Source organism: Urtica dioica, chromosome 7 (genome assembly GCF_054948205.1).
Source record: "Urtica dioica subsp. dioica isolate 48M chromosome 7, U.dioica_male_clone48M_v1_H2, whole genome shotgun sequence".
Classification (NCBI taxonomy): domain Eukaryota; kingdom Viridiplantae; phylum Streptophyta; class Magnoliopsida; order Rosales; family Urticaceae; genus Urtica; species Urtica dioica.
The window spans coordinates 44,654,978-44,714,622 of record NC_142762.1 but is presented as its reverse complement, the minus strand read 5'-3'; the positions used below and the strand labels follow the sequence as shown (position 1 = coordinate 44,714,622).

The 59,645-nt window shown below is 35.2% G+C and overlaps 9 protein-coding genes across 12 annotated transcripts; 8 read left to right on the top strand and 1 right to left on the bottom strand.

Moving 5' to 3' along the window:
- The first annotated feature begins 5,160 nt into the window (after positions 1–5,160).
- Positions 5,161–7,500, top strand: LOC149392028 (E3 ubiquitin-protein ligase APD2-like). Of its 2 annotated transcripts, none has more exons than XM_089618769.1 (8): positions 5,161–5,298; positions 5,395–5,621; positions 5,702–5,798; positions 5,891–5,968; positions 6,060–6,280; positions 6,611–6,680; positions 6,766–7,084; positions 7,177–7,500. In XM_089618769.1, exons 1-8 carry the CDS (start codon positions 5,184–5,186, stop codon positions 7,253–7,255), a joined length of 1,206 nt encoding a protein of 401 aa, XP_089474895.1. In that variant the 5' UTR covers positions 5,161–5,183; the 3' UTR covers positions 7,256–7,500. The 2 variants fall into 2 exon arrangements, with proteins under 2 accessions (XP_089474895.1, XP_089474896.1); XM_089618770.1 differs by having other exon boundaries at positions 5,231–5,302; positions 7,177–7,498.
- A 2,113-nt stretch (positions 7,501–9,613) lies between these two features.
- On the top strand, positions 9,614–12,651 carry LOC149392027 (cytochrome P450 81Q32-like). The gene is made up of 2 exons (XM_089618767.1): positions 9,614–10,602; positions 11,512–12,651. The coding sequence occupies exons 1-2, from the start codon at positions 9,709–9,711 to the stop codon at positions 12,136–12,138; spliced, it is 1,521 nt and encodes a 506-aa protein (XP_089474893.1). The 5' UTR covers positions 9,614–9,708; the 3' UTR covers positions 12,139–12,651.
- Positions 12,652–13,436: 785 nt separating this feature from the next.
- On the top strand, positions 13,437–15,522 carry TOM2B (tobamovirus multiplication 2B). Of its 2 annotated transcripts, XM_089618771.1 has the most exons (6): positions 13,540–13,849; positions 14,226–14,405; positions 14,731–14,796; positions 14,900–14,964; positions 15,055–15,148; positions 15,241–15,522. In XM_089618771.1, exons 2-6 carry the CDS (start codon positions 14,280–14,282, stop codon positions 15,265–15,267), a joined length of 378 nt encoding a protein of 125 aa, XP_089474897.1. In that variant the 5' UTR covers positions 13,540–13,849; positions 14,226–14,279; the 3' UTR covers positions 15,268–15,522. The 2 variants fall into 2 exon arrangements, with proteins under 2 accessions (XP_089474898.1, XP_089474897.1); XM_089618772.1 differs by lacking the exon at positions 15,241–15,522 and having other exon boundaries at positions 13,437–13,849; positions 14,731–14,800.
- Positions 15,523–19,511: 3,989 nt separating this feature from the next.
- On the top strand, positions 19,512–22,050 carry LOC149392025 (cytochrome P450 81Q32-like). Its single transcript, XM_089620763.1, has 3 exons — positions 19,512–20,173; positions 20,499–20,817; positions 21,398–22,050. The coding sequence occupies exons 1-3, from the start codon at positions 19,617–19,619 to the stop codon at positions 22,022–22,024; spliced, it is 1,503 nt and encodes a 500-aa protein (XP_089476889.1). The 5' UTR covers positions 19,512–19,616; the 3' UTR covers positions 22,025–22,050.
- A 1,746-nt stretch (positions 22,051–23,796) lies between these two features.
- On the top strand, positions 23,797–27,038 carry LOC149392024 (cytochrome P450 81Q32-like). The gene is made up of 3 exons (XM_089620801.1): positions 23,797–24,143; positions 24,774–25,354; positions 26,385–27,038. Exons 1-3 carry the CDS (start codon positions 23,837–23,839, stop codon positions 27,018–27,020), a joined length of 1,524 nt encoding a protein of 507 aa, XP_089476927.1. The 5' UTR covers positions 23,797–23,836; the 3' UTR covers positions 27,021–27,038.
- A 6,219-nt stretch (positions 27,039–33,257) lies between these two features.
- LOC149392023 (metal transporter Nramp2-like) lies at positions 33,258–37,306 on the top strand. Of its 2 annotated transcripts, XM_089619666.1 has the most exons (5): positions 33,260–34,007; positions 34,351–34,487; positions 34,570–35,186; positions 35,548–35,583; positions 36,610–37,306. In XM_089619666.1, exons 1-5 carry the CDS (start codon positions 33,397–33,399, stop codon positions 36,829–36,831), a joined length of 1,623 nt encoding a protein of 540 aa, XP_089475792.1. In that variant the 5' UTR covers positions 33,260–33,396; the 3' UTR covers positions 36,832–37,306. The 2 variants fall into 2 exon arrangements, with proteins under 2 accessions (XP_089475793.1, XP_089475792.1); XM_089619667.1 differs by lacking the exon at positions 35,548–35,583 and having other exon boundaries at positions 33,258–34,007; positions 34,570–35,222.
- A 4,384-nt stretch (positions 37,307–41,690) lies between these two features.
- LOC149392022 (pumilio homolog 12-like) lies at positions 41,691–44,559 on the top strand. Its single transcript, XM_089621063.1, has 5 exons — positions 41,691–42,407; positions 42,485–42,653; positions 43,331–43,494; positions 43,595–43,853; positions 43,945–44,559. Exons 1-5 carry the CDS (start codon positions 41,710–41,712, stop codon positions 44,062–44,064), a joined length of 1,410 nt encoding a protein of 469 aa, XP_089477189.1. The 5' UTR covers positions 41,691–41,709; the 3' UTR covers positions 44,065–44,559.
- A 5,239-nt stretch (positions 44,560–49,798) lies between these two features.
- On the top strand, positions 49,799–53,684 carry LOC149392021 (aspartic proteinase 36-like). Its single transcript, XM_089620736.1, has 12 exons — positions 49,799–50,106; positions 50,199–50,319; positions 50,552–50,979; positions 51,090–51,246; positions 51,536–51,618; positions 51,704–51,800; positions 52,163–52,232; positions 52,320–52,517; positions 52,676–52,797; positions 52,947–53,048; positions 53,130–53,227; positions 53,413–53,684. The coding sequence occupies exons 1-12, from the start codon at positions 49,883–49,885 to the stop codon at positions 53,582–53,584; spliced, it is 1,872 nt and encodes a 623-aa protein (XP_089476862.1). The 5' UTR covers positions 49,799–49,882; the 3' UTR covers positions 53,585–53,684.
- A 1,339-nt stretch (positions 53,685–55,023) lies between these two features.
- LOC149392020 (peamaclein-like) lies at positions 55,024–55,843 on the bottom strand. Its single transcript, XM_089620389.1, has 2 exons — positions 55,633–55,843; positions 55,024–55,531 (listed from the first exon to the last, which is right to left on the bottom strand). The coding sequence occupies exons 1-2, from the start codon at positions 55,730–55,732 to the stop codon at positions 55,347–55,349; spliced, it is 285 nt and encodes a 94-aa protein (XP_089476515.1). The 5' UTR covers positions 55,733–55,843; the 3' UTR covers positions 55,024–55,346.
- Between the last annotated feature and the right edge of the window lie 3,802 nt (positions 55,844–59,645).

Here is a 59,645-nt window from a genome sequence, read left to right as displayed (position 1 = left end):
TTAGGTTAAAAGTTTAAATTGATTGTAAATTAGTTAGTATTAATATGATAATTTCACATGTTTAATAATGTGATTAGTTTATATTAGGTTAAAATTAAGTTTTAATTGTTTTTTTGACATGTTTTGATATATAGTTTGTGACATTTTTAAATTTTTTTGCTTTTAATTAACAAAAAATTGGCTAAGTAAGCCACCTGAACTATAGGAATTGTAAATTAGCCAACCTTTGGTAAATAATTTGTAAATAGCCAACATGCATACGTGGCAGCCTATTAACTACCTAAAATATATGTTTGGTTGTGTTAAATAAGGCTTTTATTAATCTGTTAATAAGTTTACTTGGCTATTTACAAGAAATTAACCAAATGTGGGCTATATCTCAATTCACTATATCCGTGTGGCTATATAACTTAATAACCCTTTAATTAATTTAGATTAATTGTTAGTAAATTATTACCTAGAAATTATAATTAGTTTAATAATTACATTTATGTTGCTTAATTTATAATTAGTTAATTAATTTGTGATAAGTTTGTGTAGTTGATTTAACATGTAATGAAATTGTAATTTAAATAAGAAAAATAGTTTTGTGACATGCTTTGATAGTTTGTGACATGTTTTGATAGTTTGTGATAGTTTGTTTATTTCGGTTTTTCATTTATAAATATTGTGACCGAACCACAGAGGTTCGGTTTAGGGCTGAGCTAATTTATAGGATAGTTCTGGATGATTTGTGTATGTTTTTAAATAATTTTGCAGGTTTTTGCTTTGTCAGTATAATAGGGGAAACTCTGCCGAAATTTCGGTAGAGTTTCGAATCAATTAGTCTAAAAACTCTCAACTTATTCAATCCGAGCTCAAAATAACACACAATTCATAATCTCTCTTTCATTTTGTTCTCCGTCACCAGCTTCAATGCCGAATGCTCAGACGCCAGATTCGGTAGAATTTCAGCGACATCGTTCGAGCGGCAGCGCACGAGGAAGATCTGGCGGAAAAGGAGGCCGTGCATTCAAGAATTGGAAGACTTCGAGTGAAAAAGGGAAACAAAAGGAATAGATTGTAATTTTTTTAATTTATTGAACGTAAATTATCAAATTAATTTTATGAATTTAATATTAGAATTTCTATTAAATTATTTATATAATTATTCTAATTAATATTATATAATAATTATTATTAAAATTATTTAATTAATTTAACAACAAAATATTGATTATAATAGAATTTTTTTATATGCTGATTCTATTAGAATCAGCATTTAAAAAAAAAACTACAGATAATCAGATGCGACTAGTCGCATCTGATACTTTCGCGGGAAAAGTTTCAGATGCGACTAGTCGCATCTGATTGTACTGTAACCCGCCAAAATATTAGGCGGGGAATGAGTATCCGATGCGACTAGTCGCATCTGATAGTATATACCCCGCTTTAATATATTATGTTGGAGTATATTTAGGTGTGACTTTTGGTGCGAGGAGTCGCACATAAAATGTCGCACCTAAAGTCATCAGGTGCGGACTTTCAGATGCGACACAGTCGCATCTAAAGTCGCACCTGATGACACTTTCAGGTGCGACTTTGGTACTTTCAGGTGCGACAAAGTCGCACCTGATGTTATATTTTGTACTAGTGATTCTATATGTCTTATTAAACTTCGATCGTTTTAGCTACAACAAATATACAAACAAAGTTGATAACTCATTCATGTAATATTAAAAGCCATTTATGTATATAATATGCTTCATAATTTGATGTGCTAATATACATGTTTTTTGATCTTCTTAAAAGTATATCATGAAATTTGCGGCCTTAAGTGTTATTTAATATTTTTTAAAATATACAAAACTAACTATTATTTAGGAGGGCATCTCTTAATTTAGTAGTATATTATCTTGACAACCGGTCCATGTTCCTTACTATATATACGTAATAGTTGGAAATTAATAAAACAAGTATTTAATTTTCCAAAAATAATTAGGAGCTCGTTGAAAAAATGGTAATAAAAATGGGATCAAATAAATTTCAAAGCTTATAAATAAAAATGAACATTAGCCTCACTCAAACTATTGTTGTCTTAACACATTTACATGGAGCTCTTTGTTAGAGCTACACCCAATTTTAATCGTTATTTTTGTAGAAAGCAACCTATATTTTTGTAGAAAGTGACCTATTTTAGGATTTGAGTCCCAAATTCAACTAAAACTATAAAAAGAACTACACAATACAAATAATAAAGATGCACAGATTAATGGTGATTCATTATCAATGTAAGAGCTACGTCCACTTTTATCGCTGAAGATTTCACTAATACTCGAATTAGGAGGAATGGTTTTTTGAACGACTGTACAACTTTTTTTCGTAATAGTAAAGCTAGCCAACGTCTATGGTAGTTAGAATCTCCAACACGAAGTTGATATTGGTGCAGTAATTATTTGTAGCATCATTATCCATTTAACATGACAATATTTGTGACTCACCTGCAAGGTTCCCATTTTTTTTTTAACAAAACATATACATTATGGATTCGTCATTAATAATTGTGTTCATTTTTTGAAATAAGATAATCTCTATGTTTTAGTAATATTACCTTATGTATCGTATGAGTGGTGGACAAGTATACATAAGGATATCACTGAATCTAGGTGAAAAAACCAGGAACACTAACGTTCGGGACATTATAATTTAAAATTGACATGTGTGTCATTTTATGTTTTCATACAGACATACTCGAGCTTTAACATGCATGACAATGATTTATGAACTATTATTCCATACGAAGATTGATATATTTTGTTTGGATTCGTGCAAAGAAAATATGTTCCTGGGCGATATCCTGATCTCCTGGGCTTCCAAGAAGCAAGACGTCGTGTCGCGAAGCAGTATTGAGTCAGAGTACCGTGCCTTAGCGTACACGGCAGCTGAACTTGTTTGGCTCAAGTCCTTGTTCAATGAACTTGGTGTCAAACTCGATCCGCAGCCACCTGTTATTAGGTGTGACAATCTCGGTGCTGCCTCTCTAGCCGCCAATCCCGTGTTTCACGCAAGAACGAAACACATCGAGGTTGATGCTCACTTTGTCCGGGAAAACGTCCTTGCCAAGCAACTCGAAGTTCGCTATGTCCCTACTGAAGATCAAGTGGCCAATGCGTTCACCAAGCCACTTACTATTCCTCACTTTGTAAAACTCTTTTCCAAGCTCAATCGCAAGACCGGTTTGAGCTTGAGGGGGCTATGTTGAGTATAGTGAGCTAGGATCAGTAGGATTGCTGAGCTGGACTAGCGAACGTCTAGGATTGCTCAATAGTGTGTTAGTTGGAGTTAGTTATAAGCCAATGGTTGAGATTGAATTGTACATGTAATATACAATTAGTCAAAGTAAATTAGTGATGCTTTTCAATCACAACAAACAATTCTCTCGAGCTCTCTCTATCTCTCTCTACTAAATCTCTCTAGTTATTACCTAAGGAAATTAAGAAGATCAAATGATGAATTGATGGATTTCTATTTACCTTTTCTCTCTTCAATTCTGAAGAGTAATAGGTTTGGGTGATAAAAGAATGGTCCATTTTTAAGAAGGTGAGCCTTCTATTTATAGGTTTTTCAAGCGAAATTTAATTTTTTATGACCTAAAAACTAATTAGATAAAATTGGGCTTGTTATTTACACTTGATATTAAATTTAATTTTCTTTTACCTTATTTATGAACAAAAGTACGTTGAAAGCATTTAAATCCATGATGTTCATCGCAAATAATCACCACCGCCACTACTTATATAAGGAATCAGAATTTATTGAAATTAATGGTAGCGACGATTTTTTGGTGGTCGTTGACCAAAACAATTTAAATAATTTAAACCCTTTAAATTATTGATGTTCATCGTAATTAAACCAGCGCAAATAATCACAAAAATTAAAAATATTGAAATTAAGGGTAACAACGACTTCTTTTGTAGTTGTCGTTGCTAAAGAAGTCGTTGTTCTTCAATATTTGTGATGGTTTGCGATTATTCGTGATTGTTCTCTACAAAATTTAATATTAAAGTCTAGTTTATTAGAGGGATATATTTTTGTCAAAAAATTAGATAAAAATCCAGTTTTAGATATTTTCTAAATAGCAAGCCCAATCGTAATATTTTTTTGTTTTTAGATATGAATCATGAGTTAAATATTTTTTAGGCTCCGTATAAGAGGCCAAATATTTATTTAATTTAGGAATTTGCTATAACTAATAATTTCATTGGCTCTTAGATTATAGTTCAAGTTTCATTTTATTAAAAAAAAATAGCTCACTAGCCCGCAATAAATTAAATTTTTTTTTAGTTAATTTAATTTATTGCGAGCTGGTGAACTATTTTTATAATAAAATGAAATTTTGACAACTTATTAAAAATATGATGGACTATTGGGTTACTTAATTACCCTTATTTATTAGTTTCTGAAATTGTGGACATTAAAGTATACATATTGATAACTTGACCGGTAAATTCTTCTAAAAAATCACAAGGATGATGGGATGATCATCTTAATCCCACGAATTATTATACACAAATCTTCAATTTATGTTATAAAAGAAAGCACCCCTGGGCTTCTTCATGTTAAATGAGCAGTTAAATCACATTCCCGTATAGAAATATCTTTTTTTTTTTTTGAATGACCGTATAGAAATATCTTATTTTCATCTTTCTTTTAAAAATAAATACAAACTTTCCTTAATCGAGAGAATACGAATCCCGAAGTTTAGTTGATTTGTTTTGAAGTTTAAACTAATAATTAGCGCGTGTGGGGTTGCACTCTGTATAGAATATAGTTTATGTCTTTATGAGCTATATATCAAATTATTAATAAAGGCATTTTATAAACGTCAACTATTTAGGGAAAGTCAAAATTAGTAGAAAGGTAAGAAACACCTAACGTTCAAAATCATTAGCAAGAGAATTACCCGCCAGATCATACCTACAAACGGTTAGTTGAAAAAAACCCAAGACTGAAAGATTCAAACCAAACACTACTGAATTCTCAGTGAGTAGACCTACTAGTCTTACTCTTATATCACACTTTCATCACCACTCTTTCATTAATCCCCAATAGAACATTAACTTTGCATATTCTTCACATTTCTCTCTCTCTCTCTCTCTCTCTCTACAAACACAAACACAAACTCTATATCTATATTGCGAGCCATGCACCGCCCGTTTTGGATGGCGAGTCCGAGTCCGAGTTCGAGTCCCGGCCTTTCTCATCAGTGGCACGAGACATGTGCTCGGCTTTTGACTCCTCTCACTATTTGGATCTGTGGCATGTAATTTTAATATTTTGTTTTTGGTTTCTTGGGTTTTAAGGGACACTTTTAAATCTAAAGCAATTGTTCGTGCATATTTGTTTTCCGTGCAGTTTCGGTAGTTCTTAGGTACGGCTTTTATGGGGACTCCCGTATGGTGCTCGGTCCGAGCTCGTCCCGGCTGGTCAAAGCGAGTTCCTTCTTCATCAAGAAAGTCAACGTGCTTGATGAGGACAAGAAAGGCTTTTTCCTCTACTCTTTCTCCGAAAAGCCCAAACTTAGCTCGGAATCGAATTGGACTGTGTCAAACTACTTGATCGTCCGAGCTTATAATCGCAAGGTAACCGATAATAATCGACTCTTCGTTCTTGACACGATTCATATAGTATATTATATATAAGAGGGGTTATTTTTTTGCAGGGATTTTCTTTGTGGTTAAACAGAGGTTCGAAGGTAAGCTTGAGCTTGGAAGCCCCCAAAAGCTTGCTAAACCAACTCGTGATCAATGTGGTCAAAGGTTGACTTCTCTTCTTATAATGTACTTGATATACGTTTCAATTTTTCGGCTGTATGTCCAAAATTAAATGCTTTGTTTGTGTAATACAACAGGTGAACTGAAATACGAGACATTGCTTCCACAAGAGACAAGCAATCTCGAAGCCCTCACGCTAAACGAATCAACAAAATGTAAGTCAACCTAAACTAACTATGATATAGAAAAGGATTATCATAAAATAAAAGGAAGATAATATTTGAAAATGGATTATCTTAAATACAGGTAAACAGGTTGAGTACGTTATTGAGGAAGATGACAAGTACCGGTTTGAGATCATAAACTCGAACCCAAGAAGCATTATTTTCTCGTACAGCATGAATGTTTCGTCGAAAATGTACGATGTCACGAACGCGAAGAACAATTGTTCGACTTCAAAGGGCTCGTGCCAGCTCAGCCTCTCGTTCCCAGACGCGCACTATGTTATCCTAACCACCCCTGATAAAGTAAGCCCATCACTGAAAAACATATTGAAAATTGCATATGATAGGTTTTTTTTTTGTTTTTTTTTTTTTACATTGATTGTAAAAATATTGTGTATAAAACTTTTATTGCGAAAAACGTGTTTTTTATGTTGTGAACAAACGTTACAGATTTTTTTAAAAAAATTGTTATTGTTTTGAGCTATATTATAAAAATTATTATTCTTATTGTTATTTTTTTAGAACAACTACTATTATAAAAATGTTGCACCTTAAAAAACACTACTCCTGTAATTTACCCAAAAAAAACTTTGTCTTGATCTTAGATAATTAAGATGATTTCATTTGTGGCAGGATAATCTCGACGACTGGTATCTCGAGGTTTCGTTTGTTGCCCGAGTAGTGACTTACATTGCGATTTTAGGTAGCTCGAAAAAACTCTTGATCATTTTTTCCCTCTCTCTTGAGCTGAGTTATTAAATTGTTTTTACGTGTTGAAAAATTGACAGGATTTATTACGATTTTCTTACTTCTGGCACTGAAATATCTTGGAGCCTGTGACGATCAAGAGACGGAAAGTCCGGTAGAAAACCAGTACGTGGCGGCACAAGAAGTCAACGAGACTCAGTCATTGCTGTGCCAAAAGCCAATCCATCGAAACTATGGATCAACTGATCGAGAAGAAGAAGAAGAAGACTCTGGAGGATCTAGTAGCTCGTCAGAGGACTTGTACGACGCCAAATTATGTGTCGTTTGTTACGATGAGCAGAGAAATTGCTTCTTCGTTCCTTGTGGTCACTGTGCCGCGTGTTACAACTGTGCCCAGAGGTAAATAGTTTTTACATTACAAAGATCAAGTTTATAATTGTGTTTATTAAAAGTATTGATTGTGAACAAAATCACTGCGCTCGTTTTTGTAGGATTATGGAGACTGAGAGCAGGGTTTGTCCGATTTGTCGAAGGCTCATTCACAAAACAAGAAAACTGTTCAATCCATAGAGGTCGATGATCTATCTATCTACACGCGTGAGCTTGTGAATTTTGTGTGTGTTTGGCGTGATTGAAGTGGAAAATTACTTGGTACCACGATATTGCAGGGCATTCTTTTTTTTCTTTGAATGCCTCAAAGTCAAATTAAAGGAAATAATTATTGACTATACGGACGACTTTATAACTTGAATGGAGAAAGTGTTATGTGTGCTTCATAATGATGTATTACTCTGTTTTTTTATTTTTTTTATTTTAATGTTTTCATGATTTAATATTTCACTCAATTAAAAGATCTATATACATACCTAAACTCTACTTTTTTATTTAGTCACTTTGTATACAAAACAGAGCATAAACCGAAATTTCCTTGATACACGCGTACAATAACGAAAACAATCACGTCACAACTCACAAACATATAAAATCGTTGAAATCATCTGTGTTGTTCCGCTAGTTAACAGATCTATGCATAAATTCAAATATTCCCACTTACTAATGCTCTATAAATAAATTCAAATATTCCCACTAACTACAGTTCTATAAGGTTGATATTTTCAAACCTGGGCGATAGACACAGACAGGTAAACATGAAAATGTTATTTATTCTGTCCATAATTTATGTCAGAAAACTTAGAGCGATATTTACGAAATTTAAAAGGTTATATAGGTGTATAGTCATTTTTGTATAGAGAATTTAAATTTAGCCAATTTTTTGTTAAGTTTTAGTAAATAGGCACACCAACCAATTTACAAAAGATAAAAAGACCAAACCGACCTCAGTTTGAATCCCGCCCAAATTGAACTATATATTAATTAATAATGATAAAGATTTAGTCAGTAACTGCTCCCGCTATTCGAGGTAAGGAAATTAAAAGACTTTAATGAGCTAACACGCAACCTCTCTCTCTCACAATCTCACTGCTGAAATAAAAAAGGAAAAAAAATCCCTCATTTCTCTGACCCAAAACACGCGACGAAGAAGAAGAACCCCGAAGTTCAATCGCGATCTCCGATGAATATTCAAGAAAATAAGAACCCAGGTGCGGAAATTTTCTGCAGTTATCGAAAGAAGAAGGCGTCGAAAATTTTTCGATAACTGCAGAAAATTTTCAGAGAACAAGTTCAAGGTATTTTCCCGAGTTTTTGTTACAATTTTTTTTTTTCCTAAAATGGCGATTCTACCATTTTTGCTCGGGATTTTCTGAAAAGTTGTTTGTTTTTGGACTGATTTAAAGAAAAAAAACTGTTAATGAGGCATCACCGAAGGCTCCGATTCCTGCAAAGCGAACCAAGAAGCCATCACCGAAGGCTCCGATTCAACAGCCCAACATTCAGCGACCCAAACGTACGTGCAGGAAGTCTGTTTTAACAACTTCTCCGTACGTTACCGAGACGAGAAATAAGAAGAATGACGACGAAGTGGAACTCCCTACAACTGCCCCCAACCGCGAACGAGAAAATGCCACCGATGAACCGGAAGACCAACCAAGTTTCAACTTAGGAATTTAGTTTTTAGTTTCTGTTAAATCTGTCATACAACTATTTATTTACTTTGTTTTTGGTATGTAATTTGAATCAGTTATCAGTTTTTACAGACTTATTTTTGGTATGTTTTTGGTATTTATTTATAGACTTACTTTGTTTTTGGAAATGACAATGCTTTGGGTTTTGATGGTTCATTAGATCTGTTACTGATATTTGTGAAATTAATTAGTATTTCAATCTTGCAGTTTGAGTTACAGGTTCATTTCAGTAAAAATCTGTCAAGGATTGCTAGTAAATAATTGGTTTATTTATTAGTAAAATGCCTGTTAATTATTTACTAGTAAAATGCTTGTTAATTAACAACCAATATACATGAACCCGGGAAAAAAATGACGTTCAATTTCAGAATTTGTGAACGCAAATACACTCTGAAAATCAAACTGTTTTGGGGGACAAATAAGCCAAAAAATGGACGATTCGCTGATTTGAATCACCTAATATTCAGTAAATAAAATAATATATTTACTGATTTTATTCCATAATTAATAGCCACTAAAATAGAAACAAACTTAGATAAAGTCAACGCAAATCACACGTCCATAAAATCCTGAAATACACGTTAAAAACTCTTTTCAAATCGGCAAGATTCAAATTAAAAAAAAAAACTTTAATTAGTAAGTTTAATTAATAAGGATAAACGTGTAATTTTTTTTCAATTAATAAGTTATTACGTAAGTAAGGTGGCTATTTACAAAAAATTAACAAAAGGTTGACTAAAATCAAATTTTGAAATTTAAATTATCTTCGTGCATCAACGAGGACGTACACAGAGAATTAAAATCCTGTCCGAAAATTCAATTCGAAAACAGGTTGTTAGGTATTTTAGGCCCAATGATTGGTACTTTTGTGTTGGAAAGTAGTTTATCTTCAATTAAGCAGAGCAAAAAACGCAAGTCTCTCGCAGCGGAGCTAAACCGATGGAATTCCTATCATACCCCTCGGTTTGCGTCGTCGTCTTCTTCATCTACATCACCACCAAGTATGTCCTCCGCAGAAATCTCCCGCCAAGCCCGGGTTTCTCTCTGCCGTTGATCGGCCATCTGTACCTCCTCAAGAAGCCCCTCCACCGATCGCTGGCCGAGCTCTCCGGCCGCCGCGGCCCGGTCCTCCTCCTCAACCTCGGATCCCGCCCCGTCCTCCTCGTCTCCTCGCCGGAAGCCGCCGAGGAGTGCCTCGCCAGAAACGACGTCGTTTTCGCCAATCGCCCCAACCTTCTCGCCGGAAAGTACCTCGGCTACGGCTTCACCTCCCTCGTCTGGGCCCCGTACGGCCCTCACTGGCGGAACCTACGCCGGATCGCCACCGTCGAGCTCCTCTCCTCCCACCGCCTCCAGATCCTCGCCGACGTCCGTACCTCCGAGGTCAGATCGCTCATCCTCCGCCTCTCCCGCGGCGGCGGCGGAGAATTCCGGACCGTCGACATGAAGTCGACGTTCTTCGAGCTGACGCTGAACGTGATCACGAGGATGATCGCCGGGAAGCGGTACTGCGGCGGCGCCGGTGAGGAAGGAGACGGATCGGAGGCGCGGCGGTTTAGGGAGATCGTGACGGAGACGTTCGAGCTGAGCGGAGCGACGATGGGAGACTTTGTGCCGGTGTTGGGGTGGTTGGGGATTAATAAGATCGAGAAGAGGCTCGTGGCTTTGCAGAAGAAGAGGGACGAGTTTATGCAGGAGCTGATCCAACAACACAGAGACGACGATCTCTTCGGGAAGAAGAAGAACGAGAAGACCATGATCGACGTCTTGTTGTCTCTGCAACAGACTGAACCTGAGTATTACACTGACGAAATCATCAGAGGCCTTATTCTGGTAAGCTTAATTTCTTCGTAGAGTTGAATTTTCGATTGTTCGATTTTACCTACATTTTTTGGTTAAAAATTTTATCTTTTGGCCATAACTTGGGATAAATTTTAAGTGTGATCGGAAATATAGATTTGTTTTTATTATTATTTTTTTTCGCCGGAAGTTCTATCATAAAATAATCGGCTCTGGAATATGCCATCGAAATTCAATTAAATGCCTAAATTTGAGAAATTTGTTTTAAAAAAAAACTATTTATTTGCATTATTCCAGCCAGATTAATTTTAAATTAGTATTGGAATTTTGGTTGTTCCATTCTACATACATTTTTAGTTACCAATGGACATTGTATTTATTTCAGGAAAAATTGTACAAAATAGTCATTTGAAACTTATTGATTAGTAAAATAGTCAAAGTTTCAACTTTTCAGCAAAATAATCAAATTTACGTTTTCAAAATATTTTTGACAGTCAAAATTAAAATTTTTGACGATTATTATAAATAATTTATCACTTTAAAATAAATTACTCTTGGGGTCAAAACAAATTTTGAAACTAGATTACTTCACATTGACTATTCCGCTAAATTAAAATAAATCTTAGCTATTTTGCAAATTCATAACTTTAAATTGATTATTTAACTACATCACCTTTTTTTTATTATTTGCTGGAAGTTCTATAAAAAAAAAATATTCCGAGCATCGGCTACCGGAATATGCCATAGAAATTAAATGAAATGCCTAAATTTTAAGTATTATTTTGGTGCTTTTTATTTATCTATTTGCTTCTTGGTATTATCCATGGCCTTATCCGGTCAGATTAAGATTCATTTCTCCGTAATGTATTTCAAGGTTTAAATTGCCAATTTCGATGATTCAATTTTATCATAAATTTGATCTAAAACAATTACTTTGTTGAGGTGATTATATCGGCCGGTACGGACACGTCGAGCGGGACGATGGAATGGGCTCTATCGCTGCTTCTCAACAACCCGACGGCGATGGCCAAAGCGCGAGCCGAGATCGACGAAGTCGTCGGAGACAGAAGGCCGGTCGAAGAATCCGACCTCGCGGACCTTCCCTACCTCCGCGGGGTGGTCCTCGAGACGTTGCGCATGTTCCCGGCGGGCCCGCTTCTGGTCCCGCACGAGTCCTCCGAGGAGTGCACGGTGGGGGGGTTCCGCGTCCCCCGCGGCACCATGCTCTTCGTGAACCTTTCGGCCATACAGAACGACCCGGGCCTGTGGGCCGAGCCCGGGCGGTTCGAGCCCGAGAGGTTTTCGAAGAAGAAAGAAGGCGGGGAGAGGGACGGGTTTAGGATGTTCCCGTTCGGGTTCGGGAGGAGGGGCTGCCCCGGGGAAGGGCTGGCCTTGAAGATGGTGGGGCTCGCTCTCGCCTCGATCCTACAATGCCTTGATTTCGAGAGGGTGGGGGACGAGTTGGTGGACATGACCGAAGGGATTGGGCTCAGCAACCCGAAGGCACACCCTTTGTTCGCCAAGGTCAAGCCACGTCAATCCATGCCGACTCTTTTCCCCGAATCCTAGTGGTAAGGGATTATACCAAAATTACGACGGTTTAAAACTTTTTTTTTTTAATCCAAAATCTAATAATTGTTTCTAATTTCAAAACTATGAACATTTATTTATTGACCAACATGTCAATGAATAATTGTGTTCAAACATGTCAATAAAAAGTTATAATAAGTATTGACAAACTTAATCATAGTTTTGAAATTATAAATAATTAATAGATTTTGATAAAAAAAAAAAAAAAAAATTAATGGTCGTCGTTTTAGAATTACCCTTTTCAATATATGTATATCTTCTGTTGCAAAAAAGGACATTTAAGTACTTATAGTTTAACTGTAGTTCGTCGTCGTTGTTGGATTCAATATACTAATATGTATGGCCTTAAAATCTTCGGATTCCTTCACTCATGGGCTACTTAGTTCATCAGTTTTGTTGAATTTAAAAGTTTTTGTTCTTATTTTTCTGTCCATTGCTGTACAAACATGTTGGCTTGTAGAAGTGAAAAGAAATGGGTCGTATTTCGTAGTATTTTATTATTTTTACATGAGTGATTGGTCGACAAAAACATTGATCAACCCGATCAATTAAAAGCTTAAAATTGGTATGTACGTCAACTGGCGATGTTGAACAAATGCAGGTTGGGATTCTAGGTTATGACGTGCCGTGCTTTGTTTTCTAAGCCCTAACGCGTAAATTGTGAATTGTGATACATCAACAATTGCATTGCATAATGTATATTGTGTTGTTGATGAGAAATGAAAGTAATTTAGATGTTACGTTTCGAACAAGTCATATTGTATTCTACTTAGTTAATTTAATGCACGTGGTTCTCTGGTTTGAAAAGCTTTTCCTTCTTAGAGTCTTCTTCACCTTTTTATTGAACAAGATTATGGTGCTGTTCTTGTTGTCACTGACGGATATTCCGACACTTTGCTACTAACGATTTTATTTTTACTTCTTATTATGTTAAGTGGAGGATTAATTGTGTTGGCCGCAATGTAGTTATGGTCATGTACGTCGTGAATTGAAATGTTAAATTTGATATTAGTAGTTATTTTTGTTGAAGTTGTAACTTGTAAGAAACAGATATATTTTATGTTTGAAAATAATATGTAAAGTAAGGATTTTTATCTTATTCTCCTCGTAAATTTTAACTTCTAACTAAAGATTTTGAATATTTACATCTCCAAATTAAACTCTCAATTTTTGCAAATAAATTAATTTCAATGGCGAGAATGATCCAAAGATGAAAAAATAAAATGTCTAGGGTCACATAAGATTTTAGAATAATTTCGAGAATTTCTGGAGTTAATTTCGTTGCCGAATAAAAGTTTTCGGTTAATTTTTAAAAATAAGAAAATATCTCAAATGTGAAATTAAATTCCAAAAGAATTTTAGAATATTATGAATAAAAAAAATTAGTTAAGTTTTATTTTCACTCATAGTAAAATATTTTAAGTTGTCATGGAAGACGGCAATTTGCAACAATTAAAAGAGGGGGGAAAAAAAAAAGATGACCTGTGGACTGTGGTTGAAACTACGAAGGACAAAGAATGAGGGATTTAATAGCAAATCCGTTAAGAATTTCCTTTCCCGAGCTTAAGGTTTAGCGACCGAGAAGAGAGTAAAGAGAGAGAGAGAGAGAGAGAGAGAGAGAAAGAACCGAAGAAGAAGGGATAGTAGACTGTAGAAGGAAGGGCCATCAGCGAATTCTGCTCGCTTCAAGGTAAATACTTTTTTTTTTCCTCTTCCCGTGCTCTGTCCGAAAAACCATTTGTAGATTGTTAGGATTTTGATTCGATTGATAAAATTTAATTGCTTGATTCGAATCTCTGAGGATTTGGGCTTTGTTTTTATTCCTGCGTGTTCTAGGGTTCTAGGAATTTAGGGTTTTAACCTATATTTCCGAGATCGGTGGTTGCTCATTTGGAATTCGATGGTATTGATAAATTTTGATGTTCTCTAATTTGCTCTTGGTATGTTCGGCAGCGACGGAGGTTATGATTGAAAAAAAAAAATGAAAAAGGGCAGTCGAAATAAAATAAAATAAAATAAGGGCATTAATCAGTTTAATAAAGCACAAGAGAGCTGTATTTGTACAGGGCGTTTGTTCGCGTCGTTTTTGTTCTTGTTTGGGTGGAGATTTCAAAAAAAGAATGGCGAGCTCAGGTGGGCCCACTAGAGAAAATACAGCGAAGTCAACGGTGAGTGAACAGATCTCACAAGCGATCCAATCAACTTCCAATCTTCTTCATCTCATGCAACAATCATCTCCTTCCCAGGTAAAATCAATCTCTCTATCCTATCACCGTTTTCGTCTTTGCTTTAATTTCTCGGTCTAGACTGAACTAGCAGCCGAAAAAAAAACCCAGAACGAAGATAATGATGGGTTGTTTCTGTGTAAGGGTTTTGATAGACCCTTTAGGGGTGAATAGGAAAAAGACTTTGCAGTCGTAATATGATTGAACTTTTGGAGAATGGGTACTTCAATGATTTGTAGAAGGGAAACATGAAAGCCATTTTGATCTGTTGTTCTTTCAATGATATCAAGTTTAGGGAAAGATCACGTTTTTTACTTTTAGTCTGAGCTTTGGAACTTTTGTTCAGGCTCAACTAGTGAAGCTGCCGAAGAATCTCTTGGCTAAAACCCCGACCATAAAGAACACGGGTCAAGTATGTATGTACGTACTCGCATTTCTCGAAATACATTTGAAACAAGGCTCTTCAAAAATTTATAAAAATCTCTAACTCGAAAGTTTCGGCTCCCTCCTTGAAGCTCTTGGAGCAAATGCCTCCGGTGATTTCCTCGCTCGATGCACACATGGAAACCGGATTACAAAGGTCCGAGTCGAACTCTATTTTCGCTCTTTAACATGTCTTATAACTAATTCGGCATTAGCTCTGAGACATGAGTCTTTCGGTCTTTCGCAGCATTCCTCACCTGCAAACGGTGATCAGATTGCTCGAGAACATGGAAAGCAACCAACTTAGTTCCCTTGCTCAGCCTCATCGCGACCCTCAAGAGGTACGCTGTTAATGATATTCATTTTCCTGTAGCGTCGCTCGCTCGTAGAACATCCGATTATATCTCTTTTTCTAACTCCCTAACATGAACAGAGAAATAAACCGTCCAAGCCGGAGTAAGCCAATTATCGGTCGATGTGACTTGTGAAACCACACTTCGATTCGGGGGTGTGTTTTCAGATATAGGAATCGCTGTTTGCCATATCATATGATTGTACACAAGCTTTCAGATATCGTGGCCAAGCTAGAGCACACAATATTCCAAATTTTCATTATCTAAACAAATTATGGAAACAGCTTCAGTGCCTAGTAGGTTGTTCTCTATGTGTCTGATTCCAACAGTTTAACCGATCTAGTTGTGTTAGATTGTTCTAACTCAGTTGTAGATAAATACTAGTTTATCTCTCAACTCACTTGTTTCTAGATAAACTAGTATTTAGACACAAAATTTATAGATTACTTAGACAACAAGCTTAAAAAGGGACATAAAATCTCAAGGCTCTAAATACAAGCATTTCTGTCCAAACATCTTTTTTTTTTCCTCTCAATTCTGTTGTAAATTGTAATAGAGCATTTCCAATTTAGAGCCTTAGACTTAAACGACACTATCATTCTGTTGTTCACCTTTCATTCTGATCATATTCTAGAAAAGTGCCTATCAATTAAATAATGAAAGAAATAAAAGGAGAGAAACACTAGTTTGACCTTACTATTGGAAACTTTTCGTCGCTACAAATACATGAACTAACTAGATATAGCTCTTCAACTAGCCTTGTTATAAAAAAAAAATATATAGATACAGCTCTATATTTTAATACAAACTCCATAGTCTCTGTGGCATTACATAAGCTCCATAAACTCTTCCACCATTTTATTACAAGTTACTCCATAATCTTTAAATTGATACAAATGTTTACCACGAACTTGTCATTTGTTTATAGAAGTTCCTTCCACCCGTTTTTTTTACGGCATTACATCTATTTCATGGTACCAAATTATCAATAAAAAATAGGCTTACTAATTCAAGGGAAGTTGGCACTAATAATATAATTATTAATGTTTTAGATCGATTTGTGGAGTTAATGTTTTTCCGTCGTGGGAGAGGAAAAATTGCTTGTAGTCTCTCTCTCTCTCTCTCTCTCTCTCTCTCTCTCTCTCTCTCTCTCTCTCTCTCTCTCATGTTGTAATGAACTCAATTTTCAACGTGTTCTTTAGAATCTATAAAATCGGAACTTAATTTTACGGCAACTTAGGCCACGCCCTTGACTATTTACATGTATGCAGCCTATTTTAGGCCACTTTCTTTGAGCAGCCAAAGAAAACGAATTTATGGTCTTGATTGATTTGGTTTTTATCCTGTCTACAATAAATTTTGAATTTGATAAATATAACGGTTAATTACGTAAAAAAAATCTTGGATTTTTACTTCACGAACAAAGTATCTTGTGGATTTTTACTCTATTTATAGTGTCTATGAACTTTTAACCGTATCAAACACTTACTTTAAACTTACAAATTATGTTATAATTAATCATATCGTTTACATTGTGATAGACAAAAGAAGAAGAAGAAGCAGATAAAGACATAATATTATAGTCTACAACGAGTTATAGAGCCCGCACGTTGTGCGGGTTATTATGCGCATGTTTAGTGTCAATTAGCATAAATTTATGAAATTTAAACTTAATAATATTGTGTACGTAAAAAAACAAAAAAAAAACTGAATGGGGTGGAAAATATCTTATTTACATATTTATAATCTTATATATGTATAGATAAATGTAACATTTCGTGTTAATTGTTACATGTATACATAAAATGTATAGTTATTCAAAAGTTATAACATTTGCGATCTTCATAACGTTATAATTTCTTTTATCATTTCATATACAATCACCTTTATCATAAATGTTTTTGAATATATAAAGTGGTTATATATACATATTAATTGGTTAACACATTCGTCTACATCATTAAACTATATGCTAGGACGGGAGTGGTGGTATAGATGATACGGTGATTATAGATTTTTTCAAAACATCCTGACAATAGAGATTTTACTTTAGAATTTAGGATGTTAAAAAATTATAAAACATGAATATTTATGTATATGTGTATATGTTGTAAAATTAGAATTTAGAATTTGTAATGTTAATAAATTATAAAGATGAATTTAAAATTTATGTTAGCTGAAATTTTTACTTTAGAATTTAGGATGTGAAAAAATTATAAAACATGAATATTTATGTATATGTGTATATGTTGTAAATTAAATTAGAATTTGTAATGTTAATAAATTATAAAGATGAATTTAAAATTTATATTAGCTGAAATTTATTTATCAATACTAAGTTTAATAATGTTGTGTACGTAATTAAAATAAAGAAAAACTTAGCGGGAGTGAAAATATTTTATTTATGTGATATTTAAAGATAATAACTTGTTACACGTATACATAAAATATAGGTATACGTATACGTGTACATACTGTTGTAAATACATAGCAAAATTTTAAATATTACTTTATATTTTGTATGTTGATAGATTTCCTCGTTGTAACTCCCAAAAATAAAAAAACTTTGTTGTTATCAAAATAATTATAAAATGTTTAGTGCTCGATAATTTAGTAAATAAATATATTAGATAATATGGTGCATGTTGCTACCACATGGAGCATAATAGGGACGACAACAAATAATTAGTTTTGCTAACATAAATGTGTCCAGTAATAACAAAAGGATAGGCATGAATTTGAAAAGACAGCTGTCATTAGATGCAAGCAACATTTTTTTTTTTTGCTCAAATTCCCAAGCCATTAACATTCTACTCTACTTTGATATAGTAACACGGTGTCACTCTACATTAAAGAGAAAAGTAACACGGTGTCACTTACTAATTAGAGTAAAGAAACACTTGTCATTTATTAATTGGCAAAATAAATACCGTAGAAACTACAGTATTTTTTAGTCTTCGTTTTAATATAGAGTATAATATAATGTACCGACTGATTCGTTTGCATTTATAATTATTATTATTTATGTTTTTCTCCATCCAAATTGATTGACTTTATTTTATCGAGTCATTGTTATCACATCATCCAAATTATCACCTCTCCATACCCTCACACGCGGCCAAGCCCCATGCATGTTATGTTCCTATCTCAATCTCTCTATGGCCTACTCACCCCTAAATTTATATAATTAATCTCTCATTGGACTCTCTCTCTCTCTCTCTCCGCACACCGGCTCGCTAGAGACATGCCTTAGAGAACTCGAATCTTCTGTGCCTTTTTAAGAAACTATATCATTATTTTATTAAATTATTAATTTATATAAATTTACAAATAAATTAAAATAATTAAATTAGCTTATTTCGATTGGAACATTTGAGTGACCTTCTATATGGCCCATCAGAAGCTTAAGCCTCCCTTCGATTTTTTTAATACATATTTTTGTTAGGGTTTTAAATCCCTAAAAAAAATCCTAATTCAATTCAAGAGAACCAAAACTAAAGATCTTAATAGCGGAAGTGTACCTGAATCCATTGATTGCAAACACCAAGAGTTGGATGGTCTTCTGATTGCAGTTTGCCTGAGTCTGGAGAATTCTTGTTGATGGGGATACAAGAAAAGATCGTACGTACTGCAATCAGGGACTTACCCTGTTATTAATAACTGCCAGACAGTTACTAATAACTATTGCTTATTTCTAATTTGGTCCCTCATCAAATTAGATTAGCACTTATGGTAGCCACATAATAATTTTATGATAAATATGTCTTGAAGTCACAAACTTTATTCTAAATTAGACCACATCAATTTTGACTTAATTAATAATGACCCAACACATTTATTTAATGACATTAGTAGTCCCAAAATTATTCTAACAATTTTATCCAAATTTAATTTTGTTAATCTTGCCCTCGTAGTTCATTGCTCTCAATCTACTACAACTAACAAAGTCCAGACACACGATATATAACAACGAGAAAGACAAACTAAATGTGAAATAATCCTTTAATGTAACTTGCACAATAACATGCGTTCTTTAATATTGATCGAGATTTCGAGTCAAACTACTCGTTAGCTAAAACGCTGAACATCAAAATGAACTATAAACAATTTTTATATACAAAAACCATAGAAGACCGTTTAGTTAATCAATTTTTAAATCTTTTTTCTTTTTCTAGTTATATTAATGACAAATCACTCTCCCCAATCGTCAATTTGAACTACCGTGCAACTTGATGACCATGCCATTTGCAGCGGTCAAATTTTCTCGTTTACATGACATTATAATATAGCTCTCTAGGCGCCGGACAAGCGTTGATATTAACTGATTAAAAAGTCATAATTAAACAATGACATATACCGGAATCTAACATTTGTCTACATATAGACTCACATTTTGGTACTTCCCTTGCATGAATTAATAAGCATTATTTTAGTAACTTAACAAGCAAGCCATAATATGTTGTTTCTCTACGCTCTCCTCTTCTTAGCTCTCTATACCATCACCGGCCACTTCGTCGGAAAGCTCAGAAACCTCCCTCCGAGCCCATTCATCGCGCTCCCGATCATCGGCCACTTCTACCTCTTCTCGAAACCCATCCACCGAGCGCTCTCGAAACTCTCCGACCGCCACGGCCCGGTCCTCCTTCTCCGCTTCGGGTCGCGGCCGGTCCTTCTCGTCTCGTCCCCTTCCGCCGCCGAAGACTGCTTCGGCCGCAACGACGCGGCCTTTGCGAACCGTCCCCAACTCCTCGCGGGAAAGCACCTCGGCTACAACTACACGAGCCTCGTGTGGGCCCCGCACGGCGACCACTGGCGCAACCTCCGCCGGATCGCCAGCGCCGAGATCCTCTCCTCCGCCCGCCTCCACGCCACGGCCGCCCTGCGCGCCGACGAGGTCCGCTCGCTGATGTGTCGCCTCCACCGCGTCTCGCGGGAGGCTTCCGCGGTGGAGTTGAAGCCCTTTCTTTCTCAGCTGATGCTCAACAACATGATGAGGATGATCGCCGGGAAACGGTAACGCAAAATTGGAGAGAAATCTCCGGATGTGTAACGATGAGAACGTGACTACTCTTAATTAAAATTATAGTATCATTATTTAAATGTTGAAAATATAACTCAACTCATCTCTGCTAACTCTTTTCGTAATATGACATAACTCTCTGGATGATCGCCGAGATTTTATTTTCAACCGTAGATTATCTTATTTTTATCTTTTCATTACTCTTTAATTTATGTTTATTAAAAAATATGATAATCATAAAAAGATAATGACGTAAAGTGGATAAAGACGATTTAGAAACATAATAATAATAATAATAATAATAATAATAATATATAGGTACTACGGCGACGATGGCGTGGAGGCTGGGGAGGCTTGGAGGTTTGGGGAGATGGTGTCTGATGCGCTTCGTTTGGGCGGGACAACGAACTTGAGCGACTTTGTGCCGGCGTTCCGGTGGATATTCGGCGGAGGCTACGAAAAGAGCCTTGTGGAGCTGCAGAGGAAGAGAGACAAGTTCATGCAGAGCCTGATAGAGGAGAATCGGAAGAAACCAGCGAACCCTAACAACGATAAAAATATGATTGAGGTTTTGTTGTCGCTGCAAGAATCGGACCCTGAGTACTACACCGATGAGATCATCAGAGGAATCATGCTGGTATATACCTATGTCTTGTCTTATTTAAAATTTTAAATTGGCAAAAGTTGTGGACGTTGACTACATGCAAGAAAAAACAAAGAGAACTAGCTAGCTTCATGGCAATTACTAGATACCGACTTTTTAAACCGAAACGACTTTTTTAAGTTTTAAATAAAATAATCGAAGGTTAAAAAAAAGTAGTTTTTAAACCATATATATATTGGTAGTTTATTAATAGAAGAAATTACATTAAATTGTCGAATGACATGACTCTGCTCAATTAAAATTATAGTCAAACAATTCAAATATTAAGAAAATTGTTTATTAGTTCATGTCTATCTCTCCCATTGTCTAATTTACATTACTTTATAAATTTTTCGATAATTAGATTAGAATTTTACCGTAGTGAGTCTAAAGTGGCTCACAGCAGCTAAAATATTTACACCAAAGTTTGAAATACCGCGCTGTCAGTAGGAGCGGTATACATTAAATACCGCAAAAACGTAAATACTGCAACAAAAAAAAAAATCGGGAAATTTCAAGGTATATATACCTAAATCTAAGTCAAAGTACGTAATTAATGCTGTTCGATATGCAGGCATTACTTTCGGCGGGAACAGATACTACAGCAGGGACAATGGAGTGGGCAATGTCGCTGATGGTCAACAACCCAAAAGCCATGCAGAAAGCACGTGGCGAAGTTGACCGCCAAGTCGGAAAACACCGGTTGGTCAACGAATCGGACCTTTCAAAGCTACCGTACCTCCACCGCGTGATCAAGGAGACGGCGCGGCTGTACCCGGTGGGAGCCCTGATCCCCCACGAGTCGTCCCAAGAGTGCACCGTCGCCGGGTACCGGGTGCCACGTGGCACGATGCTGCTGGTGAACTCGTGGGCCATACAGCGGGACCCGGGGGTGTGGGAGGCGGCGGAGGAGTTCAGGCCGGAGCGGTTCGAGGGAGGCGAGGCGGCGGCGGTGAGAGAGGGGTTTCGGCTGTTTCCGTTCGGAGTCGGGCGGCGAGGCTGCCCGGGAGAGAGCCTTGGGATGAGGATGGTCGGGCTTGCCTTGGCGGCGCTTCTTCAGTGCTTCGATTGGGAGACGGTGGACGGGAAGGCCGTGGACATGAGCGAGACCCACGGCCTCAGCCTCTCCAAGGCTCGCTCTACGCCCCTTAATTTCCGACCCCGCCCTTCTATGCCTCACATCCTCTCACTTCCCTTGTGATTTTTTTTGGAAAAATTGTATGAAATAGCCAATTCAAACTATGACTTTTGTAAAATAGCCATAGTTTCATTAGGTATAGCAAAATAGCCAATTGAGAGTACTACGACTTTTAATCCTGCCTCGATTAATTTTAATCCAGCTCATAAAGCTTACATTCTGTCTTTATAGTTCGTTGAGATTAAATTTAATACAGCCTAGATTAATCTTACTTTGGCTAGTTTGCTTATAATTGACAAACTATGGCTATTTTGCAAAAGCTTAAGTTCTATTTGGCTATATAGCTGCTTGACCCTTTTAAAAAAAAAATTTAGTAAAATAGTTAAAATTTACAATAGTATTTGTTTGACCTTGTCATTAAATTTTGTGAAAGCAGTAAATTATCTATATCCATTTCAAATGAAAAATAGAAAGCTTATACAAAAATACACATAGACCAAATCATATATTAAGATCTAGGTGCATAAAAAAAAGGGTTAAGCGGCTATATAGCCAAATAGAACTTAAGCTTTTGCAAAATAGCCATAGTTTGTCAATTATAAACAAACTAGTGATAGTAACAGACGGGTGTTTGGGTATGGTATTCAAGGATTGAGTTACTGGGGTTACCGGACGGTTCTAGCACGGAAGTTGTTTCGGTGAAGCCCGGCAGCGATACGACCAAAATCGGAGAAGTTTCGTCAAAATCGGAAAAATAGTGATCCGATTCTCGATCCAATGAACCCGATTCACTTATGTACAAAACCCCACGAGAAATTGGGCAAAAAAATTTAGATTATTGTTTAGGTTGTATTATTGTAGAAAGCAGAGAGCATATAGACCCCTTTTGTTGCGTTTTATTACAAAAAAGACAAAATATGTGTTATGTGCTGTTACTATGAGAGTATGAGCACGAGAAACATTGAAGATGAGTACAAGTACAGAAATAATAATAATAATAAGTAGAGATAAGCTCAACCTAAATATGTGGCAAAAAAACAAGCGTAAGTATAAGCGTCGAAGCCTTTAGTGGTGTCTTGTATACGCACTTGCATTTGTGATTCATGAGTTGTCTACTTGTCTCTCAATTGCTTGCAAACCAATCACCGTACAACAAATGGGCTCCTTCAAGAAACAAATGGTCTTGTAATTAATAATTAAGGGAAATGGACAAAATCTATGAGCAATCCACCTCCACTTTCCTTATTTTCTATTAAAAAAAGAAAGAAAAATCCTTACACTTCTACTTCTATGAGTAAAATCCTCCTCCACTGCGAATCGCCTAAAATAGTAAAAACCAAAATACAAAGCAGTAACCAGATATTAGTAGTATTCTCGAAAGAAAAAAAAAAACAGATACTAGTAGTACTAATGATATTGCAACTTTCGTTGACCAGGATTTCCACAATAGGATGAGATAAGGGATTTTATGCTTGATCCTTTTTAAATCTTTCAAACAAGGTCTCATTCCATGTTTGATTTTCTATAAAAGAATGGAATTTTTGTAGGTGTCCACTCATAATATTGCAACGCTTATATATAAGTGTCAACCTCCAAAACTCCAAGCTCAAAAAGTGGACTTGACGGACACTCTATATTTAGTGCAAATCCTCATGAACGGTCACGTTTTCTCTTCCACTGCTCAGTTTGCATGCACACGAGCAAATGGGTATTATCCGTAGATGACAAGACTAGCATTCAAATGACATTTTATCCACACTCGTGTGTATCATAGATATGTGACGTCATAACCCAGCATATATATAGAACGCTTTCTTCATATCCCCATTATACCAAACATAACTCCTCACCTCTTACAATTAAAAATAGGAAAATATGTTGGCCATGGCGATCATCTACTTGGTCCTCTACATAGCAATGCATTCCGTGAGTGTCTACGTGTGGGACAAGATCAAAAACCGACCTCCGAGCCCTTTTCCGGCGCTCCCGATCATCGGACACCTCTACATATTCGAACTGCCATTGCACCGCTTCGTCAGAAAGATCCAAAGCCGCCACGGCGACGTGGTTCTCCTCCGCATGGGCTCCCGGAGAGTCCTTGCTGTGTCTTCTCCGGAGGCGGCGGAGGAGTGTCTTACAAGAAATGATGTGGCATTCGGAAACCGCCCTCGCCTTCTCGCAGGTAAAGATGTGCATTTATTTACTTAACCATTACATTTTTGGTTTAAGTTAACCTTTAAACATTTTATAACAAAATAGTCTTATGTTGTCAAAACCTTTTTCAATGAGACTTAAAGACTTATGTTATCAAAACCTTTTTTTTTTACAATTTCATCAAATTTTGACGTTGTATATAAGTAATTTATCATTTTAAAAAAATAATAATAAAGTTATAGAATTATTATTGAAATCTGATCTTTGCAAATTTTAGCTATTTCATTAAGCTTAAACAAACTTTAGCGATTTTTAAATTTATTAATTTCAATTGATTATTTATCTATAAAAATTAAAACCTATATTAAAATCGAATTACTTTTTTACAGTTAATCCTTTTTTTAATCAATTAAACTTCACCTTCATTTATAAATTTAAAATGGTGATTTTTTTTTTTAAAATTAAAGCCTATTTTTTCAAACAATGTTTTTTTCAAGGTAAGGTTAAAATGTCCATCTATATCGAAGGGAGAGTTGGGTATGGCTACTTAAAACCCTATATGTCAAGTTCTAGCATAATTATGAATAATCCGACTATAATTTTAATCGAAGGTAAACATTCATCTACTTGATATAGTTTCTTCTTTATTAAATCGCAGGAAAACACCTCGGATACAACTACACGAGCCTCCTTTGGGCACCGTACGGCGACCACTGGCGAAACTTGCGACGAATCTCCAGCCTCGAGATCCTCTCAAACCACCGAATCCAGACTCTCTCCCACATCCGAGCCGACGAGTCCCGAATCTTCCTCCGCCGCCTTGCGGACCTCTCCGGAGACGGGGCGGTAGTGGACATGAAGAGAATGTTCCACGAGCTCACCATGAACGTCATGATGAGGATGATCGCGGGGACGAGGATCTATGGCGCGAGCGACAAGGCCGAGAAGGCCAAGGAGTTTCGGGCGATCGTACAGAGGTCGTTCGAGCTCGGAGTCACCGATATCGGGGATTTCGTGCCCGTGGCGAAGCTACTCGGGAGCGGAAAAAAGGAGAAGAGTCTGAGTGAGCTTCACAAGAGGAGAGACGATTTCATGCAGAGCCTGATCGAGGAGCACCGGAATAGAAGGAGCGGTGATACGGAGAAAAATCAGCATAAGAGTATGATGCAAATGTTGCTTTCGCTCCAAGACTCCGAGCCTGAGTATTACAAGGACCATATCATCAGAAGCCTCATGGTGGTATGTAACAACCCACCAATTTTTCTTCAAGTTTTTTTTATTAAGGTGTTCCAATTTTATCAGTTCTATTTTTTTAGTCTAAATTCTAACTTCTATCATGTGAATAAATTGTGTAATCTAATCAATTATTTTTTAGTCCTAGTGTTAAAAATACAAAATAAGATTTGGAAATTGTTAACAATGTACTAGACTTTGAAATTCAAGTACTAAATGTTTTTAGTCTTTGAATGGTCAATGGTCACAAATAAAATATATCAGTTAAAAATAATTATTTTATCGGGAATAATCATTCTTGTAATACTCGGAACAATTCTTAAAAAAAAAAGTAAGCCTCGACTTTCGGATGTTCACTAATTGTCCGGATCAAGATTTGATATTTCTCCTAACCACAAACTTCATCACCTCGAGCCCGACAAAAGAAGGTGGTATCCTCCACAAACATCAAGTGTGATACACTTGGCACATTCCTCCCCTATCAATATTCCATAAAAAATAAAAATAAAAATCCCTCTTTGGCCTTCCTCCACAACAAACAACCTACTCAAGACTTTATTATTTTAATGTCATAATCTTGTAAAAAAAATCACTTTTTAACTTATGAATATTAATTTTTCCCTTTTAATTTATTAAAAATTATTTCTCATTATCAAAATTTGATTATGGTTTGCTGATTTTTCCATCCAATGAACAATGGCATTGAAATTAATTTTCAATAAACACGAAACAATAAAAGCCACATTTCACTATTGGTTAACAATCGAAAACCAAAATATTAGTGAGATTATACATTATTTAAAATTAGCTTAGCTAGTTATAAAAGAATAAGATAAAAATTACTATGTAATGAAAATATTTTCACCTATTAAATTGGTACACCAAACCAAGACTATACGACATATTATTAGAGATCTTAGCATAAGTTGAGCTATATTTTTTAATAAAGCGATAATTTAAGTCGAGGCTAATAATTTTCTATTTCAAACAATTTCTTGGTACGAAATGTTACTTAATATTTTTTTTTTGTTAACAGGATTTGTCAGGGGCTGGAACAGACACGACATCGGGGACAATGGAATGGGGTTTGGCTCTTCTGCTGAACCATCCCAAAGTCATGAAAAAGGCACGTGCCGAAATCGACGAGATCATCGGAAACGACAGGCTCTTGGAAGAATCCGATCTCCCGAAGTTGCCGTACCTCCACCGCATCGTCCGGGACACTCTGCGGCTGTACCCGCCGGGACCCATGCTGGTCCCACACGAGTCAACCAAGGACTGCACGGTCAGCGGCTACCACGTGCCACGTGGCACAATGCTGTTGGTGAATGTGTGGTCCATCCAACGCGACCCGAGGTTGTGGGAGGACCCGAACGCCTTCAAACCGGACCGGTACGGGGAGGAGGATAGTGGCGTGAGGGACGGGTTCAAGATGATGCCTTTCGGGGCGGGTCGGAGGAGCTGCCCCGGCGAGAATTTCGGGTTACGGGTCGTGAAGCTGAATTTGGGCCTCGTTGTTCAGTGCTTTGATTGGGCCCAAGTTGGGGATGGCCCAGTGGATATGACCGAGGGGCTTGGTATCACTTTGCCGAAGGCCCAAGCTTTGATGGCTAAGTGTAGACCTCGTCTTTGTATGGCCAACGTTCTCTCCAAAATTGTTCCCCACGAGTAGAGAAAATAGAGTTACAACTTACAACTTACAAATAGGGATATGGGAGGGATTCTCTCAACGTCGTTGAGGGTTTTTGTACCCTTTGCTTTTGGTATGAGATAATCAATAAGTTATTGTATATTATGAGGAAATTTCGACTATCTTGCATTAATCTCTTTCGCTATAAGTTTTACTAAGGTTTACGTTATTCTTTTTATAATAAAAAAAAAAAAAATCTACTAACTAACCCATTTGAAGTGTTAGAATTATATATTAGTTAACATTTCAAAAACTTGAATAAAATAATGACATAATGGATGAAAAAAGCATTAAAGCATATGGGTCTTTAGGTTGTATTAGTAGAAAACAGAAAGCATATAGACCCCTTTTGTTGGGTTTTATCTATTACAATGAAGACAAAATATGTGTGAGAAATAATTATATTTCTCTTGTAAATAATTATATTTCTCTTATAAATAATTATTTCTCTTGTAAATAATTATATTTTCATTGTACTTATAACTCGTATAAGTTGTTCTAAAATTTTGTGCTTATTGTTTTGGGTTCTGATTAAATTTATTTATCGTCAATAATTTTATTTATAAAGAGTATTAATAATCGTTGGAACAGATTTTTATTTTTAAAAATATTTAAAACAACCATTAATTAAAAAATATTATTAATGTAACTTTTTCTCAGTAAAGACTAGGGATGACAATGGGTAGAGTTTGGGTAAGGTCTTGCAAAACCAAACTCTACTCGTGATTTTTTTTAAAAAAATCATATCTTACAAATACTTATTTATTTTTAATGGGTTTGGGTATAGGTAAAACTCTAAATGGTACAAGCTAACCCATGGGTATTTTTTTACCCATTTAATATTAGATTTATTAATAATAAAAAATCTAAAAAAAATACTTAAATAAAAAATAAACAAATCTAAAAAAATTATTGAATTAATAATTACGTACACTAAAATTGACTTACCCATTAGTTCGGGTTAGACCTTAACTGTGGCGGATAGGATATTGCGAATACGTGGATACATGGATAAAATTGTCATGCTTAATAAGGACAGTTCTAAAAGTGTATAAAGCAGTTATCTAAAGTCTAAGGTTTCATTCGTGATCAGAAAAATGCAAAAAAAAAAAAAATGATGAAAGAATGAAAATATTATGAAGAATATATTAATAAATTGCATTTTTTTTGGTATGCTTGGTAGTGCTAAAATATAAAAAAAAAAAGAACTCATTTATATTTTCCTCACGCTGAACGAAGCTAAAAAATGTAATAATTTTTTATTTTTCCCCTTGGTATTTTTTCGAGTTCCAAAGCTTTTAAAGTCAAATGTTATTTTGACGATAATCTAGCACGTAGAACTTTTAATGTCAAAGGTTTGTGTCTAATATATGAAGTTATGAACTAGCCTAAAAATGAGAACGTTGTAACCTATCTTTCATTCATTTTTATATAAACTAATTTTTGCATTGAATGGTATTTTTTTGTCAAACCATTGATTTTTAACGTAGAGAATGTGATATCCGCACTCTTGATTCATTTTTCAAATTAGCCCCTTTAAAAATTTAGGCTGGCTCGGTCTTTAATTCAGATGGTCAAGATCTCCGGAAATCGCTTATCTATCAATCACCTAAGATAGTAAAAACCAAAATACAAACCAAAGCACCAAGCAGATACTAGCACCAACTTTCAAATGAGAGGGCAGTCCTTATTCCTTTCTCTATAATCTTTCAAACAAGGTTTCATTCCGTGTTTGATATTCTAGAAGAAGAATGGAGTTTTTGTAGAATTCCACTCATTTATGCCGCTTAATTACCTTCGAAATTCCCAAGTCAAAAGAGTGGACTTGGTTGACATAAAATATACCTATTATAAATATGGCTATTTACCTAAAAAATCCACTAAAAAAAAGATTTGTAATTAACTAGACCACTTTAAACATGTGATTTTGTATCTAGTCTACATTTGACAATTTTTAGGGATATAGTCAAATGGCTTATGTGGTCATAATTAAGGTCTGATTTGCCTTTATTTATTAACAAATTCGTCACTTTCTCTCTCCTATTTTTTTCAAATTATTATTTTTTTCATCAAAACTTCAAAAATTCGTATATTTCTCATACGAACTCGAAATTGAGTGATTTCAGATCCTACAAATTCGTGGCGTCAAGATCTTCGAAAATTGACTCATGAAAAATTATGTTTAATGCATCATATTTATGTTTCCATTTATTTTATTTTTTTGATAAATTTCAGTTATTTCCATATTTAAGGTAGTAACGTGATTTTTCTACATATATGGTATTAAACATGATTTTTCATCAAACACAATAGATCTATTTTTGAAGATCTCGGCGTCATGAATCCGTAGGATTTGGAATCACTCAATTTTCGAGTTCGTATGAGAAAGATACAAATTTTTGAAGTTTTGATGCAAAAAAAATTATTTGAAAAAAAATAGGAGAGATAAAGTGACGAATTTGTTAATGAATAATGGTAAATCAAACTTTAATTATTGTCACATAAGTCATTTGATTATATCACTAAAAATTGTGAAACGTAGGTTAAAAACAAATTTCATAGTTTCATTTTGGCTATTTTGCTGCACTGCCCTTAAAAAAATAGTCATTTTAAACGTCTGACATTGCTAAATTTGTCAACGTTTAGTAAATCTTAGATAAATAGTCATTTTAATATATTTACAGATGTAAAACGTAGATAAATAATCACTTCCATATATTAGGCTACGTCATTATTTACGAATATTTATCCAAAATTTAACAAACGTTGACTATTTAGTAATTTCAAACGTTTAAGTTGACAATATTTTTTTTTGGTTAAAAAAAACAAATACTGCATGTAATCTCCACTTCCCTCGATAAGCCAAGAAATCTCTTCCTTCCGAAAAAGGAAAGTGAGCCATCTATAGCCCCACTAAGTCATCCAATTCTCACGCAAGGACCAAGCCCATATTCCGACCCCAAAGCTTCAGACTCCATCGTTTCTATGGCCATGAAACGAATGATGCTTTCATAAAGCTTACGTGGCGGTTGTCTCGTGGTAACCACACGCTCTTGAAATTTTCGTGGGCAATTGTTTTTTTTCCCTTATTTTTGATGGCTAAGGTTTAAAGACGGGTATATAGATATGCTCTTTTCGAGCAAAAAAAGGGTATATAGATATGCATGAATAGAATAGTACTGTGTGCTTTTTGCAAGTTGTTCCCACAGTGCCACTGCCTTTAAATATAATTTTTTATTTATCGAATGTAGGCCATTTATCATTTTTTTTTCTTTTGTCATTTATCGAATGTAGGCCACAAAGTCCACAAGAACTTGTCATATTTTTTCAACATATCAATGAGCTTGCGGAGAATTAAGTTTGTATACAAATTAGTACACACTTGTTACTTTTCTCAAGTTATCATTAGAAGGATAATATAAACATGGTCTACTGAGAACTAGGATCGTGTGAGAGGATTTGGTCATTTGAAATTCTCATTTACATTGCAATATTTACAAGTCTTGAAAAAATTAACATATCCTGTTAAATAAACAAAATATAGTAATGATACTAGCTTTAGTTCCCTAGCTCTATATATGGGAACATTGTATAAAACAAATGTCAAAAAATAATTAATTTTGATTTCAGATGTAAAATAATTCAAAATTTAAATTTAGTAGAGCAAGTGCAACAGCTGTGGTTCCTAGTATAATTTTAGAATCCATTACTTAAATAGCAACATTTATAGTTTGACATTGCTAAATAGTTAACGTTTCGTAAATCTTAGGTAAATAGCTACTTTCATATATTTACAGACGTAAACCTTAAGTAAATAACTACTTCTATTTATTAGGTCACGTAATCTTTATGACTATTTATCTAAGATTTACGAAACGTTGGCTATATAACAATTCCAAATGTTTTAGTTGGCTATATAACAATTTCAAATGTTTTAATTGACTATTTACCTAATTTTTTTGTATAATTTAACTGATAATTCTACACCATCTCCAAAATAAAAGTCGTGAGTTCAATATTTACTAGCAGCAAAATTATCTTAAAAAAAAGTACAACAGCCGATTATGATACAGTCTTTAAAAAAAATATATATTATAATTCAAGTGCTGCATTACATGACTAGAGTACTAGCATATGACTCCCACTCAACAATATGGATATTTGATTTGATAAGCACAGCTAGAAATACTTAATTAAAAGTAAAGATAAGACACCATCAAGAGGCGATGATAAATAATTAATAGACTTTTAATCCTTGAGTTTGCATAGGGTTGAATCTCTACACAGATGCATTTAGTTTACGATAATTGACATGGTACTTGAAACTTTTTTTTTAATCGGGTACTTGAATCTTGAACTTAGTAATTTACAGCTCTTATTGTGATTATAAATTGTGATTAATTTTTAATTTATTAAAGTCAGTGTTAAATTTCCATTTGCCTTAAAAAATTTAAGTCTTTCAATTTTTATTAATATATCTAAGAATGAAATTAAAGTTCGCGACATCGAACAATGAAACTATAGTGAAAAAAAGTGTATCTTAAATTGACGTTTCAAAACACATCACTTGCAGGGATTCGAAAAGAAAACTAGAGGATCCGACTTTGCGTTGTAAGGTTTAATTGTTGTAGATTGGATCCTTTTAAACTTAACCGTATTTACGAACTCTTTCCACCAAATGAGATTAGGGGATATTCCTTGTCGCTTACATCGGCTCTAGAGCGTTCTTTTCCTCACCGTACCACCTTGAACCTCATCTCTTTCATAAGGCTTTTTTCTTACATCATCCGTCGTCTGCGGAATGTAAAGCAGATGATACCCGTTCTACAACTATGACGAAAACACGCAAGATATATATATATATTTTGTCAATTATACTAAACACTAAGTCTAAATATGCTCGTACATATTCTAAAAATATTAATTAAACACTATAATGCTTCGTACAATAGCAGTTTTCCTATGATAAGATTTAAAGTAATTTGTTCCAAAAATAATCATATAGTATAATAATAACATGATTAAAATGGTCGAAATTGCTCAAAACATATTCCCGAAGAACACATGTTTTTTTTCTATTAAAAATATTTGAAAATGACTGAAAATACTTATTAAAATGAGATTTTCATTTAGATAAATATGAATAGAGACCCAACGAGTAAAAATAAAATATAGACTTAAAATATTAGATTTAGCACGAATGAAATTATAATATATGACTAAATAGATACCTATGTAGTTACTTAAAAGTAATATACATTACATATAATTTCTCGTCATTTAACACGACACAAAAAAAATTTAAGTGTTCCTTTTTTTAATAAAGTCCACGTAGAATTACAATAGATACGCAATTCATATAAAAATATCCTCACGTAAAATTGAGATTCAAAATACATCATTTGCAACTAAAATTTTTTATTAGCTAATTTACGAGCCACTTCTCATCCTGACTATTGGCACGGTACTTATCAGGAGGAAGAATATCAGATTGTTTATTTTGCCTCATGGAAATAGCCGTATTCCGTATCCGCGAAAGTGGCAGAATGATTTCCATGACATATCGGTAATGGCAGTTGAAGCATACGTAAGAAATAATTCCGCGGGTTTGTTTTTTTTTTTTATATTATTTATTAAATCTGGGCCGTTGGATGTAAAATTCAACGGCCCATTAATGACGGACTGGATTTTTTTTTCTTCACCCGTTTTTCCAAATTTCCGCTGACTTGTTTATGGTATCAGAAATACCACTTCCAATAGCACGGAAGTTCCGAACTTAACAGAAAAAAAAAACTTCCATTTCCGTCGGCGTCGGAAATTTGATTCGTCGAAAACGGTCCTTCTGGTACCGTCCGATAACTAGCATGAGCCACTACATTACAAAGTCTAAGAAACAAAACTCAGACATAAGAGTATTTTATATCCACTATAAGAAGACCAATCTCCATGTTCATCTCTGTCTTTGTCTTGATAAGACTCATAATCATATTACACCAAAAAATATCGTAAGCTTCTCTCAAACTTCACAAAATAGTCACAATTTTCGCTACTTAAAACAAATATAATTATATTTTAAATATATTTAAAATGTTGATTAGATTACAATTTTATCGTTTCAAGTAATTACTACTTAAAAGTTTTCATTACATAAATAAATGCTGAAATTCCCAATTACACAACTTATTATACAGTTACACAATTTCATGAATGTCCAAGTAAAATAAAATAATAAAAAAAAAGAAGCGTATAAATAGGCATTAAAATAGAAAATTCTCGATCGTCGCGTGGGCAAATTTCTCAGAGACAAACAACAAACAAGCAAATCCAGAGTGGATCCCAGGAGGATCAAGCTAAGCAAATGACCTCAGTGCCTCCCAGAGAAGAAGACGAAGAAGATGAGAGAACTGAGGATGACAACGCGCTCTTACTCTCCCACCACCCCTTCCCTGGACCACCACCGTCGCCGATTCCGACGCCGAACGACGGAGACGGCGTCGGAGACGAGGTGGCGTTCGAGGCGCGAGAGAAGATCCTGATCGTCGACGACTCGGATGCCTTGGCGGCTGAGACCGCGATTCCGGCGTTCTCGTGGAGGAAACTCTGGCTCTTCACGGGACCGGGGTTCCTGATGAGCATAGCGTTTCTGGATCCGGGGAATCTCGAGGGAGATCTTCAGGCCGGAGCGATCGCCGGATATTCCCTGCTGTGGCTTCTCATGTGGGCCACGGCGATGGGGCTACTCATTCAGCTCCTCTCCGCGCGCGTCGGCGTCGCCACCGGCCGACACCTGGCGGAGCTCTGCCGCGACGAGTATCCGACCTGGGCGCGCCTTGCGCTCTGGTTCATGGCCGAGCTCGCGCTCATCGGCGCCGATATCCAGGAGGTTATCGGAAGCGCGATCGCTATCCAGATTCTCAGCCGCGGAGTTTTGCCGCTCTGGGCCGGGGTTCTCATCACAGCCTCTGATTGGTTCGTCTTTTTTCCTTTAAATTGAGAATCGTATTCTAAGTTTAACTTCTTAGTGGATAAGTTGCTTGAATTTCAATTAGCTGTGTGTTAAATTTTGATTGCCTTTTCGAGATCCTCTTGTGTAAGTAGGTTTTGGTGTCTGATTCCGTAGAGAAGAGTGATTTAGTTGTCTTCAGGCTTAGTATTAGGTTTGAAAATAAGGGAATGATCTTTTTCTTCTTCGTTGTTGGAACGTGCTTGTACAAAACGGGCATTTTCTTGACTCGCTGTGGGACTTGGAATGGTTTTGTTTTAACTCTTGTTTTTTTTTTGCTTCTTTTTTGTTTTCTGTTTTGGTGAACAGTTTCTTTTTTTTATTTCTTGAGAACTATGGAGTGAGGAAGTTGGAAGCTGTTTTTGCAGTTCTCATTGCTACGATGGCTCTCTCGTTCGCCTGGATGTTCGGTGACGCAAAGCCCGATGGGAAAGAACTTCTGATCGGTATTTTTCTCATCATGGCCTAGAAATGGGATCAATTTAGACTGATATTTAATCGACTGTACTTCACTTTTTTCGCTTTCAGGTCTGTTGGTTCCGAGACTTAGCTCGAGAACGATTCGTCAGGCCGTGGGGGTCGTGGGCTGCGTGATAATGCCTCACAACGTGTTTCTACACTCGGCTCTAGTCCAGTCTAGGAACATCGATCCCCAGAGGAAGAACAAGGTTCAAGAGGCACTGAAATATTACTCCATCGAGTCGTCTGTGGCGCTCTTGATTTCCTTCATGATCAACCTGTTTGTGACGGCCGTTTTCGCCAAGGGATTCTACGGCACAAAGCAAGCCGACGGAATAGGGCTGGTCAACGCCGGTCAATATCTCGAGGAGAAATACGGCGGGGGAGTTTTCCCGATCCTGTATATTTGGGGAGTCGGGTTATTGGCGGCCGGGCAGAGTAGCACGATAACCGGAACTTATGCCGGGCAATTCATCATGGGCGGTTTTCTCAACCTCAGGCTGAAGAAATGGACGAGGGCGTTGATCACTCGGAGTTTCGCAATCGTTCCCACTATCATTGTTGCGATCGTCTTCAATACATCCGAAGGATCTCTGGACGTCTTGAACGAGTGGCTCAACGTACTTCAGTCTGTGCAGATTCCTTTTGCGCTCATTCCGCTTCTGACCTTGGTCACAAAAGAGCAGGTCATGGGAGTATTTAAGATCGGACCCGTTCTCGAGGTAACTTCTTAACTTCCAACTATCGAGCATCCCCTGCGACTGCTTGGTTTCTATTTGAGACGAACAATATCATAATCATCAATCCCATCGTCACCAAATTAGAGTAGACGATGAAACGGTTGTGATCTAAAGAATGTAAGATATATAATAATTAGTAAATATAGGGTTGAGTGAGTATAGAATAGTTCAAACTTGTATTAGTATATGTATAGGAAGACAATGGGTAGAAGAAAGTGGTACCTAGGATAGCCTAGAGGTAATTCCACACTAACTCCTGTGTGGAGGTCGTGGGTTTCCGCTTCTGACCTTGGTCACAAAAGAGCAGGTCATGGGAGTGTTTAAGATCGGACCCGTTCTCGAGGTAACTTCTTAACTTCCAACTATCGAGCATCCCCTGCGACTGCTTGGTTTCTATTTGAGACGAACAATATCATAATCATCAATCCCATCGTCACCAAATTAGAGTAGACGATGAAACGGTTGTGATCTAAAGAATGTAAGATATATAATAATTAGTAAATATAGGGTTGAGTGAGTATAGAATAGTTCAAACTTGTATTAGTATATGTATAGGAAGACAATGGGTAGAAGAAAGTGGTACCTAGGATAGCCTAGAGGTAATTCCACACTAACTCATGTGTGGAGGTCGTGGGTTCAATTTCCACTGCAGCAAAGCTGCCTTAAAAAAAACAATGGGTAGAAGAAAAGAAGGCGGATAGTAATAGATTTGTGGGGAAAGCAAGAAAATGTTTTGGAGAGAGCAGACCTCTCGAAAGTCGAGAAATTACTGAAGTTCTTGACAGAAATCTGCAATTCACAGTGGATCCAGGGTTGGTCTTGTTGTAAGAGAGAATGCTGAGATGAGATGTGTGAATAGGTGTAGAGTCACATGTTCGATTCCTCTAGACCTAAAGGTGGGCATTGTAACCGGTTAAAATTAACCGGTCTGTTAATTTGTATTCTGGCCAGTTAAAAGTAACCGATCGATTAATTTTAACTGGTGTTTTTGGTTAAAATTAACCGAACGGTTAGTTTTTTAGTTTTTTTTTTTTTTTTTTTACCATTTCTCTCGGTCAACAAGGTAAAAGTAAAGACAATATACATCCAAAGTTGAATCGGTTAAAATGCAAATAATTTTGAATGGTTAAAGGCTAAACCGGTTAACCATTTTGTCCACCTTTACCTAGACTCAAAATATTTGGGGCCACCGGGAAAGTAGCCTAGTTGAACTGCTAGAGCCTCGGGACTTAGTCATGCTAAGCCTGGATACCCACATTTATTTAAAAGAAAAAAAAAAGTAGTGGACTGGGAACATCTTAGCTTCTATTAAGAATTACTAAACATTTGCGATTCATTTTAATTGTTTTTTTTTTAAATATGGTTGCAGAGAGTAGCGTGGACTGTGGCTGCGCTGGTAATGGTCATAAACGGGTACTTGTTGCTAGATTTCATCGTATCGGAAGTCACCGGATTTCTGTTCGCTCTTGCTGTCAGTGTAAGCACAACGGCTTATATTGGCTTCATTCTATATCTCATCGCGCACTGTGGTCTCCTTCCTTCAGATTGGTGGTGTTCGCTTTCCAAAAGGCTTTCACACTTGTGGACTTGATTGATTCACCTACAACGTTTAAGAAAAAAGAAAAAAGCTATTTATTCAGCCATTCTTTCACAATAACTTCTCTAACCTTGAAAGCATATAGAAAAGTGAACTACCTCTACGAATAGTAAGAAAAAAAAGGAGAGCCTGGAAGTTTGAAAAAGAAAGAAAAAAAAAAGTGAAAAGAAAGGAGAGTCTAGAAGTCTGCGTATTGGAGCTCTATAAGGTTGTTGAGGCTGGAATAGTCTTCAGTCTGTACTATATAGAAAGGATATGATTGAATATAACGTCCAATCAATAAATAAAAAAAAAAAATTACAGGCTATGTACACGTCCATATTGTTTTCATGATACCTCTCGAGGACTTTATAGAATAGGCTTTTTTTGTCACCTTATCTTGTAACGTAGAACTGTTTATTGTTTTGTTTGTGGTTTGGTATCAGACTTTACAACATCGTGAGTTGATCTTGCTTTGTCATTTTAGTTGCGTTTTTCTCTGTCACGGTTCATTTATTTATTATAGGCAATATTTATTTCTTTCTAAACTTGTGCCTTTGGCTTCTGTAAAACCAACCAAAAGTGCTTCGATCTATTAAACTACTTCCCTTGTGTCTACGATTCAGCGCCAAAGGCTCAGATTTCCAACGCCTTAAGAAAGAGCCCCTCATGCAACAGAACATTCAATGTCACAAACAAGAGTGTCCTTTTTTCTTGAAAAAAACAAATAATAATTGTCCTTTTTCCTAAAAAAAAAAAAAGTAGTCCTTTTTATTTTCATTGATTGCGAGTAATAATTGACCAAAGCTCAATCAAAAGCGACACGTTTGAATGATTTAACCGTTTGTTTTTATTGCACCGTCGTACCCCAACTGACATTTTTGCACTGAGACCACCTTCAAAAAAAGTACCCAAACAAAATTAATGATTTTTTCCTAGTTGGTCTTGGACTCTTGGTCGTAGTTCTTGACCTCCATTGTTATAAATAGAAAACGTGGAAACAAAGTGGCTGTGAGCATTTCAAGCAAAAAAAAAAAAAAAGTGGCTGAGGCAATATCATATTAAAATTTAAAATATAAAACCAGAGAATAATGCTTTTAAGGTAACGAATATAACTTTTATGACTGTGAGCGGGTAGGGTACATTGTATTGTAGTCTCTAACTTATTTTGATTTTTAGTGTTAAATAAATAAACTAAAAAGCTTGAAACATATCTACGACTACAAGCTAATGAAATTATTTTCTATTTTAAAAATGTCATTAAACCGATATAATACTCTAAACATCTAAACTTGTATCAACTTTTGTTTAATATCTTCTCAGGGCCAAAATACAATTGGTTTATTTCTTTTATCAAATTAACAAGATAGTTTAGTTTGTAAGTATGTTCTAAGTTGTTTATGAGTTGAATTTTATGGAATAAAATCATTGAAAAGAAATAAATTCTATAACATTAATAGTTTAGGGACCATAATATTCCAAAAAAGGTTAGAGACTAAAGTGTCACAATTATCAAATGCTAAAGACTATTTGCGCAAAACAAAATTGTGTATGGATATTTATTCCAACAAAACTCGGACTTATTATTGAAACCACTAATAGTAATAGTTAAATATTTCAAATCAAACACACAATAGATTATTTAAATTTAATCCATATTAGCTTGGATACATCGCGTTGATCGTGAACGGATGGATGCGTTAACTCACGAAGGTCGACCAGTGATAGTAGAGCGTTTTTAAACTTTATCTTAAATATAATATATATACAATATGAAGGGGATCTTACTGCTTTAATTAGTTATTTCAAATAGAGTTCCTATGATTCTTAAAATATACAAACTATACTTACTAATATTAATGTACTTATTTAGAACTTAAGTAGCTCTCATGCGACAGTGGTTAAAAATTAAAAGTCCTATCCATGAGAAAATTTGATTCATAAACAAGCGATTACAACCACTAATTTTAACAAACAACTTAAAAATAAGATGTACTAATCCCGACCCTTAAACCTGATAATAATGACTTTTGAAGTGCACATACAGGGCTATCTATTGTCAAAGATGAATTGGAACCAAATAGGCTCAGCCAAATCAAGCACACAAATGACTCTTTCAGAAGTACATTTATAGTTGATGAACATTCTCAAGAAACGAGGATCTATAAATCTCATACAAGGGAGACTACTACAAACACCCAAATACGGGTTCCAAGTTTGAGGTTTCATCAAGCTCCCGAGACGAATATGTTAAAATATCATATCTGAACACGATTGGTGGTAAACAACAGGATTTATAAGGAAAACCATGATTATTGAAGACAAATGATTTTTTTAAATTTTAAATAATGAAGACCAGTCATTATTTTAGGGGATGGAACCGATGTCTAATCATGGCAATTGGGCGGTAACGGAAGGACCGTTTCCAATGGCGCGGACATCAGGTCCTTTTGGAGCAGAAATTTTCGACCGATAAATTTTGAGTTATTGAAAATGATATTTTTCGCTAACTTATGAATTCTGATGAATAAATTGATTTTAAATTCGATTACAGTCCTTCCAATGGCACCTGGAAAAGGAAAAACAAAAAAAATCTCTTAAAATCCTCGATGTGGCGAAGTTAAAAAATGACGAAGTATGAGCCGCTGGATTTTGATAATAATAAAAACACAATCGAATTTTTTTTAAGGAAGTCATTATTTATGTGAGTTTCTTACTGTCCCGTCACTCCATCGGAAGCTCACCTTCCAATACCGGTTGTCACCGGAATGGTACTTTTGGTGACATAAAGTTAAGCATCGAAAACAGAATTTCCGACGACTTCTAATTCCGATGGTCAAGATTACTCATATCTTCACACTAGAGTAAATTTAATGGGCAGAAAATATTGTCATCAAAATTAGATGTTTGGGGTCAACTTATTAATAATATGAAACTCATAATTAATAGTTTAAAATGAAACATATATTCATATTTCCAACCCAATAAACATTCTTCATAATATGTGATATGTGGAGCATTACATTAGATCAGTCCGCTTCCCGGAAATTTCGAGTGCCCATAACATATATAAAAAAAAGGGGGTTAACGCGAGTAGATGTTGTTTTTGTTTTGTCTTGCTATACAAATACTACTTCAAGTGTACTTGAAAATAATGTATTGCTGACCCGAAAGTAATGCTCACTGAAAAAGGAAAATCTAAAAAGACCGGAGATGTGAATATTTGGTGATTAGACTTCCATTTTAGAGAGTACATGGTGTAGCTTTCTTTGATGGTTCTCAAATATCAATAGTCAATACACGTATGATTTGTTTGTTTGGTCCAATTTAACTATTTGACCATTCAATTTGTTTACTTATTAAGTTTAGTCGAGTAAGTTTACAGGTTAAAGTAAATTTGTTAGTTATAGTAAGTTGTATATTGTTTTCCTACATACATAGTTTTACGATATCGAGCTTTTTCAGGTACGTGTAAAGTTAAAAAAAAAAAAAAAAAAAACTAATTAAAATTTCCCCGATTCAAATGAGGATACTTTTTTATTTTTATTTTTTTTATTCTTTAAATACGGAAGTTTTAATTGTAAATAAAACTACTACATATTTTGAAATACGTGCATGGTATCGAAATGTTTCTTAAATTTTTAATGGACAACTCTATAATTCTATAAATAGTATAGAGTGATTCTATTGAACAACACCAAAATTTTATAAATGATATAATTTTTTACACAAAATAAATAGAGTTACACTAAATTTGGTGTAATATACAAAAAAAAGGTATTATTATAATCTAGTTAAAATGTATATATATTTTAGATTAGACATATAATTCGTAGATAATTAAGTTAAATTAATTAAATTAAAATTATATTGTTAGAATATTCTCTTTTGTGGAAAATATTTATCATATCATTAGAGCAAAATTAAAATTTGGTCCAAAAATAACTTTGTCTAAATTACACCATATAATATTTTCATTAGAAAAGCTCTAATTTTATCAATTTAATAAACGGCTTACATTACACACGGTCATGTTTCCAAACCAGCATTCTCTATTTTGTTTTGAACAACCTAGCTAGGAATCAGCTCTTTTTGGTAACACTTAATTAATCAGTGACAGTGTTGAGGAAGAGGGACACATAAAACATTCCGATAATAAACAAAGAAATTCAGCACGTAACAAAACCATTATGTACATAAATGAAAAAAATTAACTCATTACAATTACAAAGCTTAACAAGAGAAATAAAAATTAACAATTAACTTGATCTTCAAGAAATAATATATTCTAAAAGAAAAACCGGGCAGACCAAATCTTGAACCTCATCATCATAAGATCAAAAGTTCAAAACATACCTCGATTAAATCTTTAACCAATTGGAACAATCACACGCGACAAACAGTGCCAGACTTCCACGTGGCATGAGAGCGACAAGCAACTACAGGGAATTGCTCGATTGGTGGGCCACTGGGCCAAGTTTTTACTTTTTATGCGACAGAAATACGCCGCGTTGCACATAAATACAACCCATTTCCTATTCTTTCTCTCTCGTATGAAAAAACTTTCCATAAATTGCATGCAAACTCAAGATCTCAACAAATCTCCTTCGGTCTCACTACCTTCCTCAGCTATCAAGTCTATAAGTCTTCACCCCCAATTTCCTAAACTGAAATATTGATAAATATATTATATCATTTTTTCATTTTTCAAAATTGAAAATATAACGAAACCCGGCCGAAATATCCCTTATTTCTCCAAACACACTAGAATAGTCATATAATAAAACCCAGCCAAACAGTCCCCCAAAACCCTCAAACTTCCTCTCCAATTCTCTCCAAGACTCTTTTTCTTTATTTCTCATTCTCTCTCTCTCTCTCTCTCCTCTCGTAGCCATGGAATTCAATGGCTGGGGAGATTCTCAGACGAGGATGGTGAATTCGCCGCCGGAGAGCTCATCGCCGGTGTGGAATTCGTTCGAGCGGCGGTACGGACGGTCTTACGTCAGCCCAACCCTAGACGACGGTTCGTTTCGCTCCGTGTTCGAGAACGATATTCTGTCCTCTCGGTACCGGAGTTTGGAGGACGAGTTCTCGAGGCTTCTTTCGCTCCGAAACGCCTCTCGGAGCAGCGCCAAAGAAGACGACGGAGCGGCTTTCGAGTTTTCTCCGGCCAATCACCAAGATCCGTATTGCCAGCCGTGGAATCTCGATCGCCGGACATTCCAGTGCCGAAGCCCTTACTCGAACCGATCGTCTCCGGATTATCTCCTCGCCGATCGTCCCGGCCCTAACCACACCAGCGCTTTCCCGGACCCGCCGCACCGGAGCGGAAACCTGGCGGCCCTTGCGATGAGCCAGCGCGGCGCGAGGATTCTACAGAACGCGCTGGAGAGGATCGTCGGAGAGGCTGAGATCGAGAACATTCTCGACGAAGTGTTGGTCCACATCTGCGCTTTGGCGGTCAACCCGTCCGGAAACTACGTCGTTCAGAAGCTGATTGAGCTCTCCAATGAGCGACAGAGGACGAGGATCGCAATATCGCTTGCCTACGATCCGCATCAGCTCTTCCACGTTTGCCTCGATATGCACGGGTTTGTTTGTGTTCTCTTTCATTTCCAAGCCCTATTTATTTATTTTTTTATGTTTGTTTGATTTTTTTATTATTTAGGACTCGCGTGGTTCAGAGGTTGATGGAGGTTATCAATCCCCGTAACCGGTCACAGGTTGTTCCGATTGCCAATGCTTTGACTGGATTCGCGGTCGCTTTGACTAAAAGCTCTAACGGCAACCATGTTATTCAGCATTGCCTGAGACATTTCCCCGACAGAGAAAATGCGGTACTTTTTTCTGTTCGTATGTTTTGTTGATTCTTGATGTGCTTTGGCAATGTTTTTTTTTTTTCCCTGTGCACGTGTGGTTTTGGGGAAAATGTTTAGAATTGACTTCGTCAATGGTTTTTCATAATTTTTTATACGACTGCTTGCTATGCTTTTGTTTGAACATAGGAGACAAGATGGCCATATGATATATCACTAAGACACTCTTACATAATAACAAGGAGATTGTTCTTTTTCACATGTACTATTTCAAATCTTGCTTTTGAAAGACGTACTATTTCACATGATTCTCACGCCTATCAAAGACACTCAACTTTACTGTTGGATAGAGATTTCATATGATTCTCCCCTGCGTAAACTTCTGGCTTGATAGAGATTTCATTAGAGATGTCCATTGCACTTCTTGAGTACCTTTAGTTTTACATCATATCCTTTTTTTTTCTTTTTCATTTTTTAATTACAAAAAGCTACAGATGTCTTACAATATTTGGTGGAATAGGAATACAATAGATATTAAATGGTCATGACCACACATGTATACTAATTCTAGATCCTAGACTCCATCATATTATTCTTCATCACTAGTGCTCTCGTGACCATATGAGTGATGGGTCTTTATAGAGTTGTTGTATGACTATCAACTTTATTAAATAAACCTACATTGCACTAATTTTCAGAAAATTGCGAGCGAGTTGGCGCGGCACTGCGTAGACGTGGCGACGGACAAAAGCGGGTGCTGCGTGCTCCAGCAGTGCGTTGAGCACGCCCCGCCTCCCATCCAAGAGCTTCTCGTCAAACAGATCATAGCCAACTCCGTCGAACTCTCTCAAGATCGTTACGGGTAATAACCTTACACAATGAAAAATAATTAACGCTCAAAGATAAGACTAACCATTTGCATATAATGAGGCGTTTTTTGTGTGGTGACTTTGGTCCTTCAGAAACTACGTGGTGCAACACATTGTTTACCTGAAGATGCCGAGCGTGACGGGGCGTCTCCTGAGAGCACTCGAGGGAAACTACACGCCGCTCTCGTTCGGGAAGTACGGAAGCAACGTTGTCGAGAAGTGCTTGAAAGAGTGCGACGAATCCCAAGTCTGCGAGATCATCGAGGAATTGTTGGATCATCCCCAATTCCCTTTGCTTTTCGTCGACCCCTTTGGAAACTATGTCGTCCAGTCTGCGCTTGAAGTCTCCAAGGTCTGATAATTATCAATTGCACCATCTTTATTATTATTATGATATTTATTTTTAAAATGTTTTTCTTTTTTTTTTTAATTTGTGAGAGCAGGGTGAAACTAGGAAAGCTCTGGTAGAGAAGGTTGTGTCGAATGCATCGATGATGAGGAGCAATCCATATGGGAAGAAGATATTGAATTGGCTAGAGAAGAGGAGGCTTTTTAAACAATAATAAAGACGTACACATATATATATATATATATATATATAGTATGTATATGAAAGTGTACAGTACGATCGAGTAAAGTACTGGGTCTTATAATTGGTTTGAGGAGAAGAGAGATCATTAATTTGTTGTCCTTTATGTGTGTGTTCTATTCGGTCTGTTAGCGTGTTCACTAGTGTTGTTGTCGTGTGGTTTAGTAACTGTTTTTTTTCTTTGTTGTTGTCTTTGTTTTTGTCCTTTTAGGTTGTTTCGTTCTCTCTTTTTTTTTTTTTTTTTTTTTTTTTTTGGAATTGTTTTGCGAAGGGAAGAAGATTGGAATCGGAAGCTCCTCTCTTTAGTGGAGCTAAACCTGGATTTGTTATTAATGCCGTTTTGTGGTGTACGTTTCTGGACCTCTTTTTTCCTTTCATTCTTCTCAATATATGTGCCGTTGGGATTTTTTGTACATGGGAACAAGTTTCCATAACAAAGACGTGAAGGTCTGACCATAAGGCTTCCAATAGTTTGGGTATTATTTGGATATGCAATGATTCTCATAAGATATTATAATGAAACGACTTGTTTTTTCATGTTGGATAAATCTTGGAAGTGTTGTCTCTTAGGGATATTTTAAATGTGCATGTTTGACAATTCCATATAAGGACTGATTTTTCTTTTATTTTTTTCGACTAGTTCAGCATTGATAATATTTTTCCTACTTACACTGTTACACAATTGATGTAACAAATCAACAATGCTTTATAAGATATTATGGAGACAGCAATACCTAACCAAACAAACGAGTAACAACGTTGTGCCATCTCAAATTACCTTAGTTCTTCTTTTTTAAATATTACTGGTTCTTATGTCATGCCCACGCATGACTAAGAAAGTAAATTATAAAACTTGTAGAAGATTATATTGGACGGAAAAAGAAGTATTCTAAAGATGGTAAAAAAAAATATAGATTATATATTATTATAAGATATATTCGAATACCTTGAAAGCATTATGTTTAAAATAGTTAAATTAAAGTACTAATATGTAACATATTATGCTAAATTGTTTTGAAAGACATAATAAAGGGGTCAATTATATTAATATTTTTTTGATAAAACAGTAATGACAAAATGAAACAAACAAATAAGGCTAAATGACAAAAATGAAAGAAAATAAATTTTGTTATAAACTTTATAATATACCGGAACAAATTAGCAGGCTAGTTTTTAACGACACTTTGTTCTTAATTTCTTTTTTTGGGAAAGCTAAATTGATTTTAAGGACATAATAAAATAAGAAAAATGAGGAAAATAGTCAATTTAAATATTTGACATTGTTAAATAGCCAATTTTTAGTAAATCTTAAGTAAATAGCTGTAAATAATGACGTGGCATAATATATAGAAATGACTATTTATCTAAGATTTACGCCTGTAAATACATGAAAATGACTATTTACTTAAGATTTATCAAATGTTGGCTTTTAGCTATGTTAAACGTTTAAGATTGGTTATTTTCCTAATGAACCTAATAAAATAGATTACTTATTTAGGGATGATTATGTTACTCTTTTGTAAATAAATAAAAACGTACAAAAAATAAATATAAATATACATATGAATGATAAAGAATAAGATGATAAATTTTCTTACAACTTTTAAATAATTTATAAATGAATATGTAACACATATTATCATGATAATGGTGTTTAAGGAAACTTATGACGTATAATGGAAAATATAAAAAATAAATACCATATGATTTATTTTAAAAAATTTATATGATTTCATATCAAAACTCGTAGATGACAAAAAAAAAAGACAAAATTGAATTATAAAATAAAATTATTATAAGTTAAAATTATTACAAAAGGAAACGAGCTTATATATTTATAAAGTTTGTTATAATTAATTATGATCTTCCAGTATTATAAGTTTATATCTATTCCTACATACCTTGAAATAATATCGTTATATACTAAAGTCTAAAACAATTATATCATAGTTTTGAAAAAAAAAAAAAATTAGAGCCAGCTAAAGCCCAGGGGGGCTTAAGCCCCCCCTCAAAATTTTTATTTTTCACTTTTTGCCCATTTTAAAAAAAAATTACATTTTTTTCCCTTGAAAATTTATACTTTTGGCCCAATTTTTATAAATTTTTTACAATCAAGCCCCCCCTGAATTTTTTTTTTCAAATTAGCCCCCTAATGAACTTTTATGGCTCCGTCGCTGCCCATGGAATTTATAAACAAAAAAAATAGTGAGATCAATATATATCTCCTTATGTATTGAGTTGTGCGACAATCAAGTAATATTGGAATACACGTAATATTACACTGAGAGACACTAATAAGAAAATATTGTTTTACACTGACATAGAAGTGTATGACGTCAATTTTGGCCACGCGGAAAACGGACAGTAAAGACGAAACGTTTCAAAAAAAATTGGCCACCATTCTTTTAGGTAAGTAAGAGATCCTTTAAAAAGGAAATGGTGTACAATATAAAATTATGATAAGGTCCCGGAAAATCAGTGCTTAACCACGCACAACGCGTTTATAAATTGGAACTTGCGACGTTTAGTTCATTCATTTTTAGCATCACTATCCCGTTTCCACGTGGCGATTGAAAACTGTGACCGATTGAATCACCTTTGCAATTCAGTTTTTTTTGTCTTTTTTTTTTTTTATAATTCAGTTTATGTGCTTGTTTCTTGATGCTACCTCTCTAGCACATGCTTTCTTTATGACGTTAACCTTTTAGTATTACTTTTATGTGTGTTTGTTTTTGTTTTTTTATGTGACTATTAAGTTATTATAAGGGAACTAAGGTTCATAACACCGTTAATTATTTTTCTCATCAGTTATTTTTTTTTTTAGGGAGGGCTTTATAAGTAGCCAATGATACAACATCAGATACTTACAAATACGGGGCTGGACAAATATAAATATCTATTTCTAGAACCACACAAACACACCCCAGAAATAATTAAATGTGGGCATTGCTCTCGCCGGGATTCGATCCCGCGTCTTCCCCTTGGGAGGAGACTGGTGTTACCACTTGGCCCAAGCAAGCTTCGGTTATATTCTCATCAGTTATTAGAGCCAACAAAATTCGCATGAACACTGGTTCAAAAGAATGCCATTCGACCCTATATGATTGAACACGATCTTATAGAAACATGTTGAGGATCTTATATCAGAAAGATGAATGGATTTGCGAAAGGTTATAAAATTATTAGTTGCGATTTGATTTTGAGATGAAACTTCACGCCACATAACACGATTTAGCTTGATTTTCTAATAATTATTTTTCTTGGTTTAAAAATGTTACTCAAGAAGAGGTTATCAACTCAGTGTTCTTAGTTTCATAATGTTGTTTGTTTTTATTCAAGATATATGATTTGCCACTATGTTAGATCAAAATCCTTTACAATAATAAAGTTAATGTGGTTATGATTTGTGGGGAGTCTAGATATCATACATATAGCATGCTAGGATGACGTCCAAACAAGACTTACTTGACTTGCCCGAAATTAGGTAAATGAAGAATCAACATAAACGGCTTTTTAGCTAAACAGTCAAATAAAAATAAAGTTTTGTGAATTAGTCAACGTTTTAATTATATTGCAAACTAGCCATAATTCATTATATATACATTGAAATGACATAGTTATATTTAGTTGATGAGTACAATAATGTATAGTTAAAAAAATGACGTCAAAATAGCAACAAAAAAATATTTCCTTTTAAATTCTCAAATTCAAATTTCAATAAAATATATTTTGAAATTTTTGGTCAACTTCGAAGTTTTGGTCATATCTCAAAATTGCGGTCTTGTTTTCAATGCTATTTTAAAAAAAAAAAAATTGTCGTATTTCGAAGTTTGAAGACTTAATATGAACGAATTGCAAAGTTTTGAAGTATTTCAAACGGTCAAAATTTCAAAATTTAGTTAAAAAAGTATAAAATGATGGGGGAGTTTTTTTGATGAACAATACATTTTTTCCCGAAAATCTAACTAAAATTTGTTAAAAAATCATGTGCGTTTCCAATTTCGCTTCACTACTAGACAAAAGAAATGGTGTGGTTGCTCGTTTCGTACATTCCACACATAAAGCACGACATGGAGCAACGAATGCCTCGTCGTTGGAGATATACAAAACAAGAGATTCTATTATGAAAAAGTCTTTAAAAGAGTACCTTCGTTTTTTGCTTTGTTCAAAGTGCCGAAAAAGTTTATCAACGGTGCGTGTAGAGCTCCATTGAATCCAAATAATTTCTATAACAATGATCGGCCGTGGTCTCTACTTTAGCCTGGTTAAAGACTTTAATTTTTAAATGTGGTGTCTCATCAACTTTGGTTTATCAAATTTATCTTCGCGTATATGATATATTTTCAATGAAACGTGAATACACTATATTGATTAAAAAATTATAACCAAAACACTCATTTTTATATAATTTTCAAAACCTGTCTTCATATATTAAATGTATAGTATTGATGGTAATTTCACATCACTTTTTCAAAGTGCAGATTATGAGTTCAATCCCCTTAATGCATTAGAGTTTATACATAATATTAATAAAGTAAGATCTTGATGGAACATTTATTTGCATTAATTGCAAAGAAAAAGAAATCCATGTATGGATGTTTTTTTTATTATTAACCATAGGTCTTGATAATATTTATAAAAATTATGAGCTTCGTAATATAAAATCTAACCATAGGCCTGGTACCGTTTGACATGGTTTTGCTTTAAAAAAATGCTTTTAGATTATGATTTAAAAAAAAGCTGTTATTTAAAAAAGCAGACAAATGTTTGGTAAAAAAATTTAAAATAGTTTTTGCTAATAGAAAAAAAATTTAGCGTTTAGTAAAAATATATATAATTATAAAAATACCAAAATAGACATTTCTCAAAGTTAATAAAAATTATTAATATTATATGTAATAAAATTATAATTATTAATTGAAAGATAGAAAAACAATATATATATATATATATATATATATATATATATATATATATGTGTGTGCGCGCGCGCGCAACCCATATTTGAGATGTTTTGTATAAAGTATCAACATTAAGATTGGCTATATATATATATATATATATATATATATATGTTTTTATTAATATTATTTTTTGAATTTATAATCAGTGTCTAATTTTAATACACATATAAAGGATAACTTAAAATAATAAAATTATAGACTTGTACATCCTTAAAGTTTACAACTCATAATACAATTAAAAAAAAAACACTGTTATCTATCACCACTGATCACTAAAGTACGCGTACAACCTTATATCAGAAAGGAAACAAATTTTTGACATTTAATATTGTTGAATGATTGAAGATAAAATCATAATCTAACTTAAAATAGAAATACTTTTCTCAAAAACTACGAAATTTTTTTTTTCTATTTTGTTTTATATTTTGTAAAAGAACTATCCAACTTTTATTAAAAATTATTTTATCAAACGCTTTAAAATAACTAGACTTTAAAAAAAAAATCTAAAAAAAGACTTAATAAGCTAATCCAGACACAACAATATCCGAGCGCCGTCCGTTAAGATCATATGAACATTCTGTTACCGACCAAATCACAGACACAACATAACACACAATACAAATATATTACATCAACATTAAAAATACAACTATATACATTATTACATTTAAATTATAAATAGCCAATTATCAAAAAAGGAAAAAATTATAAATAGCCAATGAGAGAAAGAGGAAACTTCACACTCCTTCAAAATTCCAAATCAGCTATTTCGTCCCTAAAATTTTCCTCCTCTTGAGGACTCTCCATTTGGGTCCTCAGTTGTTCCCTATGGCCAGACTATCTCTTCTCACCTTCCTCATCGCCCTCGCGGCCCTAACCTCATCGGAAAACCTCCTCGGCTCCGGCGAATCTCACCGCCGGCCGGCGATCCTTCCTCTCTTTTCGCCGTCGCCGATTGCGTCGTCTTTTCAGCGTCGAAAGCTCCAGAAGTCGGACCGGTCTCGCTCTTCCGATGCACGCATGAGACTCTACGATGACCTCCTATTGAACGGGTTAGAGTTTCTTCCGTGTTCTTTCGCTGCAAATCTGATCGTGAATTGTTTCTGTTTTTTTGTTCTTCAATTTTATAGTATTGTTGATGTAGATATTACACGACGCGGCTGCGAATCGGAACTCCGCCGCAGGAATTCGCTCTGATCGTCGATACGGGAAGCACCGTGACGTACGTGCCATGTGCTGATTGTGAACACTGTGGGAAACATCAGGTTCTGACCCGTTGACCTTTATGTTATTTATCGGACGTTGATTCAGTCTGTGTAACTTATCTCGTTTTTAATTATTTTTTTCAATGGAATGATTGTTATCCTGGTTATAAAGGCTCTAATGAAATATAGCCACAAGGATTTGCGAGTCTTAGTTTGCGACTCTGATGAAATATAGAAAGACAAATTTTATTTTCATCCTATTTACCTTGAAAAAAGATTAATCCTCGCTCAGGATCCGAGGTTCCAACCGAAATCTTCCAGCACCTATGAGCCCGTAAAGTGCAGTATGAGCTGTAATTGCGACAGTGCAGGGTTACAATGCACTTACGAGCGAAGATATGCCGAGATGAGCTCAAGCAACGGCGTTCTAGCTAATGACGTCCTCTCCTTCGGAAATGAAAGTGCGCTTGCACCGCAGCGTGCGGTTTTTGGCTGCGAAACTTCGGAAACCGGTGACTTGTACAGCCAACGTGCTGATGGCATTATCGGTTTGGGTCGTGGCCCGCTTAGTGTGATGGATCAATTGGTTGACAAGGGCGCGATTGAGGACTCGTTCTCGTTGTGTTACGGTGGGATGGGAATCGGCGGCGGTGCGATGGTTCTGGGGCGTGTTGAATCTCCCCCTGATATGGTTTTCACCCACTCCGACCCTAATCGCAGGTGCGCAGTTTGAACAAGAATTTCGGTTGTTGAATTATTATTAATTTTTTTTTGGGTGATATGTTTTGGACATCTCACACATTTACTTTAGTTTTGGGGTGTGATCGCAGCCCTTATTACAACATCGAGTTAAAGGAAATGCATGTCGCTGGGAAGCCATTGACACTGAACCCAACAGTCTTCGACGGAAAATATGGGACTGTCTTGGATAGCGGAACAACGTATGCTTATCTTCCGGGAGAGGCTTTTCGCGCATTTAAGGATGCTGTAAGTGTTCCACTTCGATCTTCTCATGTTCATTTTTTTTTTCTTGATAATAGAACAAGTAGAACATTTTGTTTAAAAAGATGTAGTTTTCCCAACAAAGATTGCATATCAAGGTAGAGAAATGATGCTTTCGCAGAAGCGTTGGTATCTTGAGTCATCAAACATTGTACATGTATATTTGTTGTGTACAGATGCTAGCTTTAGTTTATTGAAGAATCTACAACAAACAATGTTCCTTTTTCTTGGCTAAAAACGTGGTTCTAGTATTGACTGTGTTGTAACTATGCAGATCATGAGGGAACTGCATCCCCTTAAACAAATCCATGGTCCTGACCCAAATTATAATGATATATGTTTTTCAGGTGCTGGAAGGTATTTTCTTTCAAAACCTTGTTTTTTCCTGTAGTTATAGTGTTATTTGGTTTTACAACTAACATTTTATAAATTTTCTGAATAGGGATGTCACTCAATTATCAAAACACTTCCCAATAGTTGACATGGTGTTCGAAAATGGACAAAAGTTGTCACTGACTCCAGAGAATTACTTATTTCAGGTAACTATTCATCTCAGTCATGTTGTTTTCCTGAAGCCAAGAACGAGATTCTGGTGACAAAAAATCTGGCGAGCAGGGACGTCGCATCTTAAGACCAAGCCCCCTCCCCCTCCCTAATTATTTTATTTTACATGAAAAAAAAAATCATGCTAGCCTGCCCTAAGGAAACAAAAATTATACCACCCCTCACAAGCCCTCTAGGTCTGTCCTTGCTGGCACGTAATGATTTTGTGGATAATTTATACAACCATGGTTAAAGTTTTATGCATTTTATAAATCTGTTTTCATACATATTACTGGCTAGATTTCATTTTTTTTTCCTTCAATAATTTATATCGTTTTTGCTCTTTTTTTTTTTAAAGCATACAAAGGTCAACGGTGCATATTGCTTAGGAATCTTTCAAAATGCTGACCAAACTACTCTTTTGGGAGGTACACTATCTCTATCTGGATTCCTGTATTCAACATTTTGAGTGCTTCTGAAAATGTTATGGACTTGTTAGCGGTTTAATTTTACAGGAATCGTTGTGCGCAATACTCTCGTCACATATGATCGAGAAAACAATAAAATTGGTTTTTGGAAAAGTAATTGTACTGAATTATGGAAGACATTGAACGTTCTTAGTCCTTCACCTTCTCCCATGGATTCTGATGACGCAAGCACACGAATTTCACCTAGCTTAGCGCCTAAAGGACCGCCTGAGACTGTTTTTCCAGGTAGATCAATTTTCCGCTCTTAAATTTACTTCCCTGAATTTGAATAAGAACCATGGAAGCCATAATTGATGGTCATGCAATAAGTTCGCAAGTTCTGTGGCCCCAGACGTGGTCTCGGGCTATATTTTTGATGCTGTCTTTTTACATTTTGTACGTAGGTGAAATCCAGTATGGAGTAATAACTTTTGATATGACGCTTGGTGTTAATAAATCTCTGGAACTCAATGTTACAGAACTTACAGAGTTCCTTGCCAATGAACTCAAAGTTGACGTGTCACAGGTATAGCTGTGGTATCTTGCTATAGTAACTGATAATTGAAGCATCATAACAAAGACCCTTTCAATCTTCTTTTTTAATACATTGCTTTGATAATACTATAATTGAATCAATGAGTTTTTCCCTGCCTTTCTTTTTTTTGTTTGTTTCAGGTTCACTTGATGAATATAAAACATGAAGGTAATTATTCCGTTGTCAGATGGGCCATTTCCCCCGAGGGGTCCGACGACTACTTTCCCAAGACCAAAGCAATGGTATTAACATTCTTCATGTTAAAAATATAAAACTGATCATAGTAGCCTAGCTTTGTATCTAATGCTGATATTCTTGAGTAGGGCATAATTTTGCGCTTAAAGGAGCATCATATGCAACTTCCTGAGAAAATCGGAGATTACCAACTGATCAAATTAGAAGTTGAGCCTCAAAGGGAACGGTACGTTGTTCCTTCCCTTTCAATTGTCAAGAAATAGAAGGATTAAGTCCAAAAGATTGCAGTAGATCAAGGTTTTTATGGCCATGAAGTCCTTTTTTGTCTATATTCATCTTTGGACGACATTTACTTCAAATGTACAATTTGTAGTGGTAATCACGTTTGAGTTCTGTATCAAATCGTCACAGACCATGGCTGAAGAGACATCCATGGATAGTGGCTCTCGGAGTTGGTGTTACAGTGGCAATAGGAGTATCGATGATCGGATTGATGGTTTGGAGATACAAAAGACGAAACGCTGATTCGTATGAGCCTGTGGGTACTTCTGTTGGTCCTGAGCAAGAGCTTCAGCCACTTTAGAAACACATTTCCTTATACTTTTTTTTTCTTCGCAATATGAATTCTGTATAGCCGAATGATATAAAATATTCATTTAATAGAGATGTAATCTTATATTCTATCCGCTCTTGTATAACTGATCCTATTATTGATAGAAAGGAAAAGAAAACGCCAGCAACAAGTTTTTAGAGGCTCAAGATTTTCTCAGTGCGTGGATACATATATTTTCTTTGTTCAGTTGGCGAATTCTTGATTTGCTTTTAGCTGAACATTAACAGAGCGCTAATATATTGACGGTTTAATCCTCAAAAGGTGACGTGGCATTATGATGATGGGCCGTGGCATTCCCAGTTTCTCTGGAAATCTTCAAGCTTGCTTTAGTCTTAAAAAACAAAAAGAACAATCGTAGGAAACAAACGAACGAAAAAGATTTGTCATTTGTCCTTTTTACGTTATTAAAATTCACGAATTCCAAACTTGGTGTAGAAGAATTTAAGAAACCTATTTGAGTGAAAGCAAATATAAGAAAAATCATCAAAAAGGCCTTCCAACTATCCATAGCAAAACAATGAACAAAATTTGTGAATCAACTTACTTTCCAAAGCCGGCCCAAGCTATTAGGTGAGAAGTAAAAACAAAAAAAGAATTTTTTTAAATATATTAAAAAAATTAAGTATGATAGCTTAGTTTTTCAAAAATTTAAAGTTTTTTTTTTCCCCCTTAAAATTTGAGGTATTTTTTTAGCTTTATTTTCCAAAAAAATCTAGGTCTTAAACCATTGCCTAAATGACTCAAGTCTCAAGTCGTCCCTGCTCTCTTTCCCTTCTTCTTCATTTCTCTGGCTCTCCTTTCTATCTCGCCTTGTTACTCTCGCTCTCCCTCTTTATTCGTCGCCTCTTAGTCTCATGTCTTTCTGAGTCTCTTTTTTCACAGAAAAAACGAAGACAACAAAAACTATAGAAACTGAATAAACATTCATGACGTGAAAGGAAAAAAAAAAACCTAAAAAAACTTACGAAAATGTCGCTCTTTTATAATAATAAGTTAAAAATTAGCTCATTTTTTTGTCCTTCTAATCAACGCGAAGATCGTCGTATAAAAAGATGCAGTACCAAACCATTCTTGACCTTGTAGCGGTTACAAACATTTATTTTGATGCAATTTTGTTTGATCATTGTAGAATGTTGAGACCTAACAAATTAATCTCTTCTCTCTTTTTCTATTGCTTTGGGGCCCAAGGCACATGCTATGCGTTGCGTGAGATGAGTAATCACATGACAGTGACATTCCTTAAACTTAAAAAACATTTGAAAATTAAAGCATAACACAATTAATTGTCTGTGATTGTTACGTCATATAAAAATGCACTGCGAGTCCATGCCAAAATATGGAAAATCTCAAACTCAGTCAACCTCCGAAATAAACAAAAACTTAAAAAGACGTTAAACCCTTCACCAACCCCTACAGGGGAAAAATTAAATGAGCAAATAATAATACGATGGCAAGTACTAATAACACATACTTTTATTCTTCAACAACAATCTCCCAGTCCCACTTACATTTTACTCATCATATATATATATATATATATATATATATATATATATATATATATATATATAATCTAATCATAGATCAGAGAAAATAACAAGATCGATGGTCCAACCCTTGCTGATATCTCTTAATGGAACATTATTATTGGATATATATCATATCAATAAGATAACAACACGAATCATCTCAGGAATATTATAGTATGATAAACGAATAATAATAAGAATAATTAAGGGCACTTGGGTTTGCCCTTGGAGTTCTTGAGGTCTCTGTAGCAAGGGCATTCGTCCTTGTGTCCGTACGTACCCGAAGGAACGCAGTGACACTTGTCACAGCAAATCTTGCAGTACTTCAAGCACCGATCCTTCGCCGATGCCTTTGAGCACCTATACTCACATCTTGTCCCACAAAATCCTGCAATATTTGCATGCCCATCCAAAATAATTATATATATATATATCATATGTGCACTCTTTTTTGACAATATATATAGATGTATGTATAAATATACTTACCTGGGTCATGTGGCGCTGGTTCAGGAGCCATACTTGAGGTGGTCTCATGGAAAGCGAGGACAAGGCAAACAAGCACGAAAGCCGTGAAAACGAGCTTCATTGCTTTTGTGTGTTTGTTTAGAGAGAGAAGAAGAGATAGAGTTGAGTGTTGATAACAAAGATGAAAAGAAAGCAATAATATTGTGAAGCCAAATGGTAGCTGTTTATTAAGAGACTTGTAGTGAAGGGTTTTTATAGGAGAAATTAAGGGGGCTTAGAGTTAGAGGCTGTGTGAAGGTTATTGTGTATATTCGGATTTTTTAATTTTATGAATATAATTCTCTTGTCATATTCTTGTTTAACTTTTAAGGAATTCATATTCCTATTCATTATCCAGCGGGTTACAGATTGTAAGTTTGTTATTTATGGTTTTTGGCTTTTTATTTTTTATTTTACAAGTTGAATTATAAAGTTTTCGTGTCCTTTTGTGGTGGGTTCATTTATAATATTTGACTGTGTGTACACGTGGCATTCTGTGATTTCATGTTATTATGGAATGTATGACTATGGGAAGGCCCTCTGAACATTCTTTACCCTCCATTCAAATTATATACCAGTTTCGCTTTTATTCAATTCCGGTCAAATAAAAGACAAAAGTATTACCTGGATTAATAAAGAATACATTGAGTCACCATATGGGTAGTCCTCAATTCATAAGAATCTAAAAAATACTACACTTCTATCTAAAGCCACGAACTACGGGGCCGTTTGGTTATGTTTTCTGTTCCCGTTTTCTGTTTTCTGATTCTAAATTCTAGAAAACAGTTTTAGAAAAACTGTTTGGTTATGAATTTAGAAAACAGATTTAGAATCATGTTTCTGTTTTCTTTGAAATTTGTTTAGAAAACATAAAACAATGAAAAGTTGTTTTCTATTTTATCTCTATACAATTGAATGGAAAACATAATCAAACAACATTTAAAATATTCTGAAACGTAATTCTAAATCTGTTTTTTAAATTTAAAAATTAGAATCAGAAAACAGAATTTAAAAACAGAAAACGAGTTTAGAAAACTAAACCAAACGGCCCCTACATTTTTTTCTTCTAGAAACGAATATAAAATTTATTTTTATATATTTTTTTAGTCACAAATAAATTAAACTTGATTAACTACCTAGGTCAAACTTGAAAGGAAAAAAATCATTATATGTTCTAGATCTCGCTAGATATAATCACATTTCTCCATTTAGCTACTACCTTAGGAATTCTTGAGCAATAATTTAAACCCTATGAATAGGTGTTTTTAAGACGATGCATAAATTAAAGACTCATTATGTACACGGGACATAAATATTGTACATCATGACATGATATTCAATGGGGTCGCGATTGTATTGCTGTTGTTGTATAGTGTGTGATCGACATCACATGTTTTACTTTATGAAAGGCACAAGATTTATTTACATATATATATACATATGTATGTATGTATGTATAGAGGGACGAAGCCAGTGCCCCTCAATTTATTTTATTTTTTGCATTTTTGTCTATTTTTTATACTTTTTTTTACACTTTTTATTCTAAAATTTACAAATCAGCCCCACTAAACTTTTTATGAAATGCTCAAGGTTATGCCAGATAATTGCTATAAAAACGTTTATGTTGAATGCAAAAAAAGAAAGCAGCATAAAGAAATTATTGCTCCAATGAAAAGAAGAAGAAGAAGAAGAAGAAGAAGAAATTGTGATCGTGATTTGAAGAAAATTGATTAACAGGGGTATTAGTGCCTCCCATGAAAATTTATGCTAGAATATTAGTGCATTTGAAAACTAATTAACAATAAAATAATAATTAATTTATATATGCAATAATTTTGTGTGTTAAGATAGTATGCATCTGAAAAATCAATTGAACATAAATAGAACGATAACCATGATGTTTTAAATGTTATAGGATATCTCTTTTTTTTTTTCCTGACGTTTTCTATGCTAGATCACTAAAATTTTAAAATGTTACGTGTGACGTAGAGATAGAATTGATATTTATGATAATTTCATTGAAAAAAGCTGCCAGATATTAGATAGGGGAATTGATACAGATAATACCATATGAATGTCCCTTACCAAATATAGCCCAAATTAAATGAAAAATTTGACAAAAATAGTACTTTTGGTAGGTGAGAGAAATTAATTTTTCCCCATCTACCCTCAACCCTACCCTCCCTCTACTTACGTTTTTTTTCTTCTGAGAACCTGTTGTGGCCGATTTTTTTTTTCTTTTCGGGTCTGAGCTGGAGAAGTTGATGAAGCTTGCTTGACGAGACAGCCGGAATCTTGGGTCCCCGGAATCTTGGTCGTCGACGGTAAGTTTCCTAGACCCATTTTAAACCCATTTTGCAATAATGGTAAACCCATCTTAAACCCATTTTGCAATAATGCTAAACTCATCTTAAACCCATTTTGCAATAATGTTTGAAGAAGTTTCCTGCAAATCCTAGGTTGTTCATCAAAACTTCAAGATCCCAGGTTCTTCTTCTTGCAAATCCAAGATCCAAAACTTCTACAAACATAAGTTGGTAAGTTCATCCTATTTTTAACATATAAGAACATGTTTAATTGTTTTATTCATGTTGAAATAGGTTCCATTGTGTTTGAGTGTGATTTGTGTGTCAAAATGGTGTTTTTTTGTTGAAATCCCGATTTTTCCAGGGTGTCACGAAGTGAATCCTGTTCGTGACACAGTGTCACAAAGTGGATCCATTTCGTGACACTTCCCGAATTTTCCAGGGTGTCACGAAGTGGATTCACTTCGTGACACTAGTGTCACGAACTGGATGTTTTTCCATGTTAAAAAAACTTGTTGTCTCGGCAAATATGCAGGTTATAGTGTGTTTTTAATTTTTAAATTCTGTCACGAAATGACCCGAGTCCGTGACACTTGTGTCACGGAGTGACTTCAGTCCGTGACACATGTGTCACAGAGTGAATCCACTTCGTGACACATCTGTCACGGACTCGGGTCATTTCGTGACACATGTGTCACGGACTGAGTGGTTATGTTTAAACTTTTTTTTGCTTATGTTTTAGGTCCGGCCTTCTGCAGTATACGAATTCGAGGTGTTAGACACAGAAGGAACACCATGGGCAGTGAACTTGATTGATAAGACGTGCTCGTGTCGAGAATTTCAAACTGATTTATTTGTATGTGCCCATGCCATTGCGGCTTGTCGCTTACGCAACCTACCAGTTGAGAGCTATTGTGCAGAGTATTACACGACCGAGTATTGGAAATTGGCGTATGCAGGGGTTATTCATCCTCAAGGAAGTGAATCGTCATGGACTTTTCCCGACGAAATCAAGCTACGTGTGGAGGTGTAGGTCACAATAGAGCTACGTGTGGAGGTGTAGGTCACAATAGAGCTACGTGTCGCAACCCAATTCCACCGGAAATGAGGGCTCCGGGGATGGGACATTGGTTTGGTTTGTAATTCGACACGTTTTATCATTAAATATCTAGAACTTCCTTGGTGTTTTGCTATGCATTACATTTTGAATGTTTTGAACTTTATTGGTATTGAGTTTATTGTTAAGAATGGTTTATAAAACAATCTTATTGTTAAGACGTGAACATGGTCCGTGACACATGTGTCACGAAGTGATCTCATTCCGTGACACATGCATCTGTCACGAAATGAGGTCAGTTTGTGATACATAAATTGATTTCGAAACAATACATACACTTTTAAACTAAGAAATTGATGTCAAGACAATACATAAAGTTCTAAGAATACATATATAAAGTTATAAACACATGCGTACAATCATAAACACATAATTTCAAGCTCGACCTCCACTCAGCCTCATGAGCTTAACCTCCACTCGGCCTCATGAGCTCGACCTCGGCCTCATGATCTCCACTCGGCCTCATGAGGTCGACCTCGGCCTCATGAGCTCGACCTCGGCCTCATGAGCTCGACCTCGGCCTCATGATCTCCACTCGGCCTCACGATCTCCACTCGGCCTCGGCCTCATGA

Bases quoted from the DNA above. Each gene is read 5' to 3' on its own strand.
- LOC149392028 (XM_089618769.1), top strand. From the start codon at position 5,184: ATGCACCGCCCGTTTTGGATGGCGAGTCCGAGTCCGAGTTCGAGTCCC. The intron at 5,622-5,701 runs GTAACCGATAAT...ATTTTTTTGCAG, and splicing joins TCCGAGCTTATAATCGCAAG to GGATTTTCTTTGTGGTTAAA. The intron at 5,969-6,059 runs GTAAGTCAACCT...TCTTAAATACAG, and splicing joins GCTAAACGAATCAACAAAAT to GTAAACAGGTTGAGTACGTT.
- LOC149392027 (XM_089618767.1), top strand. From the start codon at position 9,709: ATGGAATTCCTATCATACCCCTCGGTTTGCGTCGTCGTCTTCTTCATC. The intron at 10,603-11,511 runs GTAAGCTTAATT...TACTTTGTTGAG, and splicing joins TCATCAGAGGCCTTATTCTG to GTGATTATATCGGCCGGTAC.
- TOM2B (XM_089618771.1), top strand. From the start codon at position 14,280: ATGGCGAGCTCAGGTGGGCCCACTAGAGAAAATACAGCGAAGTCAACG. The intron at 14,406-14,730 runs GTAAAATCAATC...ACTTTTGTTCAG, and splicing joins AACAATCATCTCCTTCCCAG to GCTCAACTAGTGAAGCTGCC. The intron at 14,797-14,899 runs GTATGTATGTAC...CCCTCCTTGAAG, and splicing joins CCATAAAGAACACGGGTCAA to CTCTTGGAGCAAATGCCTCC.
- LOC149392025 (XM_089620763.1), top strand. From the start codon at position 19,617: ATGTTGTTTCTCTACGCTCTCCTCTTCTTAGCTCTCTATACCATCACC. The intron at 20,174-20,498 runs GTAACGCAAAAT...AATAATATATAG, and splicing joins AGGATGATCGCCGGGAAACG to GTACTACGGCGACGATGGCG. The intron at 20,818-21,397 runs GTATATACCTAT...TTCGATATGCAG, and splicing joins TCATCAGAGGAATCATGCTG to GCATTACTTTCGGCGGGAAC.
- LOC149392024 (XM_089620801.1), top strand. From the start codon at position 23,837: ATGTTGGCCATGGCGATCATCTACTTGGTCCTCTACATAGCAATGCAT. The intron at 24,144-24,773 runs GTAAAGATGTGC...ATTAAATCGCAG, and splicing joins CCGCCCTCGCCTTCTCGCAG to GAAAACACCTCGGATACAAC. The intron at 25,355-26,384 runs GTATGTAACAAC...TTTTGTTAACAG, and splicing joins TCATCAGAAGCCTCATGGTG to GATTTGTCAGGGGCTGGAAC.
- LOC149392023 (XM_089619667.1), top strand. From the start codon at position 33,397: ATGACCTCAGTGCCTCCCAGAGAAGAAGACGAAGAAGATGAGAGAACT. The intron at 34,008-34,350 runs GTTCGTCTTTTT...TTTGGTGAACAG, and splicing joins CTCATCACAGCCTCTGATTG to TTTCTTTTTTTTATTTCTTG. The intron at 34,488-34,569 runs GTATTTTTCTCA...TTTCGCTTTCAG, and splicing joins TGGGAAAGAACTTCTGATCG to GTCTGTTGGTTCCGAGACTT.
- LOC149392022 (XM_089621063.1), top strand. From the start codon at position 41,710: ATGGAATTCAATGGCTGGGGAGATTCTCAGACGAGGATGGTGAATTCG. The intron at 42,408-42,484 runs GTTTGTTTGTGT...TTTATTATTTAG, and splicing joins GTTTGCCTCGATATGCACGG to GACTCGCGTGGTTCAGAGGT. The intron at 43,495-43,594 runs GTAATAACCTTA...TTGGTCCTTCAG, and splicing joins CTCTCTCAAGATCGTTACGG to AAACTACGTGGTGCAACACA.
- LOC149392021 (XM_089620736.1), top strand. From the start codon at position 49,883: ATGGCCAGACTATCTCTTCTCACCTTCCTCATCGCCCTCGCGGCCCTA. The intron at 52,233-52,319 runs GTACACTATCTC...TTAATTTTACAG, and splicing joins CCAAACTACTCTTTTGGGAG to GAATCGTTGTGCGCAATACT. The intron at 52,798-52,946 runs GTATAGCTGTGG...TGTTTGTTTCAG, and splicing joins TCAAAGTTGACGTGTCACAG to GTTCACTTGATGAATATAAA.
- LOC149392020 (XM_089620389.1), bottom strand. From the start codon at position 55,732: ATGAAGCTCGTTTTCACGGCTTTCGTGCTTGTTTGCCTTGTCCTCGCT. The intron at 55,532-55,632 runs GTAAGTATATTT...CAAATATTGCAG, and splicing joins ACCAGCGCCACATGACCCAG to GATTTTGTGGGACAAGATGT.